The 72089-nt window shown below is 45.3% G+C and overlaps 1 protein-coding gene across 2 annotated transcripts; it reads right to left on the bottom strand.

Annotated features, from left to right (window-relative positions):
- Positions 1–37850: 37850 nt before the first annotated feature.
- LOC123159958 (transcription factor bHLH133) lies at positions 37851–45725 on the bottom strand. Of its 2 annotated transcripts, XM_044577768.1 has the most exons (9): positions 45139–45724; positions 44690–45011; positions 44444–44521; positions 44136–44201; positions 43040–43105; positions 41669–41755; positions 40076–40123; positions 39700–39744; positions 37851–38415 (listed from the first exon to the last, which is right to left on the bottom strand). In XM_044577768.1, the coding sequence occupies exons 1-9, from the start codon at positions 45423–45425 to the stop codon at positions 38260–38262; spliced, it is 1155 nt and encodes a 384-aa protein (XP_044433703.1). In that variant the 5' UTR covers positions 45426–45724; the 3' UTR covers positions 37851–38259. The 2 variants fall into 2 exon arrangements, with proteins under 2 accessions (XP_044433703.1, XP_044433704.1); XM_044577769.1 differs by lacking the exon at positions 41669–41755 and having other exon boundaries at positions 45139–45725.
- Positions 45726–72089: the final 26364 nt, after the last annotated feature.

The following is a 72089-nucleotide window of genomic DNA, read 5'->3' as shown; positions in this document are numbered from 1 at the left end:
TCAGTAAGCCGACGTCAGCTGGTCGTGTGGCCGGCAAAGGCTTGTCGACAAAATGGGGGTCATACTATACCGCTGGTGTGCGGAAGGAGAAAAAGACCAGCTCGGAAAGCCAGGCGCGAGAGGTTCAAGAACTCAAGGCACAGGTGGCGCGGATTCCGGAGATTGTCCAAGAGCAAGTGGAACAACGACTCGGAGCGACGATCACCGCCATTGTGCCTACCTTGATCTCGGGGTTGAGTGCGTGGATTGCGGGCGGCCAACAGGGGCCGCCCCCGATTCCTAGCTTCACGGCTAGCAACTCGCATAATGCGATGGCGGGGCCATTGGTGCCTCCGGCGGAGGCGGCATTGGTGTCTCCGACGCCGGCACGGGAGCTTAATGCACCCGGGTGTACGCCGGCCGGCACCTCTGCAGCAAGCGGCCCCTCCGTCAACTGCACGCCCGCCGTTGGCGGTGCCTCTACATTAGCCGAGCTCGACGCCATCATCACGGTAACTAATTAAGCCTCTCTCGGCCGAGGACTTCATCTCCTTGCCTTTGACTGGGCATCCCTGACGCCCTACATGTTTTCGCAGGGCGCCGCCGACGTTCCGTGCACTCTCCTCCACTTCGTGAACAACGAGTTGGTCGATGTCGCCAAGGGCAAAATAGTTCAACCGGGCAACCCCTTGTTCCACGGTACCCAGATGCCACCCAACTTGTTTAGGGTTCAACTGGTTCGGGTGCTGCCAGGCTGCGACGAGTTGTTACCTCCGATTCGACCCGTCGGGGCCGACGATGATGACGTGATGACCCTCAGCGCATGCTTGAGCTGGCCCCTGCTTTGGCCGAAGAGCCAGATTCGTTTGGGGGCGGGGGACACCACCCCAAAGACAACACCGCCAGTCGTGCCGGCGCCAAGTCGGCCCCATGGCAAGACCGCCGCAACGGTGCCGGACATCCCTATGCCACTGGATCCAAACATGCATATGGCACAGGATCAGAACGACGACGACGACGACGATGATACATTTGGCAACGTCGATCAGTACTTTGCCGATCATGGGTACGATGGCGACTTCATGGGGCCTCCTTCTCAAGAACCAAACCCAACAAAAGACGTGTGCGATCTAGCTCGTACCGCGGAGAAGCCAAGTTGCAACAGGCGCCGTCTGGCGTTCAGCTCTCAGGAGACGCCTCCAGCTGCCGACTTCACCGAGCCTCAGATAGGCGAGGTGCGAAATATTATCAGCCCCAACACACTCAAGAAGGCGGTCTGTGAGCAAAACTCGGTCCCATTACAGGAGAAGAAGAAGGCACGCAAAAGAAAGACTAAGAAGGGTGCGAGCCAGCCGGCACAGAGTACGATCCGTGCTCAGGACGGGCCACCTTCACCGCAGGATATCTCGAGGAGGGTGCATGTGGCGGGTAGGGCGATGCTACCGACAAATATGCTCAATGCTGCAACCGGTGCTATGCGGAGTCTGCATGACAGTGTTCTTTCTTTGGAGAAGCGGCGTCTCAGGGAGAAGGATGTGGCATACCCAGTTTTCGCGGCCAAGGTGCCAGAGGGCAAGGGCTTTGTGGATAACTCCATCGGGCGTACGATCGTCCTGCGTTTTGATGACATCCACGCTATGTTGAACCTTCATCCGCTGCACTACACCTTCGTTCGGCTATTTTCGCTGAGTATGGAGATGCGGATCATTCGCGACAAGACCCCGGACATCGTGATAGTCGACCCCTTCTACATGCGTGCCAAGATCTTGGGCAGCGCTGGGGACCGGCAAGTCGCGAGTTCTTACCTCGAAGGCGTCATTCTGGCAAACCAAGATAAGGATAACTTCCTCGTGCCTTACTTTCCCGAGTAAGTCCTCCCCTCAACCGGCCCGTAACATATGAATTCTTACATTTCGATCGTTTTTCTTTTAACATTCCGTGTTTTCTGCAGTGACACACGTTGCACGCTCATCCTCCTAAGCCCCAAATATTCCATGGCCACGTATTTCGACCCGGACCGTCAGTCGAACGTAGACTACACAAATGTCAAGAAGGTTCTTGATGATGTTCTCCCCGGCTACGCCAAATCTGGAGGCACCTTCACCAGGCCTATTCGTAAGTACGGCAAGCACGTGTTCTCCCACAATACGACGTTCTGCTGCGTCAAGCAGCCGCCTGGCGGTCAGAAGGGTGCCTACTACGCCATCCATCACATGCGGGCGATCGTACGGGACCATCATCAACTTCTGCTACCGAGTAAACTCAAAGATTGGGCAAAGAGCGTGTCGGCAATCCAGGACGCGGACCTCCGACAAGAATTCTTTCGCATCCAGTCGGAGTTTGCGGAAATCATCCATCAAGATGTCCTTCGTACCTCGGGGCAGTTCTACCTCAACAATCAACCGTCCAACAGTGACATCGACACAATGCTACAAATGCAGGCTGACAACGACCGTTATTTCATGACTCCCACGATAGACGGCGGCTTCATCCACGCTCCGGTCCCTTGAGTCGAGTCGAAAGCAGTGATGCTGTGTCTAGTTCTGAAACATCGATTGGCTCATGTTGTAATTAAACTTTAATGAACTTGTAGTATGTCTCTTTGGTTTCGAGAGTCGTTCAACTTAGATGTAATCGATGCTATTAATGTCTTGCTTTTCTCTTCCGATCGTTCTGTTGCATACTTATATATTGCTTATGTATTGTCTGTGAATTGGTACTAACGTTTCGTTTGGCTAGTGCATAGCGATGCCGACGTATGTCGTGTACAAGGGTAAGGTTCCCGGAGTCTACGATGACTGGGAGGAGTGTCGGAGACAGGTTCACCGATTCAGCGGTAACAGTTACAAAGGGTACACCACTAGGGCCGAGGCCGAATCTAGATACGCCCGCTATCTAGCGGGAGAGGGGAGGGAGCGTTGGAGGAACCGGATGAAGACGAGTTTCATCGTGATGATGCTCATCGTGATGACCGCAGCTCTCTTCTATGTGATGGTAGTTTAGATGATCGATATCGACTTGTAATGTGAAGACAAACTCGCTACTCGCGGTCTCGAGACTTGTAATATAATGTTCTATCTTTGTTCGGTCTTTTCAATTCGGAGACTAATATGATGAATTGTATTCGGAGACTAATATGATGAATTGTATTCAAAGACTAATCTTCTATTGTATTCGATGAATCTGTTGTTGATGTGTGCTGTCTATATTTTGTCAAATTATACATTTTGTAACCTGTGCAAAAAACAGAAAATAAAAAATAAAAAAAACCTAATATTCATACTAATGGCGCATCACATGACAGTGCGCCATTAGTATGACAAAGCATACTAATGGCGCATCACTGGGCAGTGCGCCATTAGTATGCCGCGGTTACTAATGGCGCATCTCGTGGTCGTGCGCCATTAGTATGCCAAAGCACCTGGGTATACATGGCCCCTGGGAGGCATACTAATGGCGCACCGTAGCCTATACTAATGGCGCACCAGTGGTGCGCCATTAGTATACCAGATACTAATGGCGCACCACTGGTGCGCCATTAGTAAAAATTACTAATGGCGTGCTAGTAATGGCGCACCAGTGATGCGCCATTAATGGCCAAATTAGGTGCGCCATTAGTAGCGGTTTTTCTAGTAGTGGGGGCGCGTCCTAGGGGGGCGCCCCCCACTCTCATGACTGACTCTTCTGCTTCTTGGAGTAGGGTCCAAGTCTCCTGGATGACGTTCGGTGAGAAAATCACGCTCCCGAAGGTTTCATTCCGTTTGGACTCCGTTTGATATTCCGTTTCTTCGAAACACTGAAATAGGCAAAAAAACAACAATTTTGGGCTGGGCCTCCGGTTAATAGGTTAGTCCCAAAAGTAATATAAAAGTGGAAAATAATGCCCAATATAATCCAAAATAGTAGATAAAGTAGCATGGAGCAATCAAAAATTATAGATACGTTGGAGACGTATCAAGCATCCACAAGCTTAATTCATGCTCGTCCTCGAGTAGGTAAATGAAAAAAAAAAAATTTGATGCGGAGTGATACTTTGGCATAATTTCAATGTAAATCTTCTTAATTGTGGCATGAATCTTCACATCCGAAAGATTCAAGACAAAAGTTCATATTGACATAAAAAATAATAATACTTCAAGCATACTAATCAAAGCAATCATGTATTCTCAAAATAGCATGGCAAAATAAAGTTCATCCCTACAAAATCATATAGTTAGGTTATGCTTCATTTTCGTCACAAAAAGATGTTCCCAACTTCTATACCCCCAATGACAAGCCAAGCAATTGTTTCATACTTATATAATCTCAAACTTTTTCAACCTTCACGCAATACATGAGCATGAGCCATGGATATAGCACTATGGGTGGAATAGAATATGATGATGGGGATTGTGTGGAGAAGACAAAAAGGAGAAAGTCTCACATTGACGAGGATAATCAATGGGCTATGGAGATGCCCATCAATTGATGTCAACATGAGGAGTAGGGATTGCCATGCAACGGATGCACTAGAGCTATGAATGCTCAACAAAAGAAAACTAGTGGGTGTTCATCCAACTTGCTTGCTCATGAAGACCTAGGGCATTTGAGAAGCCCACCGTAGGAATATACAAGCCAAGTTCTATAATGAAAAATTCCCACTAGTATAAAAAGACAACTTATGAGACTCACTACATGAAGAACAAGGTGCTACTTTGAAGCACAATATATGAGACTCACTACATGAAGAACAAGGTGCTACTTTGAAGCACAAGTGTGGAAAAAGAGATAGTAGCATTGCCTTTTTGATTTTCTTTTTTTTGGGCCTTTCTTTTTTTTTCTTTTTTTTTATTTGGGAAATGCTCTAATAATGATGATCATCACACTTCTATTGATTACAACATAAGGATTACAATTCGAAACTTAGAACAAGATATGACTCTATATGAATGCCTCCGGCGGTGTACCGGGATGGTGCAATGAATCAAGAGTGACATGTATGAAAAATAATGCATGGTGGCTTTGCCACAAATACGATGTCAATTACATGATCATGCAATGGCAATATGACAAAAGTAATGTATGCCATGATGATGATGATGGAAGTTGCATGGCAATAATATCTCGGAATGGCTATGGAAATGCCATGATAGGTAGGTATGGTGGCTGTTTTGAGGAAGATATAAGGGATCTAAGTGAAGCATGAGAGATCTAAGTGAAGCACTAGAGAAAAATTATCACGCTCAAAAGATATAAGTGAAGCACTATGAGCAAAACTATCAAGCTCAAAAGATATAAGTGAAGCACATAGAGTATTCTAGCAAATTCCAGTTCATGTATGGCTCTCTCAAAAGGTGTGTGCAGCAAGGATGATTGTGGTAAACTAACAAGCAAAGACTCAAATAATACAAGACGCTCCAAGAAAAACACATAACATGTGGTGAATAAAAATATAGCTCCAAGTAAATTACCGATGGAAGTAGACGAAAGAGGGGATGCCTTCCGGGGCATCCCCAAGCTTTGACTTTTTGGTGTCCTTGGATTATCTTTGGGGTGCCATGGGCATCCCCAAGCTTAGGCTCTCGCCACTCCTTGTTCCATAATCCATCAAAAGAATTCACCCAAAACTTGAAAACTTCACAACACAAACTCAATAGAAATCTCATGAGCTCCTTTAGAGAAAGAAAACAAAAGACTACTTCAAGCTACGGTAATGAACTCATTCTTTATTTATATTGGTGTTAAACCCACTGTATTCCAACTTCTCTATGGATTATAAACTATTTTACTAGCCATAGATTCATCAAAATAAGCAAACAACACACGCAAAATAGAATCTGTCAAAAACAGAACAGTCTGTAGCAATCTGTAATTAACGCAAACTTCTGGAACTCTAAAAATTCTACCAAACTAGGAAGTCCTGGAAAATTTGTCTATTGAACAGCATAAAAAAGAATCAACGCAAAATCACGTTCCTGTGATTTAACAAAATTATATTCGTGCGTGCAAAGTTTCTGTTTTTCAGCAGAATCAAATCAACTATCGTCGTAGGTTATCCTATAGGTTCTACTTGGCACAAACACTAATTAAAACATAAAACCACATCTAACCAGAGGCTAGATGGATTATTTATTCCTAAACAGAAGCAAAAACAAAAAACAATAAATAAAATTGGGTTGCCTCCCAACAAGCGCTATCGTTTAACGCCCCTAGCTAGGCATTAAAATTTCAATGATGCTCACGTGAAAGACAAGAATTGAAGCATAAAGATAGCATCATAAAACATGTGACAAACACACTTAAGTCTAACATACTTCCTATGCATAGGCATCTTATATAAAAACAAATTATCATAGCAAGCAAAAACTAGCATATGCAAGGAAGAGGAAAGGAACGATAGCAATCTTAACATAACGAGAGGTAATTTAGTAACATGAAAATTTCTATAACCATGTTTTCCTCTCTCATAATAATTACATGTAGGATCATAACAAAATTCAACAATATAGCTATCACATAACATATTCTCAACACGATCCACATGCATGTGAAGTTGACACTCTTCCAAAATAGTGGGATTATCATTAACTAAAGTCATGATTTCTCCAAGCCCACTTTTATCAAAAATTTCATAAGATTGAATATTCTCCAAATATGTGGGATCTAAAGTTTACACTCTTCCAAACCCACTTTCAATATTATTGCAAACACTATTATCAATCTCATATTCATCACGGGGCTTAAATAAATTTTCAAGATCAAAAGAAGAATCACCCCAATCATGATCATTGCAACAAGTAGTAGACATAGCAAAACTAGCATCCCCAAGCTTAGGGTTTTGCATATTATTGGCATGATTCACATCAAGAGAATTTATAGTAAAATCATTGCAATCATGCTTTTCATCGAAGGAACTACCAAGTATGGGTTTAATAGCAACGATCTCATGTTTAACATAAGGAACTATCGCAAATTCATCTTCATAAATATTGGCATCATGGCCACAAGAACAGCAAGCATCATGTTCATCAAGGGATATTTCAACCAAATCATCGGAATCATCATTATCTATAGATTCATGCATATCATTATTTCCTTCCAAAGCAACGGTCATTCTCTCAATAAATTCTTTGACATAGACATTATGAGCATAGTTTTCATAGCAATATTTAAGTATGTCAAAATTTTCAGATTCGTAGAGAGTAATATCATGCTTTTCAATCAATGAAGCAACTTCATAAGCGCCCTTAAAAGATACAAATTCTTCAATTTGTTCGATATCATAGTAACTATAAACACCCTTTGCATAAGAAGATAAGATTTCCTTTTCATTAAACTCACATAGGTAAGGAAGGTGTTTTTTAGGGTTCTTAGAGCAACAAGTAAAATCATAAATTTCACAAAGATTCCAAGCATAACACAGCAATCTGTTTATTTGACTCCATAAGAGTCTCCCTTTTTCAGACAAAGGGTGACGCACATAATGAGCATGCTCATCTAAAGATTTCCCATCAACTAGGCTAGTTGGGGTTTCAGCGCGAGCGCATAAGGATCGGAGATGATCCAAGTCGAACACTTTAAGTGGATCCATATCAATAGATTTTTAGCAAGCAAAGATGCACGCAAATAGAAGGCACATGGAAACACAAACAAAAATGCATACGGGAAGAAGGCGAAGAAAGGGTGAATAAAAGGGCAAGGGTGAATTGGGGGAGAGGAAAACAAGAGGCAAATAATGTAATGCGAGAGATAGGGATTGTGATGGGTACTTGGTATGGTTGACTTGCTCGCGTGAGCCTCCCCGGCAACGGCGCCAGAAATTCTTCTTGCTACCTCTTGAGCACTGCATTGGATTTCCCCGAAGAGGAGAGGATGATGCAGCAAAGTAGCATAAGTATTTCCCTCAGTTTTTGAGAACCAAGGTATCAATCCAGTAGGAAACCACGCACAAGTCCCTCGTACCTACACAAAATGATCGCTACTCACAACCAACGCGATTAGGGGTTGTCAATCCCTTCACGGTGACTTATGAGGGTGAGATCTGATAGAGATGATAAATAATATTTTTGGTATTTTTGGTATAGAGATGCAAAGTGAAAAGTAAAAGGCAAAGTAAAAACAAAGAAAATAATAAAGTGATGGATATTGATATGATGAGAATAGACCTGGGGGGCATAGGTTTCACTAGTGGCTTCTCTCAAGAGCATAGGTATTCTACAGTGGGTGAACAAATTACTATTGAGCAATTGACAGAATTGTATATAGTTATGAGTATATCTAGGTATGATCATGTATATAGGCATCACGTCCAAGACAAGTAGATCGAAACGATTCTGCATCTACTACTATTACTCCACTCATCGACCGCTATCCAGCATGCATCTACAGTATTAAGTTAAAAATAGAGTAATGCCTTAAGCAAGATGACATGATGTAGAGGGATAAATTCATGCAATATGATAAAAAAACATCTTGTTATCCTCGATGGCAACAATACAATACGTGCCTTGCTGCCCTTGCGGTCACTGGGAAAGGACACCGCAAGATTGAACCCAAAGCTAAACACTTCTCCCATTGCAAGAACTACCAATCTAGTTAGCCAAACCAAAAGGATAATTCAAAGAGACTTGCAAAGATAACTCAATAATACATAAAAGAATTCAGAGAAGATTCAAATATTATTCATAGATAAACTGGATCATAAACCCACAATTCACCGGTCTCAACAAACACACCGCAAAAAGAAGATTACATCGAATAGATCTCCACGGGAGAGGGGGAGAACATTGTATTGAGATCCAAAAAGAGAGAAGAAGCCATCTAGCTACTAGCTATGGACCCGAAGGTCTGAAGTAAACTACTCACACTTCATAGGAGGGGCTATGGTGTTGATGTAGAAGCCCTCCATGGTGGATGCCCCTTCCGGCGGAGCTCCGGAACAGGCCCCAAGATGGGATCTCGTGGATACAGAAGGTTGCGGCGGTGGAATTAGGTTTTTGGCTCCGAATTTGATCTGTCGGGGGTACATAGGTATATATAGGAGGAAGGAGTACGTCGGTGGAGCAACAGTGGGGCCACAAGGCAGGGGGGCGCCCCCCACCCTCATGAATGACTCTTCTGCTTCTTGGAGTAGGGTCCAAGTCTCCTGGATCACGTTCGGTGAGAAAATCACGTTCCCAAAGGTTTCATTCCGTTTGGACTCTGTTTGATATTCCGTTTCTTCGAAACACTGAAATAGGCAAAAAAACCAACAATTTTGGGCTGGGCCTCCGGTTAATAGGTTAGTCCCAAAAGTAATGTAAAAGTGGAAAATAAAGCCCAATATAGTCCAAAACAGTAGATAAAGTAGCATGGAGCAATCAAAAATTATAGATACGTTGGAGATGTATCAGGCATCCACAAGCTTAATTCCTGCTCGTCCTCGAGTGGGTAAATGATAAAAAAAAGAATTTTTGATGTGGAGTGATACTTTGGCATAATTTCAATGTAAATCTTCTTAATTGTGGCATGAATCTTCAGATCCGAAAGATTCAAGACAAAAGTTCATATTGACATAAAAAATAATAATACTTCAAGCATACTAATCAAAGCAATCATGTATTCTCAAAATAGCATGGAAAAAGAAAGTTCATCCCTACAAAATCATATAGTTAGGCTATGCTTCATTTTCGTCACACAAAGATGATCCCAACTTCTATACCCCCGATGACAAGCCAAGGAATTGTTTCATACTTAAATAATCTCAAACTTTTTCAACATTCACGCAATACATGAGCGTGAGCCATGGATATAGCACTATGGGTGGAATAGAATATGATGATGGGTATTGTGTGGAGAAGACAAAAAAGGAGAAAGTCTCACATTGACGAGGATAATCAATGGGCTATGGAGATGCCCATCAATTGATGTCAACATGAGGAGTAGGGATTGCCATGCAACGGATGCACTAGAGCTATGAATGCTCAACAAAAGAAAACTAGTGGGTGTGCATCCAACTTGCTTGCTCATGAAGACCTAGGGCATTTGAGGAAGCCCATCGTAGGAATATACAAGCCAAGTTCTATAATGAAAAATTCCCACTAATATAAAAAGACAACTTATGAGACTCACTACATGAAGAACAAGGTGCTACTTTGAAGCAAAATATATGAGACTCACTACATGAAGAACAAGGTGCTACTTTGAAGCACAAGTGTGGAAAAAGAGATAGTAGCATTGCCCTTTTGATTTTCTTTTTTTTGGGACTTTTTTTTTATTTGGGAAATGCTCTAATAATGATGATCATCACACTTCTATTGATTACAACATAAGGATTACAACTCGAAACTTAGAACAAGATATGACTCTATATGAATGCCTCCGGCGGTGTACCGGGATGGTGCAATGAATCAAGAGTGACATGTATGAAAAATAATGCATGGTGGCGTTGCCACAAATACGTTGTCAACTACATGATCATGCAATGGCAATATGACAAAAGTAATGTATGTCATGATGATGATGATGGAAGTTGCATGGCAGTAATATCTCGGAATGGCTATGGAAATGCCATGATAGGTAGGTATGGTGGCTGTTTTGAGGAAGATATAAGGAGGTTTATGTGTGATAGAGCGTATCGTATCACGGGGTTTGGATGCACCGGCGAAGTTTGCACCAACTCTCAAGCTGAGAAAGGGCAATGCACGGTACCGAAGAGGCTAGCAAAGGTGGAAAGGTGAGAGTGCGTATAATCCATGGACTCAACATTAGTCAAAAGAACTCATATACTTATTGCAAAAATTTAGAAGTCATCAAAAATCAAGTACTATGCGCATGCTCCTAGGGGGATAGATTGGTAGGAAAAGACCATCGCTCGTCCCCGACTGCCACTCATAAGGATGCACAAGCCAGGTACACTTCATGTTTCAAATTTGGTACACAACTTTAACCATACGTGCATGCTACGGGACTTGCAAACTTCAACACAAGCATTTCTCAAATTCACAATTACTCAACTAGCACGACTTTGATATTATCATCTCCATATCTCATAACAATTATCAAGCATCAAACTTATCTTAGTATTCAATTCACTCAAAAGAAAGTTTCACATATCTTGAACACCAAGTATATTAATATTAAGCAAATTACCATGCTATTAACGACTCTCAAAATAATCTAAGTGAAGCATGAGAGATCAATAGTTTCTTTAAAACAAATCCACCACCGTAGATCGTGTATATAGGCATCACGTCCAAGACAAGTAGATCGAAACGATTCTGCATCTACTACTATTACTCCACTCATCGACCGCTATCCAGCATGCATCTAGAGTATTAAGTTAAAAACAGAGTAACGCCTTAAGCAAGATGACATGATGTAGAGGGATAAATTCATGCAATATGATAAAACCCCCATCTTGTTATCCTCGATGGCAACAATACAATATGTGCCTTGTTGCCCCTGCTGTCACTGGGAAAGGACACCGCAAGATTGAACCCAAAGCTAAACACTTCTCCCATTGCAAGAACTACAAATCTATTTGGCCAAACCAAAAGGATAATTCGAAGAGACTTGCAAAGATAAGAGTCAATCATACATAAAAGAATTAAGAGAAGATTCAAATATTATTCATAGATAAACTGGATCATAAACCCACAATTCATCGGTCTCAACAAACACACCGCAAAAAGAAGATTACATCGAATAGATCTCCACGAGAGAGGGGGAGAACATTGTATTGAGATCCAAAAAGAGAGAAGAAGCCATCTAGCTACTAGCTATGTACCCGAAGGTCTGAAGTAAACTACTCACACTTCATCGGAGGGGCTATGGTGTTGATGTAGAAGCCCTCCGTGGTGGATGCCCCCTCCGGCGGAGCTCCGGAACAGGCCCCAAGATGGGATCTCGTGGATACGGAAGGTTGCAGCGGTGGAATTAGCTTTTGGCTCCGTATTTGATCTGTCGGGGATACATAGGTATATATAGGAGGAAGGAGTACGTCGGTCGAGCAACAGGGGGGACACTAGGTAGGGGGGCGCGCCCTAGGGGGGGCGCCCCCCACCCTCGTGACCGAATCTTCTACTTCTTGGAGTAGGGTCCAAGTCTCCTGGATCACGTTCGGTGAGAAAATCGCGTTCCCGAAGGTTTCATTCCGTTTGGACTCCGTTTGATATTCCGTTTCTTCGAAACACTGAAATAGGCAAAAAAACAGCAATTCTGGGCTGGGCCTCCGGTTAATAGGTTAGTCTCGAAAGTAATATAAAAGTGGAAAATAAAGCCCAATATAGTCCAAAGCAGTAGATAAAGTAGCATGGAGCAATCAAAAATTATATATACGTTGGAGACATATCAGTATCTGGAGTATGCGTCGAGGAAACACAATGAGCTGTGTCCTGCGGTGGCGTCGATGATTTGGTCGATGCGAGGGAGGGGGAAGGGATCCTTGGGGCAGGCCTTATGGAGGTCCTTGAAATCGACGCATAGGCGCCAGGATTTGTCCTTCTTTGGTACCATCACCAGGTTTGCCAGCCAGTCCGGATGTTTTATTTCTCTGATGAATCCGGCCTCGAGTAGTTTGGCTAGCTCTTCTCCCATGGCTTGTTGCTTGGGTTCTGAAAAACGCCGAAGAGTCTGCTTGACCGCCTTGTATCCCTTTAGTATGTTTAGGCTATGCTCGGCCAGCCTGCGTGGGATACCTGGCATGTCTGAAGGATGCCAGGCAAAGATGTCCCAATTTTCGCGCAAGAACTCTCGTAGTGCGGCGTTCTATTATGGGGTTTAGCTGTGCCCCAATTGATGCTGTTTTTGTAGGGTCCGTCGGGTGGACCGGGAGTTTGACTATTTCGTCTGCTAGTTTAAAAGAGGTGGACTTGGGTCGTTTGTCGAGTATCACGTCATCCCTGTCCACCGTGGAGCGCAGCGCAGTTAACTCTTTGGCTGCGAGGGCTTCGGATAATGCCTCCAGGGCTAGTGCGGCGGTTTTATTTTCGGCGCGGAGTGTTATGTCTGGATCACTGGCTAGTGTGATGATTCCATTGGGCCCAGGCATCTTAAGCTTCATGTACCCGTAATGGGGTATGGCTTGGAAGCTTGTGAATGCATCCCGCCCTAAAAGGGCATGGTATCCACTGTTAAATGGGGCCACTAGGAATGTGATTTCTTCCGACCTATAATTCTCCGGCATGCCGAGTACCACATCTAATGTAATCTTTCCTGCGCATCGTGCCTCACGACTAGGGATGATTCCCCTGAAGGTCGTAACACTTTGCTCAATGCGGCTCTTATCTATTTCCATTTTGTTAAGAGTTTCCGCATAGATGAGGTTTAATCCGCTGCCGCCTTCCATGAGCACTTTAGTAAGCCAGAAGCCGTCCACAATTGGACTAAGGACCAAAGCGGCTGGTGCTCGGACTGTTCGGAATTTGTGTTCGTCGCTGGCATTAAAGGTTATGGCCGTATCATTCCACGGGTTTATTGTTGCGACGACGCAGACTTCGGTGAGGCTACGGAGCGCTTGCTTACGCCTATTGTTTGAGGCGAAAGTCAAGAAGACTGTCAATACTGTATTGTTATGCTCTGTGGGATGGTGCTTTGCGGTATTATTGATGAGAAGGTCCTCGCCGCTCTTGGCCACCTGCCGGAGTATCGAACATGCTCTAAGGCTGTGTGTTGGTATGATGCCCGGTGTGCTGTGAATTTTGCATGGCCTATTGAGCCATCCCTCTAGTATGGTTCCACACCCTCTAGAGGGCTTTGGCTTCTTTGCAATTGGATTGGGTGACTTGCGAGAGCGCACCCTTTTAGTTCGGACGAGGGGTTCAGTTAGAGCCGGAGGATCCCAGAATTTTTTTTGGGTTTCCCAGGTGCTTTTCATCGCACAGTACTTCTGTACTATGGCCGCCAAGTCAGCGAAGTGTGCTATGTCACGGCGACTTATGATGTTGAGGATTCCCTTGGTCATGCAATTTTTGCAAAAGAATGAGATTGCGTCTTCCTCGTGACAGCCCTTAACCTTGCTCATTACAAGGAGGAATCTGGCCCAGAAGTGGTGTACTGTCTTTTGGGGCTCTTGTCTAATGTGGGAAAGATCACTTGTGTCTGGGTGGGTGGGTAGACCTGAGTCCACGTCCTGATCCGATCTAAGACCCAGGGGCAAAGGAGCTCCCGAGCTTGGCAGCTCGGGCTCAAGGATGTTACCCAATATTTGTGGCCCGTTGCCCGATTCTAAGTTCGGAGCCTAGGCTATGTCCTCCCATAGACGGGTATCCGACTCGAAGAGCTCCGGAATCCGGACATAGTTAGTCCTCAAAATAGAGGAAGAATCGCTGTTTGGTTCCTCCACAACCGCTATCTGGTGGGTGACCGGGGGAGAGTTAATCTCCCTTTGGTCAGGTTTAAGCCCGATACGATCATAGTCCGTGGCGACTCCCAGGGAGGCGATGCGATCCAGGAGCTCGTTCAAAGAGGAGATCTCCATTGGATTCATCTACTCGGTGAATTCCTGTAACGCCCCGGATACAACTTTCCATATTCGTAACTCCAACTCTTGCCTTTTTCGGAGATGTGATATGATATTTCCTTCGTGGTTGGGTTTTTGTCTTTTTTTTGCATTTTTTTTCATGTCTTGCATTTCATCTCATAGCATCATGCACATTGCATCGGCATTGTTTTCTTAAAGCTTGCATCCATTCATAGTTGCCGCGTTCCCCTTGCCTCCTTTGACCGTTCCGAGAGTAACCGGGTTTTTCGAGTCCCTCTTGTCTGACCGCCTAACCTCTCTGCACAACCACCCCCCCTCTTGCACGCGTTCGAAAACTGTCCTGAACCCGACCCAAGCAGTCATGACCGTTGGATCCGGATCATCCCCAAACATCTATAAATCATCTCAGTTTTCTTATTTAGACTACCTAGCCTATTTTATCTCGACCATCCGATTTCGATCGGATGATCCAAACCCCCTCTCTTTTCCCTATATATAGTCAAACCTTAATCCATTTGAGACCAAACCCTAAAATCTAGGGGAGCTGTCCCATCTTCCCCGTCGTCCGCCGCCACCCCCCTGTCCAAATCCTCCTCGGAGTCCACATCGAGCCAACCACAGCCACCAACCTTCCTCCTCGTCCAACCACCACCCAACCCCCAGATCCATCCATCTGGACCCTTGGATAGAGATCCAACGTCCAGGAGGTGCTCCCTGCAACTCCTGCAAGCCCCTTCTTCCATGGTTCCGCTCCACGCCCGAGATCATCCTCGAGCACGACGCTGCCCTTGCCGATCACCGTCGACCAGGCCAGTGCTCCGCCGTCCCGCACCCTTCCCTCTCCTTCCTTTTTCCCCATCTCGTTTCTTCTTCCCCTCTCATGGTATCTCTCCCGTGGATCACAGGGACCTCACCGCCGCCGTTCGAGCTCTCCAGTCGGGTCTCCCTCTCTGCTGATGGGAACGGGTTCCCCGCGCCCCGATTTGCCTTCACCGCGTAGCCGCGCGACCACCTCGCCTCTCTCGTCTGCTCTAGTGAGCCTTTCCACCGTCGACGGTCGAAGCCAGGTCCCGTTGCTTCTCTTCCCTTCTTCCCCTGGTGCTTCTCGTTGACCCCTGCCTCTCCGTCTAACCTCCCTCTCTCGTCGTTTCACAGGAGGAGCTCCGTCCGCGCCATGGATGCCCTGCCTCACCGGACCTCCTTCCTCCGCCAAGACCCAAGCCGCGCCATGCTGCCGACCCCCTGCCTCGCTTCGGATCTCACATGGGATGCCATCCAGTGCTCGGATCCGCACCTCCTCCGTTCCCTGCATCGCCGGTTCTGTCTGCGCCCTCTGCATCGAGTAGCAGCTCGAGAACAAGCACCCCATCCCGCGTTGACCAGTCCAGCGCCAGCCTGGACGAGGGGCACTCACCGTGCAAGGCCTCCTCTGCTTCACTCGCAGCCTAGCTGCCCAGCGCCTCCCCAAGGCCCAGCCTGCTGCCAGATCTGGCCTGCCCGGCCTCCTCCCCACCAGTTGGGCTGAAGCCCAAGTGCTGAGCCTCCAGCGCCCATGTTCCTATCGGGCCACCAATTTCGGCCCGATTCGTGTGTTTTTTTCGCGGAACGATTTAGTTTTTATTCCAGAGTTTGCAGTTTTACAGAAAAACCCCTAAGCTTCATGCATTTAATAACTCATCAATCGTGCATCGGATTAAAATGTTGTTAACATGTAAAATGCTTAGTTTTTCATCTAGATTCATAATTTGGTGTTTTCATCCATGTTCAAAATGTTTAAAATGTTGTTTGTGTTTATTTGCATAAATGCCATGTTAAAATGCTTTAATTCATATCTAAATAACCGTAGCTCCAAATTTTATAAACTTTATATGTAAATGGGGTGGAAAAATGCCTAGTTTAACATGGTGCACTTTATTTTCCTGTCTAACAACAATAAAATATGTTTTAGAGCAGAACAGTACCAAATCCATAATTTGCATATGGGGATTTTTCGGAATTGTTGTTTGTTGTTCCGGCCTCATTAAAACTTGCCTAGATAGGAGTTTACTTATGTTTCACCCCTTGCCATGTTTAATAACATTTAATATTGTTGGGTACATAAACGAGAGCGAACTAAATAACTCGAATGTGGTGTTTCGTCAATATGCGACTCATTGCATATTGAGCTCCACTTAATTTGTAGGGTTGTTTGTTGCACTTTGCCATGCCATGCCTCATTAAACCGGACATGCATCATACTTGGTTGTGCATCATGCCATGTTTATGTGATGGTTGTTTACTATGTTGCTTGCTTCTTTCCGGTGTTGCTTCTTAGTTCCGGTTACGTTGCGATTGAGAGGACCCGTTCGACTACGTCCGTTCATCTTCTTCATGGACTCGTTATTCTTCCTAACGGGATTTCAGGCAAGATGACCGTCACCTTGGATCTCACTACTATCATTGCTATGTGAGTTGCTTCGTTCTATCGCTATGTTGCGCTACCTATCACTTGTTCTTCAAGCCTCCCAATTTGCCATGTCAGCCTCTAACCTTTTCACCCTTCCTAACAAACCGTTGTTTGGCTATGTTACCGCTTTTGCTCAGCTCCTCTTATAGCGTTGTTAGTTGCAGGTGAAGATGAAGATTGCTCCATGTTGGATTATGTTTATGTTGGGATATCACAATATCTCTTATATTATTAATGCATCTATATACTTGGTAAAGGGTGGAAAGCTCGGCCTTATGCCTGGTGTTTTGTTCCACTCTTGTCGCCCTAGTTTCTGTCATACCGGTGTTATGTTCCCGGATTTTGCGTTCCTTACGCGGTTGGGTGATTTATGGGATCCCCTTGACAGTTCGCTTTGAATAAAACTCCTCCAGCAAGGCCCAACCTTGGTTTTACCATTTGCCTCACCACCACCTACACCTTTCCCTTGGGTCGGCCAACCCGAGGGTCATCTTTATTTTAGCCCCCCCGGGCCAGTGCTTCTCTAAGTGCTGGTCCGAACCGAGCAGCCTGCGGGGCCACTTCGGGGAAACTCAAAGTCTGGTTTTACTCGTAGCTTGACTTATCCGGTGTTGCCCTGAGAACGAGATATGTGCAGCTCCTATCGGGATTGTCGGCACATCGGGCGGCTTTGCTGGTCTTGTTTTACCATTGTCGAAATGTCTTGTAAATCAGGATTCCGAGACTGATCGGGTCTTCCTGGGAGAAGGAATATCCTTCGTTGACCGTGAGAGCTTATAATGGTCTAAGTTGGGACACCCCTACAGGGTATAAACTTTCGAGAGCCTTGCCCGCGGTTATGTGGCAGATGGGAATTTGTTAATGTCCGGTTGTAGATAACTTGACACCAGATTCGAATTAAAACGCATCAACCGCGTGTGTAGCCGTGATGGTCTCTTTTCGGCGGAGTCCGGGAAGTGAACATGGTTTTGGGTTATGTTTGACGTAAGTAGGAGTTCAGGATCACCTCTTGATCATTGCTAGCTTCACGACCGTTTTTTGCTTCTCTTCTCGCTCTTATTTGCGTATGTTAGCCACCATATATGCTTAGTCGCTGTTGCAACCTCACCACTTTACCCCTTCCTTTCCCATTAAGTTTTGCTAGTCTTGATACCCATGGTAATGGGATTGCGGAGTCCTCGTGGCTCACAGATTACTATAACAACAGTTGCAGGTACAGGTTATGCAATGATCATGACGCGAGAGCGGCGTTTGCTTGTTTGGAGTTCTTCTTCTGCTTCTTCTTTGATCAGGGGATAGGTTCCGGGTCGGCAGCCTGGGCTAGCAGGGTGGATGTCGTTTGAGTTTCTGTTTGTGTTTCATCCGTAGTCGGATGGTGCTCTTATGTAAGATGATGTTGTATTCGTGTGGCATTGTATGCCTCTTGTATGTATCCCCATCTATTATGTTGATGTAACGGTATCCACCTTGCAAAAGCATATCAATATGCGGTTCTATCCTTGGTGGGACCTTCGAGTCTTTTTAGGATAGTATCGCATATTGGGCGTGACAATTCCGAGCTGACGTGGAGGCTGTTATTGATGACCTGAGAAGTCATCGTCGGCGTGGCCTCTGAACGGGCGGCCATGATGAAAACGCCCAGCCGGAGAGTCTGGCCTACAGCCAGGGTTCCTCCAGAGGTGATGTTGTCCTTGACAACAAGGCGAGCCATCAAGCCTAATGACGACGGCACGGGAACCCTAGAAGCTAGCCTATGATTATGATTGTTCTCGTCCTACGGACTAAACCCTCCGGTTTATATAGACACCGAAGGGGGCTATGGTTACACAGAGTCGGTTACAGAGAAGGAGATCTACACATCCGGATTGCCAAGCTTGCCTTCCATGCAAAGGAGAGTCCCATCCGGACACGGGATGAAGTCTTCAATCTTGTATCTTCATAGTCCAACAGTCCGGCCAAAGTATATAGTCCGGCTGTCCGAGGACCCCTTAATCCAGGACTCCCTCAGGTACCCCCTCTCGTAAATCTTTTATGTATTTTGATAATTCCAAAGTATCTTCAAATATTACTAGACTTGGGGTGTCACTAGGACGTAATGACAATGAGATAGATTTTTCGGTCAAGGCTCTAAAACAAGTGGAATTTGACTGGCTTACGGTTGCTCCAAAGTTATCGAGCTTTGTCGACCCTCTCGTGTCAGATGAGGAGGTGGAGGATGCTAATACCAATCATGAAGGCAAGCTCCTCTATCATTTGATTAAAGACACGACTAAAGTAGACCTTGACGACACTGTACGTGACACTACGCTTTTTGAGCTTGTCCCAACGGTGCGCAAGAACAAGTCTAACTCAGCAAAGAAAAGAGGGTGCTCTTCTAAGAAAGTAAAGGTCTCTAAACATAAAGTTGGTTCAGCATGTGAGGCATGTTCTGGAATAGCAGAGGTCTTGGCGACTTGGCTAAACACAAACACATTACCGATTGTGTAAAGGACCATTCGTTGGACTTTGTGGCTATCACTGAGTCGGGTAAACGTGATTTTCCAACACGCGATCTGGACCACTTTTCATGTGGTTTTGATTACGAATGGCACGTCTTACCGCCGACAGGGAGGTCCGGGGAATTTTGCTAGGTATTAACTCTACATACTTACAAATATTGTCCACGTCTAAGGGGGAGTATCATATTAAATTCTACCTTTGAAATAAGTCCGACAACTTCATCTGGAGTCTGGTGGCTGTATATGGCGCCGCTCAAGAGGAATTTAAGTCTGCATTTCTAAAAGAATTAGGCAACACCTGTCGAGGCAATCCCCATCCCATGTTAATCAGGGGGGATTTTAATATCCTTCGATATCAACAGGAAAAAAAACAATGATAGGTTTGACACTAGGTGGCCTTTCCTCTTTAATGATGTTATTGACAGCCTGGATCTGAGAGAGATCATGATGTCTGGTCGTCAGTATACTTGGGCCAATAACCAATCGGTGCCAACCTTTGAAAAACTAGACTGGGTGCTAGTTACCACTTATTGGGAATATAAATATCCCCTAGCCTCGGTTCAGGCACTAAAAAGAATTGAGGCCTTATCGGATCATGCTCCGTTGCTAACCGATTTTGGACAACCAATCCCATGTTCTAACTGTCATCAGTTTAAATTTGAATTGGGATGGCTCACTAGAGAGGGACTTCATGAGCTGGTTAAGAAGGTGTGGGCGCGCCAGCCTCGCGGTAACACACCCATTCAACGATGGAATAATCGAATCCGCGCCTTGCATCGATTCCTTTGAGGATGGGCTAAACATACTGCTGGTATTTACAAAAAAGAGAAAATGCGATTGTCTACCTTAATTGATACCCTTGATAAAATTGCAGAGGTGAGGCCTCTGTCTGCTGTTGAGATTGAACAAAAAAGTAGTCTTACAGAGCAGATTGCCCGCTTACTACGCGAGGAAGAGATTAAATAGTACCAACATAGTAAGGCGGACTCACTGGTGCAAGGTGATGATAATACAAAATACTTTCAAATGCTAGCCAATGGCAGGCATAGAAAGAAGTGTATATTCGCCCATGACCAGGAGGAAGGCTGAATAGAGGGGGAAGTACCACTTAGAAATTTTATTACTAAGTTTTACAAAGACCTTTTTGGGCCTTCAGCTGAAACTAATTTTCAGTTGGACAAATCTGTTACTCATGACATTACTCGAGTAACAAAAGCGAAAAATGAATTCCTAACCTCTCAGTTTTCTGAGGAGGAAATTCGAACTGTTGTGTTTCAGATGGAACACAACAAGGCGCCAGGACCGGATGGCTTTCCCGCAGAGTTCTATCAATGCTTTTGGGATGTGATTAAGGCAGACTTGGTTCAGTTGTTTAACCAACTGTATTCTGAGGACCTTGATATTTCTCATTTAAACTTTGGGGAAATTATCCTATTGCCTAAGATTAAGGAGGCTAGTCGTATTCAACAATATCGACCAATTTGTCTTCTGAATGTAAGTTTTAAAATTTTTACGAAGGTAGCGACTAATCGGTTGAATGGTGTAGCCGATCATGTCGTAATTCAAACAACATTTATGCAAGGACGAAACATATTAGATGGAGTGATCATCCTGCACGAAACTGTACATGAACTGCACCGAAAAAAATTGAACAGTGTCATTCTTAAAATTGATTTTGAGAAAGCCTACGACAAAGTTAAGTGGCCCTTCCTGTTGCAAACCTTGCGCATGAAGGGGTTTTCACAAAAATGGTGTCGCTGTGTAGAGAGCTTTGTCTCTGGAGGTAGTGTGGCCATAAAAGTTAACGACGACGTTGGCAACTATTTTTAGACACGTAAGGGGCTTCGTCAAGGCGACCCCACATCTCCCATTCTGTTTAACATAGTCGCTGACATGCTAGGTACCCTTGTTGAGCGGGCTAAGCTGGATGGTCAAATTAGTGGAGTCATTCCAGACTTGGTAGAAGATGGTCTATCCATTCTACAATATGTGAATGACACGATACTATTCTTAGATCATGATTTAGATAAGGCAAGAAATCTCAAGCTGCTCTTATGTGCTTTTGAGGAACTTTCAGGCCTCAAAATTAATTTTCATAAAAGTGAACTTTTTGCTTTGGCAATGCTACAGAATCAGCACCCGAATATGCCGAGATTTTTGGATGCCAGCTTGGGCAGTTTCCGATTCAGTATCTGGGTATTCCCATACACTATCAGCGGTTAACTATCGCTGAGTGGAGGCATGTGGAAGAGAGACTTGAGAAATGATTAGCCAGTTGGAAGGCCAAACTCTTGTCTTATGGGGGCGCGGCTGATCTTGATCAATTCCGTTCTAAGCAACATGGTTTTATATATGTTGTCGTACTTCCACCTGCCGAAAGGGGTTCTACAGCGGCTAGAATACTTTACATCTAGATTTTTTGGCAGTGTGATAACGAAACCAAGAAATATCAACTTGCTAGATGGAGCGTATTATGCAGACCTAAAAGTTAGGGGGGGCTGGGAATCCAAGACCTTGAGATTAAAAATATCTCTCTTCTCAGCAAGTGGGTTTATAAACTACTCACTGAGAATGGAGTATGGCAGGAAATCATGTGCAACAAGTATGTGGGATCCAATGTCATTTCTCAACTACATTGGAAACCTGGGGATTCACATTTTGGAGTGGTGTCATGAGGCCAAGGAATTCTTCATTCAATTTGGGACCTTCTCGGTTAGGGACGGCTCTCAGGTTCGTTTCTGGAAAGATACCTGGCTAGGGAACATATCACTAATGGTGCAATATCCGAGCTTGTAGCGGATTGTTAGACATAAATTTGTCATGATCAAACAAGTCTTAGGACAAGAAAACCTTGATATTTCTTTTCGTAGAGATCTGTTGGGCACTTGTCTGATAGCATGGAATGAATTACTCACTCGCCTGGAGGACATTCAACTGTCAGATGAGTCGGACACTTTTCGATGGAATTTGCATCAGAATGGCAGATTTTCGGTCAAATCCATCTATGATGCAATGGTCCATTGTGATGTTCCAGTTGATAATAGAAAATTGTGGAAGCTAAAAATCCCTCTAAGAGTGAAGATATTCCTTTGGTTTCTAAACAAAGGAGTCATCCTAACTAGAGATAACCTGACACGACGAAACTGGCACGGGTCCAAGACATGTGTCTTTTGCCAGCATGACGAGACTATCAAACACTTACTTTTGAGTGCAAGTTTGCTCGGGCAGTTTGGGCCATGGTCCAAGTAGCTTCGAATTTATACCCACCACGTAGTGCACGGAATATGTTCGGCAACTGGTTGCAGGGTATTGATAAACAATTTTTTGCACATATTCTTCTGGGAGCGGCAGCCTTATGCTGGGCAATGTGGCTTACCAGGAATGATGTGGTTTTAACAATAAATGTGTCTCATCTCCTATGCAGGTTATCCATGCTTGTACACGATGGCTCCGTACGTGGTCTATCCTGCAGAAGCCGGAGGACAAGGACCTTTTTATGATGGCGTCTACACGGCTGGAGCGTACGGCCAGGGAGGTTTTCTACCCACATGGATGGCGGTGTGATTTATGGATAGGATCTACCGTTTCTTAGGCTGGACACATTTTATTGCTTGGCATTGTATCGAATTATCTTATTTTTAGGGTGCTCTGGACTTTTTGGCTGTGTGCATCTAGCTATGCAGAGGCCGGGTTTTCTTTCAATACGATTGTATCTCCTCGATGTATCTATTCAATGAAAGTCCTTTATCGAAAAAATCCATCTGACCGGTTAGTCTCATCGATCCCACACATTATTTCTTTTATTTGAACCGCATGTTTTGATGAGGCACATGCTCGTATGTCCAAAATCCTCATAGTGATCATTTGGTTCCTTCTTTCTTTCAAACCCGGATTTGCCCCTTTCCATTATATTCATAATGGAAATACACAGTTCAAGAAAGATATATGGATACATGAAGCGAGAAAGGGATTAGTTTGTTCCTTTTTTTCGGTGTAAGATGTGAATTTGAGTTTGTTGATCCGGTTTTTTGTGGACTTAGACTGTTTAGTCGTCGTTGTGTATATAGGCGACTGATTGATAGCATACTCCGATGTTGGCACCATGGATCACACGGCTTGGATGTCATATGGGGACTAAGCTAACTGATCATTTTGTTTTGATCAGGCACGGGAATCCCATAGCTCACTACAAAGATCTTTTTCTTTCTTTCTATTTTCTGTTAAGATGTACATTTGCATGATCTTGTCATGGTTTGATGAGGTTTTCCTGTACTTCAGTTTGTTCGGTTCTTTGTGGACTTAGACTATTCAGTCGTCGTTGTGTATATAGGCGACTGATTGAGAGCATATTCCGATGTTGGCACCATGGATCACACGGCTTGGATGTCATATGGGGACTAAGCTAACTGATCATTTTGTTTTGATCAGGCACAGGAATCCCATACCTCACTACAGAGATCTTTTTCTTTCTTTCTATTTTCTGTTAAGATGTACATTTGCATGATCTTGTCATGGTTTGATCAGGTTTTCTTGTACTTCAGTTTGTTCTGTTCGTGATTGTGTATATGATTGATGAACTTCATATTCTGTTTTACACTTGGCTTACAGTTTGCCGTGGTGAAAATGGCATTTGCCGTGTATGATACATACACGGCTTCATTTGTTTTTCCTGTAGTGATAGGGGACAATTTAGAGCCTAGAGTAGCTCGTACTGGTCTTATTTTTCCCTGTTGAATTGGGGGAAGATTATGAGTCTGAAGTAAGATGTACACCGTGTTGTTTGAAACTTAGTCATCGTAGCACACTGTGAAGACTGTCATTTGTTTTGTCGTCATATGGCCTTTTCACTCACACATGCACTATGAGTTCATGTTTCTCCTTTTGTTCTTCTCAATGTTTGGATACAAGGGTACAAATGGATAGGAACATTCTCGTAGCAACACATTACGTAGTCATGAAGATGGTAATCATTCTCTAAAAAACATTGGTCATATGCAAAAGAAACATCAGTTCAATAGCAACATCGACGTATCATTCAATATATCAGCATTTGATCTTACAATCCTTGTAATCCCTTGTATTCTTTCCTCATAGACTTTTTTACCCCATGTAGTGTGTATCTGAATAGGATAACAAGATCCCTTTCCTAAATGACCTATAAATGATTGTATGTCATGAAATGGTGTTTCATTCTTCTTTTTATAGCTCATTTCCACTGAGTTTATGCTACATATCATGTTCTTCTCACTTAGGTCCAAAGGAGCATCAAAAGGAAACATGTTCATCACAATGCGCAAAATGCTCGGGGGAAGGTGTAATGCTCTTCTTATGCTTATTTTGTTTTTCTTTCTTCCATTCGATTACTCAAGCATTTCAATATTGTACTTTTGTTTCTTTGTCACGCTATTTTCTGTACCTTCTCCATTTTTTTTTGTATATTCGTCCTTATTTTCATGTACGCAGAAGGTTTCGTGTGACCTTACAGAGGGAAGGCAAGTAAGTAACATAAATACCCCATCACAAAGAGCAGATATAATGCTAGCTACTTTTATGATATTATCAATGGCTTTGATGGTCTGCACAAAGATTATGTTAGGGAACTGGTTTTGGTTTTGTTCTTGACCTGGATCGAAGTACAACCCCTAGCTGCATCTTTTGTGCATCTTTAGCAGATCATGTGGATGTCAAAACAGAACACTTCTTTATTGTTTCTTGGAAAGCTATACTGACAAGTCCTAAGAGTCTGTTTTTAAGTCCCAAGAGCATGCGCGGCTTCAAGATATATCTAACGATGTGTTATGGTTGTACTAAGCATCAAGTCAGCAAGTCAATAATCATTGGTCACTTTCAGAAGCTGGTTTCTTTATGGGGAATATAATCTAAGGATGTGAGTAGTCAGTTTAATCTAAGGATGTGAATAGTCTGTTTAAACAGTGTCTTTTATGATCATTTCTTTATGGGGAATATGGTGAAAATGAATGTCTAGTACAAGATATATAGGTGATGATATGATATTTCAGCACTTAATTATGGTGAAAGACCGAAACTGTCAACGTGACTATCAAGTAAACATTGAATTAGAGAGTAAAATATGATAATAAGATAGAGTTGTTTCTTTTATTTGATTAGTCAAAATCATAAATTCAATTCAAAGTAGTTTGGTGTCACACCACCAGCTGGTACTAAAAGATGAGACAACATTTGTCCCATCAAGTAATCACTTAAAAATGTGCCTTAAGCTTACTTATGCAGAGGTTAGCTAACCAAATAAACGTTGGCTCCTTCGTAGTAGATGTTAGCTATATTTGCGAAGCTCCTCTGGGCCCGCCTCCGCCAGATAATCTTCAGCGGCGTGCCCTACCCACCCCCGCGGTTTCCCTCCTCCAAATCGGCGTCTACTCGCAGCCGCACGTGCGCATCCCCAACGTCTACCGGAGAGACAGCCCCCGTGCCAACTCGCTACTCCGCGCCACTGCACGGCTCGAGCCGGAGAAGCTCGTCTTCGTCCTCCCCCTGGAGTTCCGTCGCCTCGTCCTCGACCTGCCTAACCTTCCACAGCGCCACATCAATTGTGTTGGACGTTTCCTCCGTCATCCGCCCGGTGCCAGCCGGTCTCGAGGTTCCCGCACTTGATACGCTGTCCCTGTCGAATTGTGCTGCCAACCTTGATGCCTTGCTCCCCTGCACGCTCCGCGTTTGCGCACTTGATGTTGAGTAACGTGATTGTATTAGAAAACATGGATTAGACTAAAAAATATTCTGACTTGCCTTGTAATTCAAGTAGATTATTGTATTCCTATATATATGCCCAGGAGGCTCAAGCAATATATCGAACTATTCGATCAAATCTCTCTCTCCCTTCTAACATGGTATCAATCGCAAGTCGATCCTAAACCCTAGCCGCCGCCGCCTGGGGCGGTCGGCCTCCATAACCGCCGCCGGGGGCCGTGCCGCCCGTACCTAGGGTTCGTCCGCCGGCCGTGTTGGTCGGCTGCCCTATAGAGTCTTTTTTCCCGATCCTTTGATTCGGGTTTTCTCTCTCTCGCTGGTCGCTTTGATCAGCGTCTACTTTTTGGTTTTCCGGTCTATGTGATCCGGTTTGCGTCTCCCACCGCCGTCGTCGATCCCGTGCGCCTCTACCCCAACACCGGCGCGATTAGCCAGCTTCTTCACCGACCCGGTGGCCTCACGCATCGTCCGCGCGTCTGCCCGTCGGTCGCCCCGACGTGGCGGCCTCGCGCGTCGTCCGTGCATCGGCCCGCCGGTCGCCCCGACCCGGCAGCCTCGCGTAATGCGGCGGCCCTTCACCGCCGCCGTTCCCGCGACGGCCCGCCCGTCGATCTACGCCGGCCGTCACCGTCCTGCTCCGACCGGGACTCCTGCATCACCCCGATCCGGCGGCCTTGCGCCATGCGGTGGCCAATCATAGCCGCCCTGCCGCCCGCCGCCGCCGGCTTCATCTCGGACACCGCCGCCACCACGCCTCCACTGAGCGGCGTCCCCGACCTCGCGCGCGATCGGCTTGATTACCCGCTCGCCGCCGCGATCCGCCTCATCTACGCCGTGCGACCGACCTGGCATGTCGGTTACGCGCGCCTCCACAGGTCCCGTGAAGATCGTCTCCGAGTTCAGTGCACCCCTCTGCCGATCGAGCAACAAGCTGTCGCTGCGTCACCCTGTCGGGCCGCAGCGCCGCCGCCCCGTGGTTCTTCTCCCAGCTGCACCGACCCGCGTCACTGCTGCGTCGCCCCTTCGGACCGTAGTGTCGCGGCCCGCGGTCTACCGCCGCCCCGAGGCCATCCGCTCCAGGCCGTCCCCTGGCTGCACCGACCCTTGCCCCGCCGCTGCGTCGCCCCGTCGGGCCGTAGCGACCGTGGCACGCGGTCCACGCCGCCGTCTCGAGACCGTCCACTTGGTTGCACCACCCCGCGCTCCGCCGCTGCACCGCCCCTTCGGGCTGTAGCACCGCGGCCCGCGGTCCCTGCGACCGTCCCGAGGTCTTCCGTCGTCGCCCCAACCTGCCTGCCGCCGTTGCGTCGCCCCTTCGGGCCGTAGCACCGCGGCCCGCGGTCCACCACCGTTCCCGCGCGTCGACTTCCCGTGGCATGCGCCGCACCACCTCCTTTGGCGCGGGAACGCCACCGTCCGCGCCGGTCTTCGTCACGCTGTCAGGGTTCTTCGCCTACTTCGAGCATCGCTGCCGCGCTCATAACCTAGCCGCCGCCGCCGCTCTTCTTCCGCCGCCGCCGCCGCTACCCCTGTAGCCGCCGCCGCCGCCCGTCCACCCCGTTCGTCTTCATCCAGCACCAGCCCGTCGCCAGCGTCGCCGTCATCTACCCCGACTGCTTCATCTACTCCGATAACCGCAGGCGACATTGGCCCCGTGCCGATTGGCGCCGCAACCGTCGTCGAGTCCTTCTCTGCTGGCCTCTCCGACTTCTTCGACATGGCGTACAGCTCGTGCAGGTCCCAGTCTATGCATGCCCGGTGCTGGCAACACCGCTGCGTGCCTTCGTCCACGACGTGTCTCTGGGCCTGGCAAGCCTGGCGCGGCGCTTCGTCAACTTCATCTTCGTCCGTCTACGCATGCCCGGTGCTGGCAACACCGACGCGTGCCTTCGTCTACGATGTGTCCCCAGGGTTGGCAACCCCGGCGCGACGCGTCGTCAACATCATCTACTTCCTGGCGCACCACTACTTCGACACCACTGCGCCCACGACTAACTCGGCGCCTCCTTGCGTCCACGGCTCCATGGTGAATTCCTCGACACCGGCTATCCCGACTCGACATCGACCACGGCATTCTTCGCACGGCTACCTCGACCACGGCTTCACCACCCACGCTCTCGGCTACATCGACAAACGGCACAAAGGGCTACCACCTACTTGAGCAGCCTCGTCAGTTTTCACTCCAGCCACGACTCCGCGATGCATCGACCGTTACGACTGTGGGGGGTGTCCGTCGCTTGCCTTCGGATTATTCTCCAGTCTCACCGTCTGCGTCGCTACCGTTGTGACTGCGGGGGGATGTTGAGTAAAATGATTGTATTAGGAAACATAGGTTAGACTAGGAAATATTCTGGCTTGCCTTGTACTCCAAGTAGATCATTGTACTCCTATATATATGCCCACGAGGCTCAAGCAATATATCGAACTATTCGACCAAATCTCTCTCTCCCTTCTAACACTTGATACCTGAGGGTGAACTCGCTGTCGCTGCAGGAGCTTGTCGTGCACCACAAGGGCAGCATGGCACAACAAGTCATTGCTGTCAACATAGTTGCCCCCCGTGCTGAAGCAATTTACCATGTCCTTTAGCACCTGGCGGATCGACATCTCTGTCTTGGAATCGTTGGTGGAGAAGGTTTCATGGTTGTAGAAATGCATGCTCTAGCCAATGCAACCAAAAGACCGATCTGATGGAAGAGACTAGGCAGCACATTATACGTCGACACTCCCCCTCACGTGTGGCTCCCTCAGGCCTCAACGTGGACCGAAAGTGGGCTGCAATTTAACTGCGCCAGCCGGGTCTTGAACTCAAGACCTCTTGGCTCCGATACCATGTAGAAGTGCATGCTCTAGCCAATGCAACCAAAAGACCGATCTGATGGAATAGACTAGGCAGCACATTATACGTCAACAATGGTACTGCCGCTACAATGTGCGTATTTATTTTCGTCTTTGGAGCATCGGCAACATGTGGCTACAGATCGGCAGAGGGAGAAGGACAGCTAACTTTGCTCCACATTGATGCGTGCGATGTGTGTCCCCTTTACTGCTCAATCTTATGCAAGCTTGGACCAAACTAAATTTTGTGAATGATATATATAACTGCCAAATTGTTTTCTCAGGACTCGCATAATCTTCACCGAGATCTGGCCAGGTTTACGCAGGAGATAGAGAAGCACATGGTCGCTGCATTTTCTGTTTTGGAGCTACATCTCACAACAAGGGGGTATGCTTTTGGAGAATTTGTGTTTCATCTCCTTGGGATAAATCAAATTCGATGTGTGCAGATGCTTAAGATCTTCATAGCGACGGTTAATACAATTTACTGCTTTGTATTATTGTATATACCTAAATAATAGATTCGCTACGAGGATACCCCTATGAAGCAACATAAATTCTACTCCCTTTGTTCGGAATTACTTGTCGTGAAAATGGTTGTATCTAGACGTATTTTAGTTCTAGATACAATCATTTCCGAGACAAGTAATTCCGAACGGAGGGAGTACAACGCTTTGACTATATGTTGCAAAATTTGATTGAGATAAGCATTGTAGCTCAATGTGTTGCAGAGTTGCAACTCATGACCGTATTGTAGTACATAAGTTGCAACAGATCATATACGTTGCCTGGTATGTGTTGCAAATTATATCTGTTATAAGATTGCAAATATACATAATTAAAAATAAAATATAATTAGACATGCATGTACACATAAGGAATTTGGTGCAGAAATATTTGCTAACCATTTGAGCAAAACCGAATGACGTGATCTCTTTTATTCTTGGATCCAGATAGATAGCAGATCGATCTCGTTTTTTTAGATCGACACATATTAGGCCTTTCCCTCATACTACGACACAAATCAATCATGGAATCTCCTCTCGTTGAGCGACAACGGGGGAGTTGGGCCATACGCAGCACAGCCCATTGCCTGGGCGTAAGAAAAAGTACCAGACAGTTGTACAAAAAAATCGACTTGACGCACAAGCCGCTCCTAACATATAGCTAGGCCTCACATCTTAGCCCAATACTTATACTACCAATCGAGAAAAGAACGAAATCCAGTTGAGGAGGTCCTATCGACGAATCCTATTTAGCGATGCAGGCGCCCGTTAATGTTATTTTTCAAACGGGCGCCTGCAGCACCCCGAGCTGGGTCGACCCGTATAATTTGTTTTTCAAATGAAAAAGGGGCGAGATCCAGGTTTCAAACCCACAACCACTTTGTGGGGAGGCTTCATTCCAACCACTAGGCTATTCCCCGGCAGTTGACGGATTGTTCTCTTTTTCTCTTGTTCTTCAGTTCGTTTTTTTTTCTTCTTTTTTCTTTATCCTTTTCTGTTTTTTCTTTTTATTTTCTTTAATGTGTCCTTTATAAAATTCCTTAACCTTTTTTCTAAATTGATAAACTATTTTCAAATTTGATGAACTCTTTTAAACTTTGATGAACTTTTTTTAAAATTAGATGAACTTTTTTCAAAACCTATGAACTTCATTGAACTTTTTTTTAAATGTATGAACTTTTTTTCAAATCTGTTGAAACTTTTTGAAAAGTTGATGAACTTATTTAAAATTCAGTGAACTTTTTCAAAATTTGACGAACTATTTTTCAAATTTGATTAACTTTTTTCAAATTCGATGAACTTTTTTGAATTCATCTACTTTTTTTTGTACATGAACATTTTTCTAATTAGTGATGTTTTCCGAATCTGTGGACATTGAAATTTTGTTCACGTTTATGCCTGAAAAGAAATCAAGTTTTTCTAAATAGCGCGGCTACTGTTTTGTTCTTCAGATGTACGCGCACAAATATTACCACTAAGGCGTTGTGGCACATGTGGTGAGCTGTCCGCACACTGGTCTAAATGGCACCGGTTCGAAACCTCCCAATAGCCTAGGCGAGCGACGCGAAGAGCTCGGTGGCCCGGGGCCCATTTAGTGGTTGCAGTCGGTGGTTTTCTCCCGGTTTTGGGAACCTTCTTCCACGAGCCGGTTTTCTTTTTCCTGTTGTTTTTCGAGGCTGGTTTTCTTTTTTGTTTTTTCCTTTCTGTTTTTTTATTTTCATTTTTATCTTTTCTGTTTCTTTCTTATTTCTTTTCTTTCCTTGCTCTGTTTCTTTTACAAAAATTGGCTAATTTAAATAATGTTCAGAATTCAAAACTGTTTCTCGATTTGAAAATATGTTTGGGGTTTTAAAAAAAATGTTCGTACGTTTACAAATTGGCAAAAAAAATCCCAGATTTTAAAAAAATGTTCCTAAAGTTGAAAAATGTCACTTTTTAAAAAATGTTCGAGTTATCAAAAATGTTCGTCAATTTCAAAAACAATTCACGTTTTTCAAGATAATGTTCACAATTTGAAAAAAATGTTCGTCTTTTCGAAAAATGTTCGCGCTTTCAAAACGATGTTCGTCTTTATAAAAATGTTCACACAATCAAAACAATGTTCATCTTTCTGAATAATGTTCGCACAATCAAAACAATGTCTGAAATTTTCAAGGATGTTCAATTTTTTCGCAATTTCAAAGAGTTCTTAAAACGTTCGGACTTTCATATTTTGTTCAAAATTTAAAATTTTGTTCACTTTTTAAAAAAACTGTGTGGATTCAAATATCTGGTTCACATTTTAATATTTTTTGGAATTTGAATATTTTATTAATGTTTTTCAAATTTTGTTCACTTTGTTATAAAATGTTCACATTTTCCAAAAATGTTTTGCAAATTTAAAATTTCTTCATGTTTTTCAAAAACTGTTCACGTTTTTCAAAAACTGTTCACATTTTTTTATAGAATTTAGGAGTTATTTTACATTCTTAAAGTTTGTTCAAGTATTTCATAATTTTTTCATGGTTTTATTCTTTTCTTCAGAATTTCAATATCTTGTTGATGTTTTTAAAAAATTGTTCACTGCAACAATAAAATGGAATATTGAAATTTGTTCACGCTTTAAAAAATTGTGCACCCTTCTTCTATAGAATTTCAGAATTTTGTCTAAGTTTTTTTTAATGTTCAGTATTTGTATATTTTGTTCGTGTTTTTCTGAAAATTGTTCTCTTTTTAAAAAACTGTTCAGAATTTCTAATTTTGTTCGCATTTTTAAGAAAGTGTTCAAAAATTAAAAAAGAATGGTATTTCAAAACTTTGTTCACGTTTTCAAAAATTGTTCAATAACACGATTTTTCACATTTTCTCTAATTGTTCGCGTTTGTCAAAAAAAGTTCAAAATTTTAAAAAAGTGTTCAATTGTTTTGCCAAAAGATTCGGATATGATTTCGTAGTTATTTCTTAAAAGTTTGCGGTGCAGGTTAGTCACTAACAGGCAGCATGACTAGGCGGCTAGCTACACTTGTTACTAGATCGGGATCGAGTCTTGGCGCGAGGGTGCCGGTCTCAACTATGTGTTAAAGCAGATAATGCCAAGTCAGTAAGAACCCTGATTTGGTGTGGTAAAGCAAGTATCATAGGATAGGAATCCCGGTTTAGCCAACGTATTCAAACAAGACCAGAAAAACATTCACTTACAATAGAAGGAAGACATCATCGAGTTCAACATCATTATGAGATTATAAGGCAGTATCGAGTCCAGTGCATTTATGAGACTACAAAAGGTAAGCACCTCACATTTAGTTCAATACTAAGAGCGCGTATGAGGACGCGGACATGAGAAAGCAGGCACTAATATAAGACAAAGTTTACAACATATCCATATGTAAGCAAGCAAGATACCCAATATAGGCTAAAGTTATACCAAAAAACTACTTCAATACAAAGGAAACATCTCAAAAAATAGGAGGTAGTAAACATTTACTAATGGATCTTATTGTACCATAATATATGAAATGTAACACAATATATACCAAATCATTCTTATTGCAACAAATAAATAAATATACTGAAGAACCTTCCAAGAGCGTTAGTGTATTTCATAAAGCTATAAAGGGGACATCCTACAACACATCATACTTGTTGGTCCTCAACTAACGCTTCTCTCTCCAAGTATACTGGAATTCCAAAGAGTGGTCTTGAGGTGTGGTGTCATATCTAGGGCCATGGCCCAGCACTCAGATCCAAACCAAAAAACAGGTTACAATTTACTGCCATACATAGTACAGATGATGTTGAGCAGAAAAACAACAATATATTATATGGTAAAGAACATTCCACTGTTGTACACAAGTGAACCCCTAACAAAGCAATGCCCAAGATTACTTGGGTATCATCTTCACACCTCCATGAGACTCCAGGTTGTAGCCTTAAAGATAAGTGTAGGAAAACCATGTCAAAGAAAGTAATGTTTCTCCTCAAAATAAAGGTAATGTTTCTCTTCCTATTTCAGATTGGGAGAATCATGACAGAGAGGCATGAAACCACAAATAGTAGCATAGGCAAAGCATATGATATCTGAATGGAATCTGGAATGCTATATGTTCATAATTGTTAGGAACAAGAGATCAGTGAGCACATAAACATGCATCAGGTCCTTCGCATTCACACGAGAAAAAAAACAGCATGATTGCATCAGGTCATTCGCATTCACATGAGAGAAAAACCTAGCATGATTGTATCAGGTCTTTCGCATTCACATGAGAAAAAAACAGCATGATTTTATCTTGAACACCAAACAATATACACAACATAAAAGGGCATGATATCACCTTCATTACAGGTGAACTTACCTAATTAGCAATATGAAATTGGATAATGCAAGTGCATGATCTATATAAGTAGATGGCAATAATAACAATAATAATACATAGCCTGCAAGACTAGAGAACATCTATTCTATACATCTCATGTTGGGAATTAACACACACTTGTGGTCTAAAACTGCAGCGAAAAGCGGAAACAAAAATAATCTCAGCATCATTTCATGTATTAATTCAAATGTTCGTTGTTTAGCATGGAAGGAAACATATGCGACAACATATGTGGAAGAAATAGGTTTTGCAGCACACCACATGATCCTCACACATCATGAAAAGGAGAAACTTTCTAAACATCAGCACAATATGAACACATATGACACTAGATTTTAACAAAAGGGGTAAAACCATGGGCCGAAGCCACCCAAATCTTCTTCACTATTATCAAATATGAGACATAACAAATTCTTCTATAGGTGGCACTAGAGGCTCTCATGCATCAATATTTCTGCATCTTGGATAGCAACAATAATGTTTGAGGCTGCAAGAGCTAGGGATCGAAACAATCTCACCAAAGATGATGGAACTGTAGCTTGAAGGAGACAATGTGGTGGATTAGATCATCGCAACCTACAGGTGGAGCTCCCTATGTTTGATGGCAAGGTTCTTCTTACAATATTCCTCTCTTTCTTGGTTTTCTCTTCCTTCGCCAATGTATGCAATCAGGTTTGTCATTATGCTTGGTGGTGCTGGATGGGAGGGTAAACATCCCCTTCCCTCATGCGCAAAGTCTAGAATACCCTAGGTCATAACCCTAATGGGTGGTGGACTCTTGCACACCTTTCGGCTGCATAAAAGGCCACAGATTGTCTATCCTCATAGCCCATATGAGGAGCATATCCCAACAAATCTCCCCCTCCGACTCATGAGGGGGAACCGCCATGCAGCTATCTTGCAACATGCTTGTAGCTTCTCATTTGACAGTATCTTGGTCATCGTATCTAAAGTATGGTTGTCAATATGAACATGTTTATGTTGTGGCAACTTGGAGCTCACAACATTTCGAATTGAATGATACCTCACATCAATGTGCTTGGTTCAAGAGTGATAGCATGAATTCAGCAAGATGTATAGCACTTTGACTGTCACAAAACAGAACGAAACATAACAGACTTATCTTGCTTCATGTCCAGTTCCCGCAAGAAGTTCTTCATCCACAATACTTCCTTGTCGGCATCAACCACTACTATGTACTCAACTTCTATAGTTGATGTAGAAACACATTCTGCCATCTTGATTTCCATGACCCTACTCCCTTTGCATAAGTCATCAGGTATACAGATGTGAACTTCCTACGATCCTTGTCACCGGCATAATCAGAATCTGTATAGCCTTGCGATACAGGATCATCGCCTCCAAAGCATGAACATGAAGTATAAGTTCCCTTGAGATACCTGAGTATCCACTTCACTGCTTATCGGTGAGCTTTACCTGAATTTGTCATGAACTGGCTAACAACTCCAACTGCATAGGCAATATCAGGCCTAGTGCACAGCATGACATACATCAAACTACAAATAGAAGATTGGTATGGTACTTTACTCAATTCTTCTCGCTCCTTCTTTGCTTGTAGGGCATTGTTTAGAATTAAATTTGTGATGGCCTTGAAGCTAAGAGATAACGGATTCTGCATATTTCATATTGAACCTTTCAAGTACCTTCTCAATGTATCTTTCCTATGAGAGCCAAAGCAACCTCTTTGATCTATCACGGGAGATTTTCGTATCGATTATTTGCTTAGCTGGTCCTGAATCATTCATGAAAATGATTTATGCAGTGCCTTCTTCAGGAGTGCAATCCTCTTTGTTCCATTTCCACCAATTAACTTGTCATCAACATATAACAAGAGAATAATGAAATGACCCTCGGCGTACCTCTTCATAAAGACACAATCAGCAGGTTGTGCTTTATGGTAACCAAACCTAGTCATAAAAGATTCAAACTTCTTGTACCACTGCCAAGGATCTTACTTCAAGCCATTCAAGCTCTTCTTCAATTTGAAAACTAAGTGCTCCTTGCCTACAATCATGAATCTCTTTGGATGCTCCATATATATCTTCACATAAAGTTATACAATTTCCAAGTCCATGGTGGCAGTCATGCCCAGCACAACTCGGATCGAAGATATTTTGACTAGTACAGAGAATATCTCATCATGATCAAAACCTTTTTTCTACCTGAACCCTTTTACAACCAATATGGCATTGTACCTTGGATGTGAGGTGTTTTCTTCATTCTTCACGTTGCACGCTCATCTGTTCTTAAGTGCTTTCTTGCCCTTTGGCAAACTCACCAACTCAAATGTGTTATTCTCATATAGGGATTTCATCTCATAGTGCATGGCTTCTGACCATTCATTCTTGTGCTTATCAGACATTGCCTCCTTATAACATAAGGGCTCACCTGCATCAGTCATCAACACATATTGATATAGTGGATACCTGGAAGACGGAATGTGACATGTTTCACTTCTTCTTTGTTGCTACACTGATGATGAATCAGGTGTATTATCATTAGCATATCTTATTGTCATGGATGTGTTGGACACCTACTTCTAGGACAAAAAATGTGACAGAAAAAAATAGAATTTTCATCATGGGCAGGATGGCGGCGCACCTGGATGACGTTCTTTGTCCCTTCCATGACGTAAAAAAATCATGGTAGAAGCGAGGGAGAGAATTTTTTGATGATTTCTCGAGTGAGTTGCCTCTCACGGTGTACGGTGGGTGTGGTTGAGTGCGAGCAAGATGAAGGGTAGTTTACACTATTATGTGGGGCTTCCGCATTACTGAATCCGATTGATCATGACTTGTGCGCATTAGGCCCCGGTCAAACGATCGATATGCTCGTGCGCGGTAGCAGTAGGCCCCCAATCGGTTGACCAATGCTAGTGGGCGGTAGCAGCCCACGTTGCATGCGCAAGACTTCACATTTACAGAGAATCGGATCGATCAATAATTCTGAGTCTCTTGCTATAGCCTCTGCATACTTGGGGTGGTGCGTGATAGTTGGAGAAGCCGTATGCGTGAGTTGTTGCTAAGTGCATGGTAGTATAGGAGGCCATATGTGAGACTATCTAGCTCGCTATAGCTAGCAATGTCGCGTACTTGATAGTGGTGTGCAAAGCCGTATGCGCGAGTAGATCCTGCCCCCTTGGTAGCATCGTGCGTTGTAGTTGGAGGCCCCATTCGTATATGCACGAGTGTGTGGTTATTGTGGTTCCATTGCGAGGAATCCCCCGCGCGTTGCTGCGCCGGCCGCAAGAGCACTCTTAATGTGTACGCTACCCGCGTACCCCATCCGGTTGCCTTTGGATGTACATTACCCCGTTATTGTCGCACGCGATACCTCCACCCTAGCCGGTTGCCTTGCGATGCACATGTCCTCGTTGCGGCCGTAGAGCGTTCCCCCACCCCAGCTGATTGGTGCTTGATAAACATGACCCTGTTGCATCCATAGCATGGTACCCCCAACCCAGAGTGTTGGCGCTCGATGAATAAGACCTTGTTGCGACTGCAACGTGGTAGCCGGGGTTAGTTGTCCCATTGCGGCCGTAGGGTGGTACCCCACCGCCAGTCGGTTGGCTGTCAATGCACAGGACCCCGTTGTGGCCGTAGCGTGGTACCTCCACCCCAGCCAGTTGGTTGTAGATGCACATGACCCTCTTGCGGTCGTAGCGCGGTACCCCCACCTAGTCAGTTAGTTGTCAATGCACAATACCCTATTTCAGTCAGAGTGCGGTACCCCAACCCCAAGCCGACTACCTCTCAATGTACAGTACCTCGTTCCAGCTGGCCCCTTCCCCATTGTTGCGTACCCCCACCGGCCTTCAACCGTTCATTGCGTCTCGATACAGTGTTCCGTTGATGCGTACGTAGCCGACTGATTTTCCCCCAAAATCAGCTGATTGCCGCGCAGCTGCCTTTATGAAGTGCCTCCGTGTGTGACGTGATGCCACATTGCATATGGACTGTCGACCGTGTGCGATGTGCCCTCCACGTTAGTGAACCAAAGGCAAATATCACATATGAGCAGAGTTATAAAACGAGCCGCACATACATATGAAATTCTTTTGTTAAATGTGGCACATTGCAGTAGTTAAGCAGAGATACACATTGCCAACCAGACCATTCCAGACATGTAAGCAGGTGAGAAGCATGCTTGCATGCTCACTTACAAGAATTCCGAAGGTGGTTCTAGCTAGCTATCTGATGATGATACAATGCAACTACGTAGTCTCTAGCATCTGCCTGATCGATGCACTTTGACCAATCTCTACTTCGACCAGGTCGCAAACTACCACTTATACCATCCTCTCTTGGATCCACCATTACGAATGTACATCAAGAATTTTTCAACAGGATGGCTGCTCTCGACGCGATGCAGCCCATGCATGCAAGACAGGTATGTATCCCGGCTCCCGGCAGCTTCGACGACCACTTACATGATCGTTAACCCCATGCATCTACCGGCCGAACCCCATCCCGAAAGGCGGCGCCACCGTCCAGTAGTCAGCCGGTCCGACGTCGGCGCCAAAGTCCGGCGCGCAGCTCACCGGGACGAGGCAGAGCCCCCTGCTCCGCAGGTCCTTCGTCATTGCTTCCTCGCAGCTGTCTTCGTCCTTAATTTCTCACAGCAAACTATAAATCAGCATTATGAATCCATATGCATTTCCTATTATGAATCCCTATGAAATCTCTAACTATATATATATACAGGGAGAGAGAGAAAAGTGTACTTTTTCCTCAACTCTTGGTCAAGTCTAAGTTTCGGTCCTTCAACTCTGAAACTAGACAACTTGCACCCCACCTGCCAAAACCGGACAAGTATTGTCCCTGGTCTCGGTTTTGACTAGTTTTGGTGCTGACTCATACCGGTTTTGACGGGTGCTGACTTGAATTCGCGTAATTTTTTCATATCAATGAAAATTTTAAATTCACATACTCTTTTCAAATCCACATATTTTTTCAAGGTCGCGTAATTGTTTAAAAAATAAACAGACTTTTTTCAAATCCGTGAACTATTTTGAAATTTGCATGCTTTTTCAAATCCATGAATTTTTTTAGAGTTGTGTACTTGTTTCAAATCCGCATACTTTTTAAAGTTCATGTATTTTTTTTTCAAATCTGTGTTCCTTTTCCAATCCATGAAATTTGTTTGGAATTCACGTACTTGTTTCAAGTTGACATAATTTTTTCAAATCAATATTTTTTCTAATTTGCGTAAAAGAAATCCAAATCCGCGTACTTTTTCAAGTCTGCATAAAATTTTCAAATTCATGAACTCTTTCAAAAAAAAAATGTACGCGAGTATGAAAAGGTACGTCGATTTAAAAAATTACATGAACTTTAAAAGGTATACGGATTTGAAAAATATGTGAACTTGGAAAAAGTACACGAATTTGAAAAAAGTACATGAATTTTTAAAAAGGTTCATGTATCTGAAAATAGTACCTGAATTTGAAAACATTAAGAGGACCAGGAAAAAGTATGCAAATTTGAGTCAGCACGGTCAAAAACGGGGTGGGATAGCACCAAAGCCTGTCAAAACCATGACCAGGGATGAATCTTGTCCCGTTTCAGTAGTTAAGGGTGCAAGTTGTCCGGTTTTGGAGTTGACAGTTGAGGGACCAAATCTAGACTCCGCCAAGAATTGAGGAACGAAAAGTATACTTTTCTCATATATATAATGCAAGCATATAAATTAATAAACTATATAAAGCACATCTGCATAATGAAATCTCTAACCATATCTATGAAATCCATATGAAATCTCTAAGCAAGCAAATTACTAATCAGCATCACGGATCAATGTATTAAGAATCCATATGAAATCTCTAACCATATCTACATAATGCAAGCATAAATAAACTATGTAGTAAAGCACATGATGGAGTGATGAGAACCTGATCAGGGCGTCCTCTCTTCCTCGTGGCATCGCCATGTAGCAGCTGCTCGTGATTAAGTGACGGATTAATTAATAACATCGTCAAAAGGCAGTACTGCTACTGCACTGTTAGTGACCAAAAGCAATAGCTAGCTTTGCAGTGAAATGAAATAGTTAAAGGTGTAAAGCTAGAGACAAGTACTGGCCCCTGCTGCATGATTAACTTTTCCGGATTTGTTTTATAGGAATGCTTTTTACGTACACAGACTAAAGGCACACTTTGGGAAGAAAAGGATCATCTTTTCTACGTGCTTTACTTAACTGATCAGCCGAGTGTGGATCCCATAAAAAGAAAGGATAACTATTAATGAGGATCAATGAGTAGTTAATTATACCTGGCCAGGTTCTTCTGGAAATATGCTGCTCTTTTCTTTTTGTTGCACCTGTAAACAAATGATAGTTTTATGAGATGATCCTCTGTTTTTATTTACTCCGCATAATTTTCTTTGCGGGGAACTCCGCATATTAGCTTTGACAAAAGTTAACCTTTTTAAAGTTTGGCAAAGCTTATACATAGCAATGTGAACATTTAAAATAAAAATCCATGTGATGTGAAAATATATTCAACGATGAATCTAGTGGTAGATTCGGTATTGTAATCAAAATTTATAAAGTTTGGCCTTAGACAAAGTTAATACATGGAATAAATAAAAATGGAGGGAGTACTAATATTGGTTGGTCAGGCATGAATCTATGTCAATATGCCTTTCTGGAAAGAGCTCACAAACTTCAAGATAAGATCCCTGCTTTTTCTCTCAATATCATTCGCACAAGATTTTCTAAATACATGCCGTTCTGCCATTAGCAGATAATCTAATATACTAGTCGTTATCAGATAATCTAATCTACTATATTCGCAAAAAAAGAAAGATAATCTAATCTACTAGGCTACTAGCAGTAGAGATTGCAGACTCGGTGCACGCGTCAGTTCATGGATCAGAAGTGTATACTGAACCCGGTAAATACCATGCAGGCCGCTACAACGCGGGCAGTGTATTGGAGGTGCGTACTGAGCCAAAGATTGGTTAAGTGACACAAATGGTGCATGGCTAGGTTTTTGTAAAGATATAAACTATTCATGCATGCATGTTGTCAGCTTAAGCCAGCCGGTAAATGCATGCATGCAAGGGCGCACTGTTGAACTTTCAACCGAAACACCGAAAAAAATATGAAGCCTCGCTGCCAAGAACATACATACAACAAGTGTACTGTATGTACCACTGTACAAGTTGAGATTGGGACAAATATGCGCGCCAAGTGGTAGTTGACAACGTGCGTGCTTTCAACACCGTACCAACCCCTTGTCACTTGCATTTGTTTTTATGTTTGGTTAAAATCTGGTAGATCGACTTACTACAAAAGCTCTATTCCGAAACTAGGAGACTGAGAGAACCAATATAGTGCCATGAACAAACGCTAGCATAATACTCATCTTATCGTAAACAGGGATAGTTTTCGACATTCAAACTGTCTCTAATATAAATGTTCGACCATGAGGTCTTGTGGACGTGCGTACGTACGTACAGATGTACGTACGTTTGCTAAAGCAAAACCATTCATGACGGTTCAGTCCCAACTAGGCCAGCATTCAGAGATGGCTTTCGCCCTTGTTGACCAAGGCAGGCGGCCTTGCTCTCCAGATATGGACAGGGAGAGAAAGATGTGGAAAGATGCGATGCGATGCGATGCGCGCGTGAAGGCGCGCAGATACGAGACGAGCGTTAATGATCACCTGGAGGCGGGCATGCACCTGCGCCGCCAGATACTAGCGCGCAGCAGCTAGCGAGCTAGCCTCGGGAATTGTGCACGCACGCAGCAGCCAGCCAGCCAGCCAGCCAGCAGGCCTGGGCATCAACCTTGTGGGGTTGATCAAGCTCGCAATCGCGTTAAATGGAGAAGCAGGAGGAGGAGCGCTCGGTAGGACTCACGCTGGCCTGGTGCCGCTGCTTGGAGCTGCCGGAGCCCCCACCTCCGTCGCCGCCGCCGCCGACCAGCTGGTACGGCGAGCTCAGGCCCTGCATGCATTCGCACAGGAGATCGATCAATCACCGGGTCAACCAAGCCGAGCAGTGAGCGAATAACAGCCAGGCTGAGGAACAGGCGCGCGCGCGCACACAGGAAATATATATGGCAGTCACATTTGCAATGCCAGAGCCACGCACACTGTTCATAAAGAGATTTTGCATCTTCGCGCGCAGCGACCAGACTGCGGCATATGCATGCATGCATGCACGCACGCAGGGCGGACGCATGCGCGCAGCTTTTACGAGAACACACATTAGGTTTACCTGCCTCTTTTTGTTTCACTTGCCTGGCTCCTTGTGCAGCAGCCATCAGCGACCGGTCACTGATTCACTATACATGTATGTATGCGGCAAGCAGATAGGTGAAACATCTACAGTCCTTGTACCTGTACGCCTTTCTACTTGAAAAACGCAGAAAACCACCTTTCGGTGTAATTTTTTCACATTCTATTCTATCTACTACAGATAAACACCACATATTGATGTAATCAGTGTAGTACTCTATAAATTTGTTGCAGAAAAACACCACATATTGATGCAATCTGTTGCAAGTAGCTCTGAGCTACACATGTGGTAAAAGACCGGCCAAGTTAGAAATTTCTAATCAATTTCAAATAATCGTTAGTTTTCTATATTTTATATTTAGGAGTTAGCGGATTTATTTACTTGGCACATTCAATATATAGTTCAAAATTCGATTTTTTTTTTAAAAAAAGCAAAAAATTACAAGCAGAGTCCACCTATGTAAAATCATGTAAACCAAGCTGGACGATAGATTTGTATATAGTTGTAACAGACATTTATAGTTGCGCCGCAAAAAAAGAACATGTGCAAAATCTGACCCCGATAGTAAGCGGTTTCTACATTTTCCACACTTTCCCTTTCTCTAAACCGAACGTTGTAGCAGTCAGGGTCGGCTGAGAATTGAGCTAAGTCAAATAATAGCGAACTTAAACGCACAGTAGTTCCTGGCCAGCTATGAACATCTGCTACTGGCTATAGAAAAGTAAAAGTTCGCTCCTGTGTCCATACTCCATAGCAATGGAGCTGTCTCCGAAAGAGCATGAATGACAACGGAACAATTGCATGCATCTGTATACGCTGTGTGCTTTATATGTGATGTAGTCCATTCGTCCGGAAATACTTATCATTGAAATGGATGTATTTAAATGTATTTTAGTTCTAGATATATATCCATTTCCAACCATTTTCATGACAAGTAATTCCGGACCAAGAAAGTATGATGAATGTACTTCATGAGAGAGAGAGTGGCACCTCAATTTGACCGTGTAGGAATCTGATGTACCCAATGGCTTCAAGGAGTACAGACGCAGTGTCAGTCTGGCAAAAAAGAGAGGTTAGCCCATGTCAGGATCTCTTTTTTGTATTGTTCTATGGGACAATGGATCTTCTTTCTTTAAGTCCAATCCAGTCCAGCATCGCAGCCAGATAAAAGACAACACCATATGCATATTTTACTTCCATTCGAAGATTATTGTGAAACTACAATTGTAAATTATTTTTCTATTTGGGGTGTACCCAAGCAAAGTTCGTAAAATTATACGTGGCAGAAAGATTAATCTTTCATAGCAAATAAAAAAAACGTCCCAGATTAGTTTCCGAGGATGTGGTAAACAACCTACTTATTTTCACCACGAACAATAACTATGCACAACAATGAATTCAAGGTCATACATTTTTGGTTTGATTCCACTTCCATAATCTAGCTACGGTAGAAATATAAGACCACTAATATGTGTGCCATTACTTTGTGGTGTGTATAGAGTTCCAGATCCATATATACATTTTTAGGTTGATTCTAATGCCACGCATCATGGACTAATCATTCCCCACACATTTAACCTTTGACCAGAGGAGGGAGAAAGAACAAAAAAATATTGGGGATGAGAAAGAAAGAACATTAAACATTATAATTTGTTATATACTATTCCCTCCGTCCCAAAATAATTGTTCCAACTTTATACTAACTTCAGTATAAAATTAAACTAAGGTTGAGACACTTATTTTGGGACGGAGGGAATATATCTTATCGTGTAATATTGTCGGCCGGGGTTTCGACCTCTTTTCCGAACAAAAATATCACATAATATTGTCCTATCCTTTGTTTTTTTAACCAGTTTCTTCTCTTGGATTGACCATCTATTCATGGACAAGAAACGATATACTAGTACATATACCTGCTTAATTGTATCACATGTTCTAATTATTCTATCACAAGTGACTTCCGCACACCAATAGATATGTTGCTAATTTTGATGAATTCATTAATAATAGTCACACATCAAGGGCTGCTAGGATGTACTGATATGGTGAAACTTGGAGCCTGCAGAGGACACGTTGTGATAGATACCTTCCCAAATGGGGAGACGAGCTGGTGAAGGGCAGTTATTCTATCCCCTAGCTTCTCCTTTCTCACCTGAGCAAAAGACCAAGCAAAAGATACTAAGAATGCCATCATCCCAAGCCTTGCCTGTCTCAGCTTCTCTCTCACTCCACAATGATTCTATGCCTGTCCTTTTCAGCATACATGCATCTGCTTCGATGCTTGCTTGCTCTCAACGACTGGACCATGCTCATTGAGAGAGAGAGAGAGAGAGAGAGAGAGAGAGAGAGAGAGAGAGAGAGAGAGAGAGAGAGAGAGAGAGAGAGAGAGAGGACCTTAACAGTAGATTGAGCCGGGGATGGTTCTTGGGTCCTAGCCTTCTTGAAAGCTGCTCCAGATGCTGTGCTCGTGCACTAGGGAAACACAAAAGAATGGAACAAAGTTACTACTAATCTTCCATTTGGTCAAGCTTAACTAATTATCGCAAAAGTTCTCCTACTATATATAGTGAAACTTGCATTCATGAATCGGACTACCGGATTAATTCATCATAATTTCACACTTGAGCAGGTAGATGATACCTCACGTGGTGAACCGTTGTTTGAGAAGTCCAGCATGTTGTTTCCGAGGGAGGTGGTGGAGGCGGAGGAAGCTTGCTGCTGCAGGGTGTTGTGGTGGTAGTGCTGAACACCCCTGGACCATGGAGATGGAGAGGACATTACCAATTGGAACTCATCACCAGCTAGGCTGCTCCCATGCCTAGCGGTGTTGCTGTAGATGTGGCCGGCGGCGCTGCTCCCATCGCCCTCTTCTCCTTCTCCGGTGGTTGTAGCTGGAAACAGCGCCTGGCCTTCCAAAGTCTTGTGCCTCTCCTCATCATTAGCAAGTTCACCATTGGTTGGCCTATCAAAAAGAAAGCAGGTTGATCACACACAAACACACACACACACGGAGAGAGAGAGAGAGAGAGAGAGAGAGAGAGAGAGAGAGAGAGAGAGAGAAGCAAAGCAGGGGTGAGAGAGGTACATACATGAAGAGATTATTCCATGGATCTTGGAGCTGCTGAGCATGGTTGCTGTTGCTGCTGTCGTTCCAAGGCGCAGTGCTGGTTGTAGGCAGTGGATAATGATTCGAGAGGAGCAGAGATGAGAACGAATTGATCGGGGATGAGAAGGTTGATGTGCTGGTGGAGGGCAAGGAAATAGAAGGATTGTTCTGCTCAAAGGGGGGTCTCAAATTATTCACGCCCCGCCATCCATGGCCTTCCCCCATCTCCCCCACTAGTGGTGATGATCCCTGGACGAGCCCCCTATCCATATCTTCCGATATGCTAGCTCTCTCTTCCCCCACAAAGCAACACCAAGCACCCACTGGCCCAAATCTCTCTCTCTCTCTCTCTCTCTCTCTCTCTCTCTCTCTCTCTCTCTCTCTCTCTCTCTCTCGCTTTGAACAAGCTCCACGGTTCTCTACTAGACAGGTCAACCTTTAGAGAGAGGAGGAGAAAGCATGAGAGCCTTTGGAGAAGACAGGGAATCTCATGGCACCAGAAGAGCTACACCTTTTTCTTTTTTGAATTGGGAGGAGCTATGCTTGGTGGAGTGGAAGAAACTTGGGAGAAGCCATGTGTTTTATTTTGCCTTTCCTCGCCGCCCACCTTTACTTGTGTTCTCTTTCGAGGCAGGCGGCTTTTTTCTGCCTCGCCTGCTTTCTTCCAATTTCCCACTTTTGCTTCGGTGAAGAAATGGGTCGAGGAAAGTTGAAGTGTTTCATCTAGCAGGCTTTAAGCGTGGTCATACTAAAAGATGCTTTTACAATTATTGTTGGAAAAAAGGGATTTTTTTTGTTGATTAACAGCTGAGTTGTCCGGATGTTTCGGGATGCTATTTCCATGAAAAAATTGGGCAACTCTGATAAATTGGATCCTTTCTCATAGTATGTACTCCCTCCGTTCAGAAATAATTGTCGAAAAAATATTTCCCCACCAAGTATCTCCGAAGGGAGGGAGTATGGGTGAAGTTGTTGGGTGAAAGTATTGAGATACGAGTCTTGATTGGCGATACCGAGAGCTCCTATTTGCGGATACCCACTACGACATATTTTTTTGAGGGGTGCTCACTGCGGCGCAAATAGCCGAGCCAACCTAATAGGGCAACCTTGTGGGCTACGACCCCAGTTTACGTTTTAATGAGCGGCTTTCGGTGATTTTTGTTGTATTCTTTCAGTTTGCTCACATGCTTGTTGTTTATATTTTACATAAACAAACGAGCAACTACTTTACAAAACGTGAGTAGTTTTTGGTTACATGGGCATTTCTTAAAAAGCGTGAACAATTTTTAAAACTTGCATACAACACTTCTTAATGAAATGTCCATCGTGTATTCAATAAGTGTTCATAGCGTATCTTAAAAGAATTTCATATATTGAATAATTACATTTACAAAATTAAAAGAAAAAAATTAATAACAAAAACGGGGAAGGGAAAAACACAAAATACTCCCTCTGTTTTTAAATATATAAGTCTTTTTAGAGATTTCAATATGAACTATATAGGGATGTATATATAGGCATATTTTTAGAGTGTAGATTCTTTTATTTTTTGCTCCGTATATAGTTCATAACCCCCCGCCGTTCACCCACACCACAAAAGGGAACTAGAAGAAATCTGAAAGGGAAAATATTCAAAAGAACTAAAAGTAAGCGGTAGAAAAGGAAAACCAACAAAATAAACCCACAAAAAGAGAAAACCAAGAGAACTATATAAAAGATACAACCTAATAAAACCGGTTGCACTAGCAGACGGCAAATGGGCCTGTCCCACAACGCATCACACAATGTGCTTGCCTGACATCTCTTGTTGCAATGAGCATTACATCGGGTAACGAGCCATGCAAGTCCAGTTCACCAAAGTAATGCGGCATCGTGGCCGATTGGAGTGGATTTGGTTTGGCGGCGACCAATAATACTAAACATACAAAAAGTTACGCGCAATTACACGCTGACTAGAATTTTTTTCATCTACTAATCAATCATAAATTTGCTCCCCTTGATTTTTAGGGGGGTGGGCTGTCTCCCTACCTATTGACCAATCAAATTAACCCTTTTTGTAAAATCTTGTAACTCGTTTGTACGTGTAGCATTACTCGGGCAGCGACAACATATCTCTTACACGATCGCCCCTGCTGGTACCATGCTAGCCTCGCTTCTTTCTTGTTTTTTTTGGAAATTTTTCATTCAAATCACGAATCAGTACAAAGTAGTTGATCCTTACAAGCACACTGAAACGCAAATACAAAGGCCATGAACACCTAGAGTACCCTAAGACACCCATAACACAAGAAGATCTCCGGAGCCCTGTGTCATCATCCCTGAATCTTGAGAGAAGACCCCTGCAGCAGAAGGATCTGCAACCAGTCGCAAACAGGTCATCATTTTCGACCACGGTACAATTGCCTCCACGCTACTTCCTACTTTCTTGACACCAGCGCTGAGAGGGCATGGACATCAATCCAACACACCTGCAACAGCCGTCGCCATCTTTGGCTTTGAGTACAGCGAAAAGTGTCCCTTCCGGAAGGAAGAGAACTTGAGTCATCCGACCGGTCCAGCACCACGGCCGGGCCATCTGCCCGGACAAAGCAGGATCTCCCACCAGCATTAGCGCAGAGGAAGGAGAAGAACAGCAGCAGCAAATCATACCAACAAGGAAGAAGAAAGGTCTTCGTCTCCCTGCCTCCATCGCCCATCTAAGGATCCAAACGGCCAGTGCTGATGGACCTCCAACCATCATAGCCCGCGACCTCGACGAGATCCGGGGATCCCCAACACCGCTGGCTCCTAGACGAAGGAAAAAGCCTCGCATGACCGCGAACGGAGCCCGGAGAAACTTATTCCGATGCGACACCACCGCAACGGCCTCGACAGCTTTTCCCTCAACCCTAACCCTACCACACACCCACCTAGCGAACAAACCTGAGGTTCCCCCTCCCTCCCTCCGTCGGAGCGGTCGACGGAGAGAGAGGGAACCGGCGGCTTCACCGGCGGCGCGCAAGGGATCCCTCGCCTCCTTGATCGCCTAGATCCTACTTTTTCGGGCGCGAGGCTTGCTAGTTGTAATGGGTGGGTCTTAGCCTCGCTTCTTTCTCTCCACGGTGCACATCTTCTTTCTTTCCACAGTGCACATCTTCACGGGGATCTAGTTCCTCCATTGCTTCATTTTTTGACAAAGAAATATATATATTAATATCGCGGAGATATCAATTACATCCAGCCTCTAAAACAACACAATACCCTAATAACACTATGGATGCACATAGCAAAAAAAGAAGATAAAAAAGAGAAATCCCGCTATAGTGATATAGTACTTGAAGCAACAGTACAAACACCCCAAAGACAACATCTGAAGTCTAAATTCTACAAAAGCGACGCCTCCAAAAATAAAACGGTGCACAAGCGCCGTCCTCGCCTGATCATAGATCATAAGTTTTCGCCCTGAAGAAAGTTTGCTCTCAAAAAATGTCTTTGAAAAGGCCATTGCCAGGCACAACAAATTAAGGCTAGACCTTGGATTTTTCACCCTAAAAGGTAAGACCTTGAACTTCTCCTGTGTTTTTGCCCCCACTTGCATGTCGCTGCTACGAGTCCCGAAACATCAAGAAAATTCCTCATCGCCGCAAAGACTTGAACCACTATTAGTAGTCCCCATATCACAGCTTCCATGACATTCTCTGCCTCTGACTTCACCATGGAACGAAAAAGACATGTCCCATGATGGCAACAAATAGTAGAGCTTCGCGCTGCTCCCTCCAGAAACCAAACGGTTAAAACATGGGTGCGCATGATCGAATAAAATCTGATCCAGCAATCTCCATGCATGAGGTGCCCAAGGGAGTTCACCGGCGGAGCCTTCGGAACTTGACACTCCGGCCAGATCAAGGAGGACAAGCATGAAGCAGATCTTCGTCTTGGCGTGAGAGAATCCCTAGGACCGCCCCCTTTATTAGAGAGAACGACGCCCCCCACGCCGTCGCCCGCTGGCTCCCACCAGCAGGACGGAGATTTGAGTGGACACCACCCGCACCACGCAGAGACGAGGGGCTTAGCCACGCCAAGTCCCCCAAACCAGGCGTCGTGCCACCCTCGCGGCCATAGCGTTTGCCAAGGTAGCCGAAGAATACCGGGGCCGATGCCCCAGCGTTCGTCTTCCCCGCGTGCACCACGACGTCCAGGGCCACCGATCTACAATAGCTTGAGATCCTGCCGTGTGGTGATGAGAGACCCGCGCCGCCACCGGCCGCGCGAGGAGATGAAGGCGCGCCGCCACCGTCTGTTGTTCAGGCTTAGCCAGGCGACTTCCTCCGGCAGCAGCGAGGGACGGGCGTGTAGGGGGAGGAGGCGGCAGCGACTGAGATCTGGATCACCCGAGTCGCCCCTTGGAGCTACGTGAGTATCGTGTCTTCCATGGCTTCATGCAAAACCCTAGCCACGGTGAGGCTCTAGTAGCTAGCCCTGGTGGTCGATTTTGATTCACGAGACACCCCTTGTTGGCCCCTGGTTCACCTCCGGCTCCATGCAGGGATGCAAAGTAAGCAAAGGCATCTCCATCTCCAACGCGGACCCTCAAACTGCGCACATACGTCTAGAAAACGTTGTCCGAGACCTCCGAATCCATCCAACGCGGTCTTGTATCTGTCTGTGGCACGATTTAGACACACTTTCTCCCGCAAACCCAAAACAAAGGTTGGGGTGGTGCGGGTGTTCTGGCAGCACCCACGCCCGTTTCTGACCGCCCTGGCCCACCCAAACCCCCTCACTCGCCCGCGTGCGATTCCCTCCTGAAACGGTTAGTGTTGGTTCAGAACGTCAGTGCCAGCATTCATGCCCAGCTAGAGCGGCTACTCACTGGCACCGGCATTGAAGCGGCGCACTGGCCGAGAGAGAGCGTCGCACGTGTCGCTTCCCGGTGCAGGCGACTGCTCCGCATTCAAACGACACGATGGTCGCCCATGTCCGTCTGCCGCCCAAATTAATGACACGCGGTTGCCGAGGCTGCTACTCCGACACCACCCGTCCATCCCTCTGCCACCCACCATTGCTATATAAACTGCTGCCCTGCGATAGCGACAGTAATTCGCCTCTGATCTCTCTCCGCACCACTCCCACCATGGATTCCTCTCATGCCAATGCTCTCTAGGACGAGCTGGCGTTGGAGCAGAAGAAGGAGATGGCCGCCATTTTTGCCGGCTGGCTTGCTGGTAGATAGCCGGAGGACGACGATGTATGAATGTCGGACGCGCCTCGCAATGAGCCGACGCCACCCTCCTCGTCCATGCCACGCTCCCCCTCCTCCTCCTCCACACCGCCCTTGCCGGTGCATTGCACCATGACCATCGTCAAGGCCCATGCATATTACATGGGCGTGGTACGAGACGAGTGGTAGGAGCAGTTCCGGGAGGCACATGCCGATGTTGTCCACAACCACCAACTCCCCGAGGAGCACCTCCAAGCGAAGAAGCAGCTCGCCGCCGACAGGGCGATTGCACCGGACTCCTACCCCTCCGCCTGTGAGATCCGCCTTGCCCACTAGCGGTACCGCTAGTGGGCGATGGAACTGACGGCCGCCTACAAGGATTGCGATGAGGCGGGTGAGGCGGTGTTCGGCAAGACATGCGATGTCGTCCGGCGATGAGGACGACATCGCCGGCTTCGCTGAGGCCGCGCCACGACACCACGATCACAAAGCCGACATGTCCGTGGGCACCGCCATCAGCGAGGAAGAGTAGTGCACGATAAGTCATCCATCGCTCAAGTCTCAAGAAGTCCACCGCTCCTCCCCTCCCATCGACGCCAAGCTTGGTGTGTTAAGCATCGTCGGCCGATTAGTTGCTTGGCGGTGATGTGCAGGCGGACAATTTCAGTTCCCGAGGCTCCGAAGGCGGAGCTGGAGAAGGTGAAGCTTCATTTTTTGGGGCTCATGGCCGGAGACGGGGAACTGGCGCCGATGACTTTTTCGTTTGGGGATTATAAAATAATTCCCTTTAACTTTTGAATTTATTGTTGGAAATATGCCCTAGAGGCAATAATAAAAGGGTTATTATTATTATATTTCCTTGTTCATGATAATTGTCTTTTATTCATGCTATAACTGTATTATCCGGAAATCGTAATACACGTGTGAATACATAGACCATAACATGTCCCTAGTGAGCCTCTAGTTGACTAGCTCGTTGGTCAACAGATAGTCATGGTTTCCTGACTATGGACATTAGATGTCATTGACAACGGGATCACATCATTAGGAGAATGATGTGATGGACAAGACCCAATCCTAAGCATAGCACAAGATCGTGTAGTTCGCTTTGCTAGAGCTTTTCCAATGTCAAGTATCTCTTCCTTAGACCATGAGATCGTGTAACTCCCGGATACCGTAGGAGTGCTTTGGGTGTACCAAACGTCACAACGTAACTGGGTGACTATAAAGGTGCACTACAGGTGTCTCCGAAAGTGTCTGTTGGGTTGACACGGATCGAGACTGGGATTTGTCACTCCGTATGACGGAGAGGTATCTCTGGGCCCACTCGGTAATGCATCATCATAATGAGCTCAAAGTGACCAAGTGTTTGGTCACGGGATCATGCATTACGGTACGAGTAAAGTTACTTGCCGGTAACGAGACTGAACGAGGTATTGGGATACCGACGATCGAGTCTCGGGCATGTAACGTACCGATTGACAAAGGGAATTGTATACGGGGTTGTTCGAATCCTCGACATCGTGGTTCATCCGATGAGATCATCGAGGAGCATGTGGGAACCAACATGGGTATCCAGATCCCGCTGTTGGTTATTGCCCGAGAGCCATCTCGGTCATGTCTACGTGTCTCCCGAACCCGTAGGGTCTACACACTTAAGGTTCGGTGACGCTAGGGTTGTATGAATATGAGTATGCAGCATACCGAATGTTGTTCGGAGTCCCGGATGTGATCCCGGACGTCACGAGGAGTTCCGGAATGGTCCGGAGGTAAAGAAAACTATATAGGAAGTGGTATTTCGGCCATCGGGAAAGTTTCGGGGTCACCCGGTATTGTACCGGGACCACCGGAAGGGTCCCGGGGGTCCACCGGGTGGGGCCATCCATCCCGGAGGGCCCCAAGGGCCGAAGTGGGGAGGGGAACCAGCCCTTAGTGGGCTGGTGCGCCCCCCTTGGCCCACCCCCTGCGCCTAGGGTTGAAACCCTAGGGTGGGGGGGGGGGGCGCCCCACTTGGCTTGGGGGGGGGGTACTCCACCCCCTTGGCCGCCGCCCCCTTGGGAGATTGGATCTCCCAGGGCTGGCGCCCCCCCTGGGGGCCTATATAAAGGGTGGGGGAGGGGGGCAGCCGCACCGTGAAGTTCTGGCGCCTCCCACCCCCTGCTACACCTCTTCCTCCTCTGTCACGTGCTTGGCGAAGCCCTGCCGTTGTGCTGCTGTTCCACCATCACCACGCCGTTGTGCTGCTGCTGGAGCTTTCATCATCAACCTCTCCTTCCCCCTTGCTGGATCAAGACGGAGGAGACGTCACGCTGACCGTACGTGTGTTGAACGCGGAGGTGCCGTCCGTTCGACGCTAGGATCTCCGGTGATAGGATCACGACGAGAACGACTACTTCAACCCCGTTCTTTTGAATGCTTCCGTGCGATCTACAAAGTGGTATGTAGATGCAATCTCTCTCCCATGACTCGTTGCTTAGATGAACTCATAGATGGATCTTGGTGAAACCATAGGAAAAATTTTAATTTTCTGCAACATTCCCCAACAGTGGCATCATGAGCCAGGTTTATGCGTAGTTCTCTATTGCACGAGTAGAACACAATTTGGTTGTGGGCGTAGATCTTGTCAACTTGCTTGCCGCTACTAGTCTTATCTTGCTTCAGCGGTATTGTGGGATGAAGCGGCCCGGACCAACCTTACACGTACGCTTACGTGAGACCGGTTCCACCGACTGACATGCACTAGTTGCATAAGGTGGCTGGCGGGTGTCTGTCTCTCGCACTTTAGTTGGAGCGGATTCGATGAAAAGGGTCCTTATGAAGGGTAAATAGAAGTTGACAAGATCACGTTGTGGTTATTCGTAGGTAAGAAAACGTTCTTGCTAGAACCCAATTGCAGCCACGTAAAAGATGCAACAACAATTAGAGGACGTCTAACTTGTTTTTGCAGCAATTGTCATGTGATGTGATATGGCCAGAAGTTGTGATGAATGATGAATGACATATTGTGATGTATGAGATCATGTTCTTGTAATAGGAATCACGACTTGCATGTCGATGAGTATGACAACCGGCAGGAGCCATAGGAGTTGTCTTTATTTTTTGTATGACCTGCGTGTCATTGAAGAACGCCATGTAAATTACTTTACTTTATTGCTAAACGCGTTAGCCATAGAAGTAGAAGTAGTCGTTGGCGTGACAACTTCATGAAGACACAATGATGGAGATCATGATGATGGAGATCATGGTGTCATGCCGGTGACAAAGATGATCATGGAGCCCCGAAGATGGAGATCGAAGGAGTTGTATGATATTGGCCATATCATGTCACTACTATATAATTGCATGTGATGTTTATTATGTTTTATGCATCTTGTTTACTTAGAACGGCGGTAGTAAATAAGATGATCCCTTATAATAATTTCAAGAAAGTGTTCCCCCTAACTGTGCACCGTTGCTAAAGTTCGTCGTTTCGAAGCACCATGTGATCATCGGGTGTGATAGATCCTTACGTTCACATACAACGGGTGTAAGACAGATTTACACATGCAGAACACTTAGGGTTAACTTGACGAGCCTAGCATGTACAGACATGGCCTCGGAACACAAGAGACCGAAAGGTCGAACATGAGTCGTATAGAAGATACGATCAACATGGAGATGTTCACCGATGATGACTAGTCCGTCTCACGTGATGATCGGACACGGCCTAGTCGACTCGGATCGTGTAACACTTAGATGACTAGAGGGATGTCTAATCTGAGTGGGAGTTCATTAAATAATTTGATAAGATGAACTTAATTATCATGAACTTAGTCTAAAACCTTTGAAATATGTCTTGTAGATCAAATGGCCGCCGCTCATGTCAACATGAACTTCAACGCGTTCCTAGAGAAAACCAAGCTGAAAGATGATGGCAGCAACTATACGGACTGGGTCCGGAACCTGAGGATCATCCTCATAGCTGCCAGGAAACAATATGTCCTAGAAGGACCGCTAGGTGATGCACCCGTCCCAGAGAACCAAGACATTATGAATGCTTGGCAGACTCGCGCTGATGATTACTCCCTCGTTCAGTGCGGCATGCTTTAGAGCTTAGAACCGGGGCTCCAAAAGCGTTTTGAGCAACACGGAGCATATGAGATGTTCGAGGAGCTGAAACTAGTTTTCCAAGCTCATGCCCGGGTCGAGAGATATGAAGTCTCTGACAAGTTCTATAGTTGTAAGATGGAGGAAAATAGTTCTGTCAGTGAGCATATACTCAAAATGTCTGGGTTGCACAACCGCCTGTCCCAGCTGGACATTAACCTCCCGGATGAGGCGGTCATTGACAGAATCCTTCAGTCGCTCCCACCAAGCTACAAGAGCTTTGTGATGAACTACAATATGCAGGGGATGGTGAAGACCATTCCTGAAGTATTTTCAATGCTGAAGTCAGCAGAGGTTGAAATCAAGAAAGAACATCAAGTGTTGATGGTCAATAAGACCACTAAGTTCAAGAAGGGCAAGGGTAAGAAGAACTTCAAGAAGGACGGCAAAGATGTTGCCGCGCCCGGTAAGCCAGTTGCCGGGAAGAAGTCAAAGAATGGACCCAAGCCTGAAACTGAGTGCTTTTATTGCAAGGGGAAGGGTCACTGGAAGCGGAACTGCCCCAAATACTTAGCAGACAAGAAGGCCGGCAACACTAAAGGTATATTTGATATACATGTAATTGATGTGCACCTTACCAGTACTCGTAGTAACTCCTGGGTATTTGATACCGGTGTCGTTGCTCACATTTGTAACTCACAGCAGGAGCTGCGGAATAAACAGAGACTGGCGAAGGACGAGGTGACGATGCGCGTTGGGAATGGTTCCAAGGTCGATGTGATCGCCGTCGGCACGCTACCTCTGCATTTACCTACCGGATTAGTTTTAAACCTCAATAATTGTAATTTAGTGCCAAGTTTGAGCATGAACATTGTATCTGGATCTCGTTTAATACGAGATGGCTACTCATTTAAATCCGAGAATAATGGTTGTTCTATTTATATGAGAGATATGTTTTATGGTCATGCCCCGATGGTAAATGGTTTATTCTTAATGAATCTCGAACGTAATGTTACACATATTCATAGCGTGAATACCAAAAGATGTAAAGTTGATAACGATAGTCCCACATACTTGTGGCACTGCCGCCTTGGTCACATTGGTGTCAAGCGCATGAAGAAGCTCCATGCTGATGGACTTTTAGAGTCTCTCGATTATGAATCATTTGACACATGCGAACCATGCCTCATGGGCAAAATGACCAAGACCCCGTTCTCTGGAACAATGGAGCGAGCAACCAACTTGTTGGAAATCATACATACCGATGTGTGCGGTCCAATGAGCGTTGAGGCTCGCGGAGGATATCGTTATGTTCTCACTCTCACTGATGACTTGAGTAGATATGGGTATGTCTACTTGATGAAACACAAGTCTGAGACCTTTGAAAAGTTCAAGGAATTTCAGAATGAAGTAGAGAATCAACGTGACCGAAAGATAAAATTCTTACGATCGGATCGTGGAGGAGAATACTTAAGTCACGAATTTGGTACACACTTAAGAAAATGTGGAATCGTTTCACAACTCACGCCGCCTGGAACACCTCAGCGTAATGGTGTGTCCGAACGTCGTAATCGCACTCTATTGGATATGGTGCGATCTATGATGTCTCTTACCGATTTACCGCTATCATTTTGGGGATACGCTCTAGAGACAGCTACATTCACTTTAAATAGGGCACCGTCTAAATCCGTTGAGACGACACCGTATGAATTATGGTTTGGGAAGAAACCTAAGCTGTTGTTTCTAAAAGTTTGGGGATGCGATGCTTATGTCAAGAAACTTCAACCTGAAAAGCTCGAACCCAAGTCGGAAAAATGCGTCTTCATAGGATACCCTAAAGAAACCATTGGGTATACCTTCTACTTAAGATCCGAAGGCAAGATCTTTGTTGCCAAGAACGGATCCTTTCTGGAAAAAGAGTTTCTCTCGAAAGAAGTAAGTGGGAGGAAAGTAGAACTCGATGAAGTACTACCTCTTGAACGGGATAGTAGTGCAGCTCAGGAAAATGTTCCTGTGATGCCTACACCAACTGAAGAGGAAAATAATGATGATGATCAAGGTACTTCGGATCAAGTTGCTACTGAACTTCGTAGGTCCACAAGGACACGTTCCGCACCAGAGTGGTACGGCAACCCTGTCCTGGAAATCATGTTGTTGGACAACGGTGAACCTTCGAACTATGAAGAAGCAATGGCGGGCCCAGATTCCAACAAATGGCTAGAAGCCATGAAATCCGAGATAGAATCCATGTATGAAAACAAAGTATGGACTTTGACTGACTTGCCCGATGATCGGCGAGCGATAGAAAACAAATGGATCTTTAAGAAGAAGACGGACGCGGATGGAAATGTCACCATCTATAAAGCTCGACTTGTCGCTAAGGGTTATCGGCAAGTTCAAGGGATTGACTACGATGAGACTTTCTCTCCCGTAGCGAAGCTTAAGTCCGTCCGAATCATGTTAGCAATTGCCGCATACTATGATTATGAGATATGGCAGATGGACGTCAAAACGGCATTCCTTAACGGGCATCTTAAGGAAGAACTGTATATGATGCAGCCGGAGGGTTTTGTCGATCCTAAGAATGCTAACAAAGTATGCAAGCTCCAGCGATCCATTTATGGGCTGGTGCAAGCATCTCGGAGTTGGAACATTCGCTTTGATGAGATGATCAAAGCGTTTGGGTTTATGCAGACTTATGGAGAAGCCTGCGTTTACAAGAAAGTGAGTGGGAGCTCTGTAGCATTTCTCATATTATATGTAGATGACATACTTTTGATGGGAAATGATATAGAATTTTGGACAGCATTAAGGCCTACTTGAATAAGTGTTTTTCAATGAAGGACCTTGGAGAAGCTGCTTATATATTAGGCATCAAGATCTATAGAGATAGATCGAGACGCCTCATAGGTCTTTCAGAAAGCACATACCTTGATAAGATTTTGAAGAAGTTCAAAATGGATCAGTCCAAGAAGGGGTTCTTGCCTGTATTGCAAGGTGTGAGATTGAGCTCGGCTCAATGCCCGACCACGGCAAAAGATAAAGAAGAGATGAGTGTCATCCCCTATGCTTCAGCCATAGGATCTATTATGTATGCCATGCTGTGTACCAGACCTGATGTAAACCTTGCCGTAAGTTTGGTAGGAAGATACCAAAGTAATCCCGGCAAGGAACACTGGACAGCGGTCAAGAATATCCTGAAGTACCTGAAAAGGACGAAGGACATGTTTCTCATTTATGGAGGTGACGAAGAGCTCGTCGTAAAGGGTTACGTCGACGCTAGCTTCGACACAGATCTGGATGACTCTAAGTCACAAACCGGATACGTGTATATGTTGAATGGTGGAGCAGTAAGCTGGTGCAGCTGCAAGCAGAGCGTCGTGGCGGGATCTACATGTGAAGCGGAGTACATGGCAGCCTCGGAGGCAGCGCATGAAGCAATTTGGGTGAAGGAGTTCATCACCGACCTAGGAGTCATACCCAAAGCGTCGGGGCCGATCAAACTCTTCTGTGACAACACTGGAGCTATTGCCCTTGCCAAGGAGCCCAGGTTTCACAAGAAGACCAGGCACATCAAGCGTCGTTTCAACTCCATCCGTGAAAATGTTCAAGATGGAGACATAGATATTTGCAAAGTACATACGGATCTGAATGTCGCAGATCCGTTGACTAAACCTCTCTCGCGAGCAAAACATGATCAACACCAGAACTCTATGGGTGTTCGATTCATCACAATGTAACTAGATTATTGACTCTAGTGCAAGTGGGAGACTGTTGGAAATATGCCCTAGAGGCAATAATAAAAGGGTTATTATTATATTTCCTTGTTCATGATAATTGTCTTTTATTCATGCTATAACTGTATTATCCGGAAATCGTAATACACGTGTGAATACATAGACCATAACATGTCCCTAGTGAGCCTCTAGTTGACTAGCTCGTTGGTCAACAGATAGTCATGGTTTCCTGACTATGGACATTAGATGTCATTGACAACGGGATCACATCATTAGGAGAATGATGTGATGGACAAGACCCAATCCTAAGCATAGCACAAGATCGTGTAGTTCGTTTTGCTAGAGCTTTTCCAATGTCAAGTATCTCTTCCTTAGACCATGAGATCGTGTAACTCCCGGATACCGTAGGAGTGCTTTGGGTGTACCAAACGTCACAACGTAACTGGGTGACTATAAAGGTGCACTACAGGTATCTCCAAAAGTGTCTGTTGGGTTGACACGGATCGAGACTGGGATTTGTCACTCCGTATGACGGAGAGGTATCTCTGGGCCCACTCGGTAATGCATCATCATAATGAGCTCAAAGTGACCAAGTGTTTGGTCACGGGATCATGCATTACGGTACGAGTAAAGTGACTTGCCGGTAACGAGACTGAACGAGGTATTGGGATACCGACGATCGAGTCTCGGGCATGTAACGTACCGATTGACAAAGGGAATTGTATACGGGGTTGTTCGAATCCTCGACATCGTGGTTCATCCGATGAGATCATCGAGGAGCATGTGGGAACCAACATGGGTATCCAGATCCCGCTGTTGGTTATTGCCCGAGAGCCGTCTCGGTCATGTCTACGTGTCTCCCGAACCCGTAGGGTCTACACACTTAAGGTTCGGTGACGCTAGGGTTGTATGAATATGAGTATGCAGCATACCGAATGTTGTTCGGAGTCCCGGATGAGATCCCGGACGTCACGAGGAGTTCCGGAATGGTCCGGAGGTAAAGAAACTATATAGGAAGTGGTATTTCGGCCATCAGGAAAGTTTCGGGGTCACCCGGTATTGTACCGGGACCACCGGAAGGGTGCCGGGGGTCCACCGGGTGGGGCCACCCATCCCGGAGGGCCCCAAGGGCCGAAGTGGGGAGGGGAACCAGCCCATAGTGGGCTGGTGCGCCCCCCTTGGCCCACCCCCTGCGCCAAGGTTGAAACCCTAGGGTGGGGGGGGGCGCCCCACTTGGCTTGGGGGGTACTCCACCCCCTTGGCCGCCGCCCCCTTGGGAGATTGGATCTCCCAGGGCCGGCGCCCCCCCTAGGGGCCTATATAATGGGAGGGGGGAGGGGGGCAGCCGCACCCTGAAGTTCTGGCGCCTCCCTCCCCCTGCTACACCTCTTCCTCCTCCGTCACGTGCTTGGCGAAGCCCTGCCGGAGTGTTGCTGTTCCACCATTACCACGCCGTTGTGCTGCTGCTGGAGCTTTCATCATCAACCTCTCCTTCCCCCTTTCTGGATCAAGACGGAGGAGACGTCACGCTTACCGTACGTGTGTTGAACGCGGAGGTGCCGTCCGTTCGGCGCTAGGATCTCCGGTGATAGGATCACGACGAGAACGACTACTTCAACCCCGTTCTTTTGAACGCTTCCGCGCGATCTACAAAGTGGTATGTAGATGCAATCTCTCTCCCATGACTCGTTGCTTAGATGAACTCATAGATGGATCTTGGTGAAACCGTAGGAAAATTTTTAATTGTCTGCAATGTTCCCCAACATTTATTTCAAAGCAATCCAATTCAATTCTTGGAAAATTATTTTGGCTTGAATATTACTTGGGACTTATTAGGGATAGCCTTATGCCCATAAATATTTTTAAATTGTTTGGTTTCTACCAGAGGATAGTTAGGTTTCAACTAGTTGCACCGAGATTTTATCCCTCCTAGGCAATTAATCAAGCAAAACAAAGTCAATCACAGCCAAACATAGGCAATCATGGGCATTTCCTAGCAAAAAATTTAGTTCCCTTTGAATTTTTCAACATACCAGATTTGGGGAAAATGTCGGATGTGACACCTAGATCCCATCTACCTCTCCCTCTTGCTAGCTGGATCAAGGAGAAGGAGACATCACCGAGCCATACATGTGCATATCTTGAAGGTGCCATTCGTGCGGTGCTTGATCAGATTGGATCACGAAGAAAGTACGACTACACCAACCACGCTCATTAGAATGTTTCCGCTTTCGGTCTATAAGGGTATGTAGACTCTCTCCCACTCATTGTTAGCATCTAGTAGATTAGATCTTATGTGAATTTGTTATCTCGTAGGAAAATGTTTGTTTTACATGCAACGATTCCCATCCACTACTAGGGAAAACCCTAGTAGTAGCTGATACATCTCCAACGTATCTATAATTTTTGATTGTTCCATGCTATTATATTATCTGTTTTGGATGTTTAATGGGCTTTAATATGCACTTTTATATTATTTTTGGGACTAACCTATTAACCGAAGGCCCAGTGCTAGTTTCTCTTATTTTTTCCTCTTTTAGAGTTTTGCAGAAAAGGAATACCAAACGGAGTCCAAACGAAATGAAACCTTCGCGATGATCTTTCTTGGACCGAAAGCAAACCAGAAGACTTGGAGATGAAGTCGAAGACGTAACGAGGAGGCCACAAGGCAGGAGGGCGCGCCAGGGGGGTAGGCACACCCCCACCCTCGTGGGCCCCTCGTAGCTCCACCGACCTAGTTCTTTCGCCTATATATACTCTTATACCCTAAAAACATCAGGGGGAGCCACAAAACCAATTTTCCACCACCGCAACCTTATGTACGCGTGAGATCCCATCTTGGGGCCTTTTCCGGCGATCTGCTGGAGGGGGATTCGATCATGGAGGGCTTCTCACTACCAGGAAAAGGCCTGCTAGTGGCGCGCCTGTTTTGGCCACTAATGGCGCACTACATGTGCGCCACTAGCATCACGCCACTAATAATTTATAATAATGGCGCACCCCTGGTGCACCATTTGTATACCAGATGCTAATGGCGCACTAGGGAGTGCGCCATTAGTATATCACACGGTGCGCCATTAGTATGCCTCTCAGGGGGCCATATTTACCTTGTGCTCTGGCTTACTAATGGCGCACTTGTAGATGATGCGCCACTAGTGTGCTTATTGCAGTGCGCCACTAAAGTGCGGAGTGGTGCGCCCCTAGTATGAATATTAGGGATTTTTTTTATTTTCTGATAGTTGCACAGGTTACAAAACATATTACTGCACAGAATATAGACAGCATAACATATAAACAACAAATTTATCGAATACAATAGAAGATTAGTCTTTGAATACAATTCATCATATTAGTCTCCGAATTTAAAATACCGAACAAAGTTAGAACATTACAAGTCTTGAGACCGCGAGTAGCAAGTTTGTCTTCACATTACAAGTTGAAACCGATCATCTAAACTACCATCACATAGAAGAGAGCTGCGGTCATCACGATGAGCATCATCGCGATGAAACTGGCCTTCATCCGGTTCCTCCAACGGTCCCTCCTCTCCCCCGCTAGATAGCGCGCGTATCTAACATCCGCCTCCGCCCTAGTGATGTACCCTTTGTAACTGTTACCGCTGAAATGATGAACCTGTCTTTGACACTCCTCCCAGTCGTCGTAGACTCTGGGAACCTTACCCTTGTACACGACATACGACGGCATCTCTATGCACTAGCCAAACAAAACGTTAGTAGCAATTCACAGACAATACATAAGCAATATATAAGTATGCAACAAAAGGATCAGAAGAGAAAAGCAACACATTAATAGCACGATTCATGGTCCTACTAATAAATAGCATCGATTACATATAAGTTGAACGACTGTCCAAACCAAAGAGACATACAAGTTCATTAAAGTTTAATATTACAACATCAGCCAATCGACATTTCAGAACTACATAGCATCACTACTTTTGACTCGACTCAGGGACCGGAGCGTGGATGAAGCCGTCGTCTTTCGTGATGGTCATGAAATCGCGGACGTTGTCAGCCTGCATTTGTAGCGGTGTTTCTGTCTCACTGTTGGACGGTTGATATCTGAGGTAGAACTGCCCCGAGGTGCTAAGGACATCTTGGTGGATGATTTCCGCAAACTCCGACTGGATGCGATAGAATTCTTGTCTGATGTCCGTGTCCTGGATTGCCGACAAGCGTGTGGCCAAATCTTTGAGATTATTCGGTAGCAGAAGGTGATTATGGTCCCGTACGATCGCCCGCATGTGATGGAGGGCATAGTAGGCATCCTTCTGACTGCCAGGCGGCTGCTTGACGCAGGGGAACATCGTATTGTGGGTGAACACGTGCTTGCCGTACCTACGAATAGTCCTGCTGAAGGTGCCTCCAGATCTGGCGTAGCCGGGGAGAACGTCATCAAGAACTTTCTTGATATTTTTGTAGTCTTTCTTCAACTGACGGTCCGAGTCGAAATACGTGGCCATGGAATATTTCGGGCATAATAGGATGAGTGTGCAATGTGTGTCACTGCACAAAACACGGAATGTTAGAAAAAAAAGAATGATCAAAACCTAAGAAATAATATGTTATGGGGCGGTGAGGGGATGACTTACTCGGGAAAGTAAGGCACGAGGAAGTTATCCTTATCTGGGTTTGCCAGAATGACGCCTTCGAGGTGTGAACTCGCGACTTGCCGGTCCCCAGTGCTGCCCAAGATCTTGGCACACATGTAGAAGGGGTCGACTATCACGATGTCCTGGGTCTTGTCTCTAATGATCCGCATCTCCATACTCAGTGAAAATAGCCGAACGAAGGTGTAGTGCAGCGGATGAAGGTTAAACATAGCAAAGATGTCATCAAACCGCAGGACGATCGTACCCCGATGGCGCTATCCACAAAGCCTTTGCCCTCTAGCGCCTTTGAGTAACCACGTCTATCTCCATTTGATCCAGTTTGGCTGTCTCTTGGGCGGCAGCTCTTGCGTTATCCGTCTACTTGAGAAGCAGCTCTTGAATATGAGGGTCCTGCACCCAGCCCATCGATGGTCCATCGTCGTCTACTCCGGCATCTTCATCTTCATGATCATGCCCTTCGTCTGCTCCAGCATCTTCCTCATCATCATATCCGACATCTTCTACATGATGACTGTGTACTGCATCTACTTCGTGATCATGTCCTGGAGATTCTTTGTCTTCTCGCCCGCCCTCGCCGCGGTTGTCTTGCTGCCCTTCCTCATTTCTTGCCCGGCCCCCATGGACGACTTCATAATCATCTTCATCACCTTGCCACCGATAGCCATCCATGAAACCACGCAAGAGCAGGTGGTCCCGTACCTGTACGGAATCCGGGTCCATAAGGCTCCTCAGCTTGCATCTTCGACACGGACATCTTATCTCCGTCTCGTTCTTTTGAAGCATCTCGGCCTTCGGGGAGCTCAAAAACCTATTCACGATGCCTTCGGTCATCGTGCGGACCATGGTCGCCTGTGGGGTAGAGCAAAACGATATTTTAGAACCAAGAAAATTTTTGGCATGACTTTGCCTAAAATAGGACAAAAAAGAATGCATAGTGCCAAATTCTCTCCGAAACGGAAATGAATCAACATTCCGGCTAAATATTGGCAACTATCGCATTTTAAATACCGGTACCTACAAACACAAACATATATGCAACACCACAAACATATGCAACACCACAAACATACATAGATCTAGCTAGGCCATAAAAAGTGCATGTGCACGTTGTTGGACGGAGAAAAAAGTAGATCTACAACATAAATAAAGCTTTCCCCTTACTTACCTATCAAAAAAGGTAATTCAACCACTTAATTTGGATAAATCTATGGTGCAAATGAGGTTAGGAGGAGGAGGCAGCCGAGACAAGCTTGGAGGAGGAGGTGGAGAGAATGAAGTGGGGAAAGTGAGTGTGGTAGGTGGTTGTCCAAAGTATCTAGCTGGTCCCAGGTTACTAATGGTGCACCACCTACAAATGCACCATTAGTAACCCTGGTTACTAATGGCGCACCAGTTAGATGGTGCGCCATTACTAGTTTTGCAAACAAAATGTTAGTAGTGGCGCACCGTGTGTGTGGTGCGCCATTACTAGTTTGAACTAGTAATGGCGCACTATACACTGGTGCGCCATTACTAGTTATGAAAAAAAAGTAAAAAAAGTTGTTAGTAGTGGCGCACGGGGTGAGTGGTGCGCCATTACTAGTTAAAACTAGTAATGGCGCACTGTGCCCTGGTGCGCCATTACTAGTTTTGGAAAAATATAAAAAAATTTGTTAGTAGTGGTGCACCGTGGGTGTGGTGCGCCATTAGTGTCCATCACACTAATCCCGCACCAACACATGGTGCGCCACTGCTATATAGTAGTGGTGCACCACATGTGTGGTGCGCCATTAATGTCCATATTATCTATAGACCTTTTCCTAGTAGTGTCTACATCAACACCATTACCTCTCGGATGAAGCGTGAATAGTTTACCACAGACCTTCGGGTCCATAGTTATTATCTAGATGGCTTCTCTCTCTTTGATTCTCAATACAAAGTTCTCCTCGATGTTCTTGGAGATCTATTCGATGGAATATTCTTTTGTGGTGTGTTTGCCGAGATCCGATGAGTTGTGGCTCAAGATTATCTATGAATATTATTTGGTTCTTCTCTAAATTCTTATATGCATGATTTGATATCTTTACAAGTCTCTTCGAATTATCAGTTTAGTTTGGCCTACTAGATTGATCTTTCTTGCCATAATAGAAGTGCTTAGCTTTGGGTTCAATCTTGCGGTGTCCTTTCCTAGTGACAGTAGGGGCAGCAAGGCACGTATTGTATTGTTGCCATCGGGGATAAAAAGATGGAGTTTTCATCATATTGCTTGAGTTAATTCCTCTACATCATGTCATCTTGCTTAATGCATTACTCCGTTCTTTATGAACTTCATACTCTAGATGCATGCTGGATAGCGGTCGATGTGTGGAGTAATAGTAGTAGATGCAGGCAGGAGTCGGTCTACTTGACACGGACGTGATGCCTATGTTCATGATCATTGCCTTAGATGTCATCATAATTATGCGCTTTTCTATCAATTGCTCGGCAGTAATTTGTTCACCCACCATAATACATGCTAGTGAAACCTATGCCCCCGGGTCTCTTTTCCATATTATTGAATCTCATTTACATCTTGCTAGTTTTTGATCTATTATTTTGCAACCTTTACTTTCCAATCTATATATTAAAATACCAAAAATATTACTTTATTATCTCTATTAGATCTCACTTTTGCGAGTGACCGTGGACGGATTGACAATCACTTTATCGCGTGGGTTGCAAGTTCTTGATTGTTTGTGCAGGTATTCGATGACTTGTGCATCGTCTCCTACTGGATTGATACCTTGGTTCTCAAAAACTGAGGGAAATACTTATGCTACTTTGCTGCATCACCCTTTCCTCTTCAAGGGAAAACCAACGCAAGCTCAAGAGGAAGCACTAGCGCTTGAAATACATAAAGCAGTAGCGCTGGGCCCAGCGCTACTGCTAAGGCGCTACAGCTAACTGGTAGCAGTAGCGCTGGTTTCCCAGTGCTACTGCTATACCTAGTTAGCAGTAGCGCTTGTTGAGGGAAAGCGCTGCTGATAAGAGTAAGTAGCAGTAGTTTTTCTTCTGAAAAGCGCTACTACTAAATTTTCCTGTATTTTTGAAAATGCAGCTTATTATCGCTTTCTTTGTATAGGTTTTATATACAGTACTTTCATCATATGATTTTATGACCATGATTAGTTATTATTTATAACAGTGGGTGAAATGAACATGCATTATATTCAAATGGAGGCAACATGTGGTGCACATCGAAATAAACATGTGGTGATCAAGTTTGGATTAGTAGTACTTTCGACATGCACCACATGGTGTCTTCACTTGAATCTAATCCATGTTCATTTCACCCACTGTTATATATATAATAACTCATCATGCTCATATAACAACTTAGCATCATGCATCATCATAATACTCCCTCCGTTCCTAAATATAATTCTTTCTAGAAATTCCAACAAATGACTACATACGGAGCAAAATGAGTGAATCTACACTCTAAAATATGTCTACATACATCTGTATGTTGCATTCCATTTGAAATGTCTAAAAAGACTTATATTTAGGAATGGAGGGAGTATTAAATAACCCATCATTTTTATCATAATAACATGTCCTACTCATCATCATCATACAACTTCTACTCGTTATCATGATAACAAGTCATACTCATCATCATCATAGTCATTTAACCAACCCTACTTAATTGTTCTTAGCACATGATCAGGAGTATTAGCTAGGATCTAACTACCCTCTCTTAGGTAAAATAGCATAAAACAAGATAGGCCTCCTACGACTGACTCTCCAATAAGGAGGATGGAGATTATCCTGTCTCCAATTCTTGCGCGTCGCACAATGTTGCTTCCAAGTAGCCCCCTACGACTGACCATATATTTTTTCCAATCTTTGATTGTCATGTCTTCATTGGTTTTAGAAATCTGGTACGAACAACAGTGATGCGTAGGATGACCTGGCCGTAAGCTCATAACATCAAGGCAACCTTTCAGAAACATCAGATGAGGCACACAATCCTTCGGGATTTTCTGTTGAAAAACATAGTAATAACTTCGTAGTTAGCAATGTAGTTTAGTTTTAGAAAAATGTATGCAAAAGATGCACAGATGTCGTAAGAGTAAAAAATCTTCCCATGCCATCTCCATGGATGTTACCGTAGTTCAACACGTGCACTAGTGGCACGTATTGACCATAATGTGTAGGAGTTTGATAATAGATATTGTAATTCTCAAGATCATATAAATGAGATCAGATGATTTTTCTCTTGATAAGTTAATTCTCTCCCATCGATGTAGTAGATTCCATCTACCATCTTCCGCACATTATTTGAAGAATGAAAATAAGTTATCAATGGAAATAAGTGCTACGTCTTGAGCTTGCGTTGGTTTTCCTTGAAGAGGAAGGGTGATGCAGCAAAGTAGCATAAGTACTCAGTTTTTGTGAACCAAGGTATCATCCAATAGGAGGCTCCTCAGAAGTCCCACACACCTACACAAACAAACAAGAACCTCGCAACCAACGCAATAAAGGGGTTGGCAATCCCTTCACGGCCACTTGCGAAAGTGAGATCTGATAGAGATAATATGATAAGATAAATATTTTTGGTATTTTTATGATATAGATTGGAAAAGTGAAGATGCAAATAAAAGTAGATGGTAAACTTATATGATAAAAGATAGACCCAGGGGCCATAGGTTTCACTAGTGGCTTCTCTCAAGATAGCATAAGTATTACGGTGGGTGAACAAATTACTGTCGAGCAATTGATAGAAAAGCGCATAGTTATGAGATTATCTAGGCATGATCATGTATATAGGCATCACGTCCATGACAAGTAGATCAACTCCTGCCTGCATCTACTACTATTACTCCACACATCGACCGACTCCTGCCTGCATCTAGAGTATTAAGTTCATGAAGAACAGAGTAACACATTAAGAAAGATGACATGATGCAGAGGGATAAACTCATGCAATATATATAAACCCCATCTTTTTATCCTCGATGTCAACAATACAATATGTATCTTGCTGCCCCTGCTGTCACTGGGAAAGGATACCGCAAGATTGAACCCAAAGCTAAGCACTTCTCCCATTGCAAGAAATATCAATCTAGTAGGCCAAACCAAACTGATAATTCGAAGAGACTTGCAAAGATAACTTAATCATATATAAAAGAATTCAGAGAAGATTCAAATATTTCTCATAGATAAACTTGATCATAAACCCACAATTCATCGGATCTCGATAAACACACTTCAAAAAGAGTTACATCAATAGATCTCCAAGAAGATCGAGGAGAACTTTGTATTGAGATTCAAAGAGAGAGAAGAAGCCATCTAGCTAACAACTATGGACCTGAAGGTCTATGGTAAACTACTCACAACTCATCGGAAGGGCCTTGGAGATGATTTAGAGGCCCTCCATGGTCGATTCCCCCTCCGGCGGAGCACCGGCGAAGGTCCAACATGGGATCTCACGGATAGAGAAGGTTGCGGCGGTGTAATTAGGTTTTTGTGGTCTCTTCTGATGGTTTCAGGGTACATGAGTATATATAGGAGGAAGAAGTAGGTCGGTGGATGCTCGAGGGGCCCACGAGGGTGGGGGGCGCGCCCACCCCCAGGGGGCATGCCGCGCACCCTTGTGGCCGCCTCCTTTGTTGCTTGACATCCACTCCAAGTCCCCTGGATCATGTTTGTTCCAAAAAGATCGCTCCCGAAGGTTTCATTCTGTTTGGACTCCGTTTGATATTCCTTTGCTTTGAAACATTGAAATACGCAAAAAATAGCAATTCGGGCTGGGCCTCTGGTTAGTAGGTTAGTCCCAAAAATAATATAAAAGTGTAAAGTAAAGCCCATAAATATCCAAAATGGGTAATACAATAGCATGAAACAATCAAAAATTATAGATACGTTGAAGACGTATCAAGCATCCCCAAGCTTAATTCCTGCTCGTCCTCGAGTAGGTAAATGATAAAAACAGAATTTTTGATGTGGAATTCTACCTAGCATAATTCTCAATGTAATTTTCTTTATTGTGGCATGAATGTTCAGATCCAAATGATTCAAAATAAAAGTCCATATTGACTTAAGAAATAACAATACTTCAAGCATACTAATCAAAGCAATCATGTCTTCTCAAAATAACATGTCTAAAGAAAGTTATCCCTACAAAATCATATAGTCTGGCTATTGCTCTATCTTCATCACACAAAGTATTTAATCATGCACAACCCCTATGACAAGCCAAGCAATTGTTTCATACTTTAGTAATCTCAAACTTTTTCAACTTTCACGCAATACATGAGCGTGAGCCATGGATATAGCACTATATGTGGAATAGAATGGTGGTTGTGGAGAAGCCAAAAAGGGAGAAGATAGTCTCACATCAACTAGGCGTATCAACGGGCTATGGAGATGCCCATTAATAGATATCAATGTGAGTGAGTAGGGATTGCCATGCAACGGATGCACTAGAGCTATAAATGTATGAAATCTCAACAAAACAAACTAAGTGGGTGTGCATCCAACTTGCTTGCTCACATAGACCTAGGGCATTTTGAGGAATACCATCATTGGAATATACAAGCCAAGTTCTATAATAAAAAAATTCCCACTAGTATATGAAAGTGACAACATAGGAGACTCTCTATCATGAAGATCATGGCGCTACTTTGAAGCACAAGTGTGGTAAAAAGGATAGTAGCATTGTCACTTCTCTCTTTTTCTCTCATTTTTTATTTGGCCTCTTTTTTTTATTTGGCCTTTCTCTTTTTTTATAAAGTCCGAAGTCTCATCCCGACTTGTGGGGGTGTCGGGGAAACTGATCCACGAACACCTATGGGGCCGGCGGACCGAGCCCCTTTCGGTTCGGCGGGGGGCGGAGGTCACACGAAGAGCAGATCGAGGCGAAGCACACGAGCAGTTTACCCAGCTTCGGAGCTCTCCGGAGAGATAATACTCCTACTGCTGCTTGTCTGATTGTATTCTTGCTCTAGAGAGCTAAGTGTTTTCTGGCTTCGAAATGATCCGAGCCTTCCGAGCTAGTCGAACTGAACCGAACTCTCCAAACCGAACCCCCTCTATGTTGCGCATGGGCCTCCTTTTATATGCACAAAGGGGTCACCGATAGGTGGCAACGCAGAGAAGGGTAAAAATGTAAAAAGAGAGGTGGTTGGTACAGTTATCTGTACAGTGCTCTCTACCTAACCCTGACGGCAGGGGACAAGGGCATTAAATGCCCGTCTGTGCCCCTAAACAGTGTAGAAAAGGACCGTCAGGGGCGCCACCGTCCGCCACGATGGCGATCTTGTCAGCATCGCATGCCACCGCTTACCGCAGGCTACACAGCCTTCCGCCACGCGTGCCTGGAGAGGCCCCCAGGGCGACACGTTGGTGGGTGCGCTGGAGCGTGGGCACAGAGTGGCCGCTTGCCGCGGCAAGCATCTTGCCGCGGTCGTGGTCCTGTCGCGCCCGAAAGCTTGTCGCTCGCCGGGCCTTGCCGGGACGCGTGGCGCGTCGCGGCAAGTTCCTTGAAATGCCTCGGTTGGCCTTCCCGGCAAGCTACTCTTGCCGGGGCCTTGTCTTCTTGACTTGAATACTTTGTTCTTGAATGGCTCCAAAGGATCCACAGAGTACCTTGGCGGTCACCCGGCAAGCCCTTGCCGCGGGGCGCTGCGACTGCCCGTGCACAAGTTCGGGGTACTAGGGTACCCCTACTCTAGTACACCGACAGGAGCCCCCGGGCCTGGGCCACACACGGTGCCGAGCGCTGTTGGGCCAGGCCCAAAACAGGGCACGGGCACACGCGGCCCGGGTAACACCGAATCTTGCGCTGTACCCACCGCGCCCTCCCCCAACGGCACGCGCTGAATGCGGCATCGTGGGAGAGATCGTGGGGGGTTCTTTATTCGGAAGGGCGAAACGTCCGCCCCCTGCCTCTTTATAAGTAGGGGAAACAGGGGCAGTTTCCCCACTTCGCCGTTTGTTGCTCCAAGTCCAGAAATCTCCGCCGCTCCCCCCTTCTTCTCAAAGCCGAAAGAGAGCAGCGCTCCGCCCCCCGTCGCCACCAGCACCACCACGCCGCCGATCTCCCCTGCCACCTCCGCCATGGCTCCGAAAGCCGACAAGGGGAAGGGCGTGAAGTCGGCCGAAGCGCAGCGGCTCGTGGCGCTGCGGAAGGAGCGGGCCATCTTCCCCCTCAGTTCGGCGCCAAGGAGCTGAGGGAGTACTACTACCTTTTCTGGTCGACGGAGACACGTGCGCACCCGCGCATGAGGGTACTCCCGGCCACCGCATCGGAGCTGGCTCCAACCGGGTACCCATTCTTCGCGCTATTCTTCTACTGCGGGCTCTGCCCGCCCTTCTCGGAGTTCTTCTGTGATATCATGAACACATACGGGCTCCGCCTCCTAGATTTCACCCCCAACGCCGTCCTGACGATGGCAGTTTTCGCACATTTGTGCGAAAACTTTGTCGGAGTCCACCCCAATGTAGCCCTTTTCCGCCACTTCTTCATGCCTCGGGTCGAGAGAGGAGAGCCGCTTGCCAGAGGGATCGCCTGGATCTCGAGAGTCGGCAAGAAGGAGCGTATCTGGAGGGTGAGCTTCGCAGCAAATGGGAGGAGTGGAGAGCGGAGTGGTGTTGGATTATTGAGGAGAACCCGCAGCCGTTCACTGCCGTGCGCCAAGCCCCAATAGTACGCGGCAACGATTGGAGCAACATGGCCCCAGAAGATGACATGCTGAGGATCGCCGTCACCAGAATCCTCCGCCTTAGGCTTGCCGGGATCACTGTAGGCGCTATCGGCGCAGACTTCCTTCGCCGCCGCATCGCCCCCCTGCAGGAGAGAGGGAGGCCTGCCTGGGAGTTCAAGAACTCGGCGGACATTATGAGACTGCGCCCGGGCCTCAACTTCAATTTCACCGTCCTGGAGCTGGATGCAATGCTCCTGGAGCTGTTCAAACGCGACCCTCAGCACCCGTTCCTGTTGCCAAGGGGCGTTGTTCCTGTGTGCAATAATTCTTCTCTTGACCGGATCCGCGCGATGAGGCCGTTGTGCGATTCGCACGGAATCGCCCCAACTTGGCAAGAGCCTGCGGATGACGTCGTGCGGGCGTTCTTCGATAGCCTGGAGGAAGTGCCGATCCGCGCCGACGAGTAGAGGAGCCTCACCCGTGACACCACCGACGCGGAGCTGCAGCGCATCGCCACTAGGGCGGAAGAGGCCGCAGCAGCAGCCGCCGTGGGCGAGTTCGGGTTCACCGAGGCGCAGGCAGAGGCAGCAGAGGCGGCAAGCCTTGCCG

The sequence above is a fragment of the Triticum aestivum genome, chromosome 7B, assembly GCF_018294505.1.
Source record: "Triticum aestivum cultivar Chinese Spring chromosome 7B, IWGSC CS RefSeq v2.1, whole genome shotgun sequence".
NCBI lineage: Eukaryota > Viridiplantae > Streptophyta > Magnoliopsida > Poales > Poaceae > Triticum > Triticum aestivum.
Note: the sequence above shows the minus strand (reverse complement) of the source record. Positions and strands in the feature narration are given on the sequence as shown.

What these genes read in the sequence shown, in the direction of transcription:
- LOC123159958 (XM_044577768.1), bottom strand. Translation starts at nt 45,425, where the DNA reads ATGGATAGGGGGCTCGTCCAGGGATCATCACCACTAGTGGGGGAGATG. An exon ending in ACAACGGTTCACCACGTGAG is followed by an intron (nt 44,522 to 44,689) that starts GTATCATCTACC and finishes GTGTTTCCCTAG; the next exon opens with TGCACGAGCACAGCATCTGG. An exon ending in TCGTCTCCCCATTTGGGAAG is followed by an intron (nt 43,106 to 44,135) that starts GTATCTATCACA and finishes CTTTTTTGCCAG; the next exon opens with ACTGACACTGCGTCTGTACT.